General features: G+C 44.4%; 2 protein-coding genes across 2 annotated transcripts; one reads left to right on the top strand and one right to left on the bottom strand.

Moving 5' to 3' along the window:
- Positions 1 to 16,191: 16,191 nt before the first annotated feature.
- On the bottom strand, positions 16,192 to 17,154 carry LOC121007918 (taste receptor type 2 member 40-like). Its single transcript, XM_040440186.1, has one exon. It carries the CDS (start codon positions 17,152 to 17,154, stop codon positions 16,192 to 16,194), a length of 963 nt encoding a protein of 320 aa, XP_040296120.1.
- Positions 17,155 to 69,468: 52,314 nt separating this feature from the next.
- Positions 69,469 to 70,389, top strand: LOC121007919 (taste receptor type 2 member 40-like). The gene has a single exon (XM_040440187.1). It carries the CDS (start codon positions 69,469 to 69,471, stop codon positions 70,387 to 70,389), a length of 921 nt encoding a protein of 306 aa, XP_040296121.1.
- The last annotated feature ends 1,700 nt before the right edge of the window (positions 70,390 to 72,089 follow it).

Consider the following 72,089-nt stretch of genomic DNA (forward strand, 5'->3'; position numbering starts at 1 on the left):
ACATTCTTGTCTTTACCTCACTCCAAGAATAGTCAGCACTTACCCGTCAACATTTCATATTACCCCACGCACAACAGATGGTGTCCAGTCAGGGTTCTGGATGCTTACAATCAGCGCCACAAGTTTCTACCCTCTCAACCGCTACTTCAACTACATGGTTCGGTACTCACCACCACCACCTTCATGACCCATGTCAGGTCATCCCTCACACAACTAGGCCTCAACGCAGCCAACTACTCAGGGCACTCCTTTCGCGTTGGAGCCACGTCCACGGCCTCCAGTGCCAACATCCTCACTCATGTCATCAGGAAATTGGGGCGCTGGAAGTCATCCGCTTACGCGCAATACATTCCCAATCCAACACAAGAGTTAAGAGTGGCATTCCAAAACATGTCGGGTTGAGCTATTGATATATCAATTGGCTACAATAAACTGGTTTATTTCCATTTTTGCCCTCTTCTTTCTCAGGCCTACCTCATCCTCGGTTTCAGCACACCACAACCGACTGCACTCATTCCCTGCTTTCCCAGGGCTCTTCACTGTACTACCGTAAGCCCCTTACACAAGTATTAAGGCAATTTGCCTGGATTTGTGGGAGGGGCTGAGGTCCGCCTCCAGCCTATTTAGGGCACTCCCCTTACCTGGCTCCTGCATCATTGAGGTCTGAGCTTTTGACCCTCCCACCACTCCACTCATTTACAACTCATTTCTTCCATATCTTTTCCTTGGGTGGGCCCTCTTCTTTCTCAGGCCTACCTCATCCTCGGTTTCGGCACACCATAACCGACTGCAATCATTCCCTGCTTTCCCAGGGCTCTTCACTGTACTACCGTAAGCCCCTTACACAAATATATATATATATTGATCAGCCTGGTTCGTTTATGACGTGGGAGTGTGTGATGTTATGTAGCAGCTGGGGGCTTACAGCTTGTGCAGGAAGTCCTTTGTTTCAGCTCTAGCATTCCGTCACACGACCCCACGATGATGTCATCACCCTCCTGTTGAAGAAGGAGGAGGGGGGCTGCTTTTGAGCTATAAAACCCAAAGCAGGACAGAGGTGCGCTCTCTTGGAATCTGGACTACAATCAGAGTCATATGGGATGGGAACAGCTCCCTGAAAGAAGAGTCAAGAGAGGCCACATGCGGCCACATGCTCCTGGAAATGGCTGAGTACCAACTATCCCCAGAATCCCCTGCTATATATTCCCCTGCTATATACTATATCCCCAGATTCCCCTGATCCCTGATTCCCCTACACTGTGTACCCCTATAGCCCTGCTCCCCTTGGTTTCCCCTCATACACCCTTACCCCTGTACCCTTGGTAATCATACCTAATCCCCCTGTGTTCCCCCAGGATCCCTCATATACCCCGCTACCCTGGTATTACCCCGGATACCCCTTCCGGCTGCCCTGTTTACCCCCGCTGCAGCAGTGTCTGTATTTACCCCTTGTAATTTCCCCGTAGGGATAGTATATGGTTAGGATTGGGTGGACTCCGGATAAAGTGTATGTATGTGTATTATTGTAATTATAGTTAGAAACTGGGGAGGAATTGGGACTGTGTTAGCGTAGTCAGAACCGTATTAGTGTGTTATAGTGTGTGTACTTATATTGTTGTCTGCTGCTATAAATATATATATCTATTCCATTGATATAGATATATATAATTATAAGCAAATATTAGACTGTGATGTATGTAAGTGTATTATTGTAAGTATAGCTAGTGTGTGGGGTGGAATATGGGATTGTGCTGTGTAGTGTAGTTAGGTTTGTATTGTGTTTATTGTAGTACCGTTTCTATACTGCGGTGTGTACTTCTATATGTATATATATTCATATCCATTGATCTATGAATATATATAGATATAGCGTATTGTTAGATTTGTATAATTGTATTGTGTAATAAATATTTCTTATTGTTCATAATACAGTGTATGGTGTTTTTACTAGTCGCCGCCCTAGTATAGTTATAGTAAGGCGCATGCAGCTAATTTAGTGATTAGTGTAAGGCAATCAGTAGCGATTTGTTGTTAAGTAAGGCATAAATAGGCGGAGCTATCATAAGACGACTCACGTCTATTTATGAATATTAATTATCGATATTTGCATAAATATCAATAATTAATATCCCCTTTAACAATGACCAACAGTAAAATTGTTATACGGTGACCGCCTAATGTACCTCCAGCCACATTATCAATTGTTCTTTTCTCTCCGGTGAATTAATAATTTTTGGGGCCTGTAGTCCACTGGCCTGCAGTAAAATTGATATCCAATGATCGTGTAATCTACCTCCATCCACATAGTTACTTGATATTTTATGTACTGTGAATGCATAATTTTGGGGGCCTGTAATCTAACTGGCCAACAGTAAAATTGTTATACGGTGACCGCCTAAGGTACCTCCAGTCCCATTATCAATTGATCTTTTCTGTACGGTGAATGCCTAATGTTTGAGGCCTGAAGTCCCCTGGCCTGCAGTAAAATTGATATCCAGTGACCGTGTAATCTACCTCCAGCCACATACTGTCACGGCTGAGGATGGGGGAAATCCTCAGCCGTGCGATGCCAGATGCTGTTGGCCTACTCGGCCAGGAGAACAGGATAGGGAGCAGGTCACCTCCTAACAGCGTCCCTACCCTGACCCTAACTCCTAACTGCATGGGCCGACCTTAAAGGTAGGAGGACCCATGCGCAGGAACCTCGGATCCCTAACTCACCCTCCGTCCGGTCCCTGCGCTAGGAGTCAGGGTAAGACGACCTACTCCTCCTAGACGCGGAGGAGCAGGAGTCTCACTGGCCAAGCTGTTGGGAAAAAGGGGAACACAAACAGCTTTACGGGTATGGCAGGCGAACTAGAAGTTCCACCAACCTGCCACAGCCTAGCTGACTGGATCCCTGTGCAACAGGAATCCAGAACCGTAAACTGCACAAAGTAACAAGGAAGGTCCCAACAGAACATCACATACACACTGGGAAGGAAGTTAACCCTTCCAGTACCACAGAAGGGAAAGACACATAAATGGGAAGTGCACACAATAAATACAACGTGCATAACATACACACACCTAACATAAAGGTTGCTAGGTGTGACCGCATGCCAGGGCAGCAAGCTGCCTAGCGACGCTCAGGCTGCTCTGCTGCAAAATACAACACTGGTTGCCCGCGGCAACCACAAGTGAGGCCACAGACAAGCGGCCCTCACCCGTGGTTGAACACCCATACAAAACCGCAGGCAACTGCATGCGGTAAAGGAGTCACGGCCATGCCCATGACCGTGACTCCTTTACCGCATGCAGTTGCCTGCGGTTTTGTATGGGTGTTCAACCACGGGTGAGGGCCGCTTGTCTGTGGCCTCACTTGTGGTTGCCGCGGGCAACCAGTGTTGTATTTTGCAGCAGAGCAGCCTGAGCGTCGCTAGGCAGCTTGCTGCCCTGGCATGCGGTCACACCTAGCAACCTTTATGTTAGGTGTGTGTATGTTATGCACGTTGTATTTATTGTGTGCACTTCCCATTTATGTGTCTTTCCCTTCTGTGGTACTGGAAGGGTTAACTTCCTTCCCAGTGTGTGTGTGATGTCACTGGGTGTGTCCAACTCTTGGGTGTGGCCACTTGGGCCTATATAGACCCTCTCTCTAGCAGGGCTCAGTAGGTTGCTTCAGTCTTGCTAGCTGAAGCAGCCTCCTGTGTTTTCCATCCGCCTGTGAGAGCCACCACTGTGGTCATAGTTTATGTTTATGTCTTCTTGTATGTCATGTTGTATGTGATGTTCTGTTGGGACCTTCCTTGTTACTTTGTGCAGTTTACGGTTCTGGATTCCTGTTGCACAGGGATCCAGTCAGCTAGGCTGTGGCAGGTTGGTGGAACTTCTAGTTCGCCTGCCATACCCGTAAAGCTGTTTGTGTTCCCCTTTTTCCCAACAGCTTGGCCAGTGAGACTCCTGCTCCTCCGCGTCTAGGAGGAGTAGGTCGTCTTACCCTGACTCCTAGCGCAGGGACCGGACGGAGGGTGAGTTAGGGATCCGAGGTTCCTGCGCATGGGTCCTCCTACCTTTAAGGTCGGCCCATGCAGTTAGGAGTTAGGGTCAGGGTAGGGACGCTGTTAGGAGGTGACCTGCTCCCTATCCTGTTCTCCTGGCCGAGTAGGCCAACAGCATCTGGCATCGCACGGCTGAGGATTTCCCCCATCCTCAGCCGTGACACATACTTACTTGATCTTTTCTGTACGGTTAATGTCTAATTGTTGGGGCCTCAGAGGAATTCAACACCTGTGACGACCATGTGTTATTGAATTTCACCTATTATCATTTGGGGTTTAATAAAGAGGGGGGATTTTGTTAGCCATGTTTTTAATCCAATTTAATATTTTCAGTTCTTTTAAACATATGTATTTGACATGTATTTGTACGGGCCTACAGTACAATTTTTATGAAGCGACGCCTAATGTACCTCCAGCCACATAGTCACTTGATCTTTTCAGTCCGGTGAATGCCTAATGTTTGGGGCCTGTAGTCCAGTGGCCTACAGTAAAATTTGTATCCATTGACCGCATAATGTACCTCGAGCCACATAATCAGAATTTCTTTTATGTCAAGTGAATGCCAAAGGCCCGTACTCCCGTGGCCTAAAATAAAACTTTTCTAGGCTCCAGCAGGTCACATTTCTGAGAATTTCCCTTTAATACGCATAAAAATGGCCCCTGATTAAGATACATATTTTTTTAGGGAATTTTTGTCATTGATCCCCCTCTAGGATGTCACTGTCCATGTTGTGGGACTATTTGTGCACTTCTACTAAGTATTTGGTGGCTGCAAATATGTTTTTTCAGGTTCACCTGCCATTAATATGAATGGGGCCTGCCGCGAACTTGCGGTTTGCTAACATTTGATCTCGCTCACGCAATCGCGTTTGCAAATCGTTCCGGCTGATGTTCGTCCATCACTATCTGTGATATTAACATCAGAGGTTTTCCACATGAAATGCTTAATCATTTCTGAACATTATTAATCACTGTCTGAACATTGAGTATACAACAAGTGAAGAGATGTTTAGGGCTGAAGGATCTTCTCGGTTACAGAGAGTTTGCTAGATTATATAATGATGTAAATGGGTAACTTAACCTCAATGGATATTTGCATCTGTCCCAGTCTAATAATTGACCTGTTTGCTTTCTTGGGACACACAACTCTTGGCGCTATGACTCCTGCAGAACTGGTCGGCGTGACTGCTGTAAGCATTGAATATGTGGTTGGAATAGCCTTGACTATGCACATCCTGCTTGTTTACACAGGAAACCTAAAAAGTGGACTCTCACTGGGCCTGTCTGATAAGATCCACCTCATGAAGGCTTTGGTCAATATTTCTTTGCATGTGACAATGGCTGCACAAAACATAATATATATCTCTTGGCCCCATCTGTATTTTATGAATGAAGTTTTTCTTTGGATTATAATGATTACGTTCTTTCTAGTTATCTATACTTACTGGCTGACGGCTTTGCTCTGTGTCTACTACTGCACCAATATCACCAGCTCTGGTCACCACAGCATTGTATGGCTGAAGAGGAATCTCTCATCTTACCTCCTCCATATTCTTCTTGTATTAGGACTTGGCTCATTTATTATGAGTATTCCAGCGTTTTGGTTTTGTAAAATAAATTCTACTGGGAACAGCACAGATCCATCCATGGTTTTCAGAGGAACTTTCCTTCATGATGTCACATACAGAACAACCTCCACCATCCTGGGCTGCCTCCTACCCTTCACTATAGCTCTCGTCTCCACTACATTCGCCGCATGGTCTCTCATAAATCACATGAGGAGAATGAAACAGAATAATTGGGGGGTTAGTAAATTCCAAACCCAGATTAACGCTACGAGAACCATGGTCCTGTTCCTTCTCATTTCTGTCATCTACAGTATAACACAAATTTTATTTTTTACCATCCCAGCGAGCACCCCTGAAGTTGTGGCGATCATGATCTTGTTTGTTCTGGTATCCTACCCAATATCAGAAGCCATCATCATCATCCAAAGCAGCAGCAAGCTGAGGAAGACCCTTCTTGGGAAGATCTTTGGTAGGAAAAGAAGGAACAGTGAGACTGAGACCTAAACGGTAACAAATCAATGAGGAACATTATACAGAGACTAAAATATAATGGATGACAAATCCTCCCCAGTTTCTTCATTACTCATTGACGACCTGGTGACCAATGGGGAATTTATAGTCCTCTTTGTGTTTCTTAGGGCTCATTCACATGGCCGTATGAACAGATACACACACGTTTCGCAATTTTGCGGAAGGTCTGCGGATCCATTAATTTCTATGGGCCATCAAAAGATGTGGACAGCACACCGTGTGCTGTCCCCATCCGTTATTCCATACCGCGGCCCTGCGGGAAAGATAGAACATGTCCTATTCTTCTCCACAATCGCGGACAAGAATAGGCATTTTCTATTATGGTTGCGGCCATGTGGGGTCCGCAAATTGCCGAACGCACATGGCCGGAATCCGTGTTTTGGGGATCCGCAAAGCACTACGGCCATCTGAATGGGCCCTTAGGGTGAGTACTGGGTTACGGGGATACATAGACCTGGTAACTTAAGAAAATTACTATGTAGTTATTCTCTTGTTGTAATTTTGAAATCAATTAAAAACAATAAAAAATTATGAAGATTCCCCTATCATATAATTTTTGAGTTTATAGATACAGCAAAGCAAAACTGAACTTTCTGTCTTTGTAGCCACTTTAATTCTGTGTTATGTTATTTATTAGGGTGTTTTGTAGGTTTGCGTCCTGTGATGAGCATGATGAATGTAATGCTGAATTTAATAAAAATAAAAAAATTACCTGCAGTACAAAAAATGACACTGTAAATATGGCCAACTGCACTGCAATCTGCTATCAATATTTAGAACAGTCGCCTTTTTTAAATAAACCATATAAATAGTTATGAGCAAAGTACTGAAAAATTCCATTTGGCTGCTTCGCCAAATTAAAAAAAATAAAAAATTTCTTTGTGATGAATTACTTCGTCACCTAGCTCAACATACACGTGCATGGCTGGTACAGCCATTTTGGAGGAGTAATGAGGGCTTGGGACTCCCCACCTTGGCTAAGCTAGTGGGACACTGCACCATTAGTTCTCTGAAAGGTGCAAGAGTCAACCACATGGAAATGGAGGGACTGTAGTTCTAGCAACTTGGCCAGGAGCACGTTCAGCTTCTGCGCCGTTGGATGAGTGCACGCATACTGCTGTCTTTCTGCAATCACCTAGGTGATCGGTTGCTGGTAAAATGAGTGACAAGGAGTTAGGAGGAGGAGACGGAGCATCAGGACTGGTAGAGGATGGGAAGGAAACACAGCTCCCTTCTGCTGAGGTAGTGGATCCTTGACTGCTGGAAAAGGGTTGTGGGCCACTTGGAGATGCATCAGGCTGTACCGCAACATTAGTGCCATGGTTTTGCCAGGCCACTTTATGGTGACGCTCTATGTGTTGACACAGGGCCATGGTGCCAACATTCTCACCCTGGCCACGCATCACCTTCTGCCACATATTCTACACACGGCCATGCTGACGTCCCCGGTAACTTGATAAAAATTTTCCTCACAGGTGGGCATTTGCTACCCACCACTGCACGTTGACTGCCTGCTGCTTCATCTATGAACCCCTGCACCGCTAGTTGTTTCTGGACAGGTAGGCTCCTGAGTAGCAGACGATCTACCCATGACATGTTTGGCTCCAGATCTCACACTGCTGCCACCTTGCTGACTCACGGCCACATTCGCCACTTGCTGGCTTAGCTGCTATCTCATGCACAAGCTGTCATCCTCACCCCCTGATGATGATGATTAGAGATGAGTGAATCGAAGTTGACAGAGTGGAATTCGATCCGAATTTTCAGGAAAAATTTGATTCGCACCGAAGCCGAATTTCCTCGCGCTTCGTGTTAACGAATCACATTTTTTCCTAAAATGGCTGCTGCACGTGTGAGGACATGGAGAAAGAAACTATGGTAAGTCAGGATCACCCATAATTCCATGCATGCATGCAGCCAATCAGCAGCCAGCCAGCCCTGTGATGTCACAGCCCTACAAATAGCGGCAGCCATCTTAGATTCTGCCATTTTCCAGTGTGTTTAGTGCAAGAATAGACGTCAGCAGATGCTAGGGACAGTGTTAGAAAAAACTTAATTGGGCTGAAAAAGCGATTTACAAGTGCAGGCAAGATTATTCAAGGTGTAGGGAAAGGATAGGGAGGAATCATTGCACAGTATTTCTGTAGAACAGGGTTCAGTAGGGGAGGCTACAGCCTGGGGAATAGGAACAATCCTATTACACCTTGCTGCACTGACTGTGGACCCACACTGCCATTATACAGCTCTGTAATTAGAGCAAATCGTTCTTATTATTGGGGTTTAAGTGCTGTTTGATACAGACATTAACAGGGGTTATTACAAGGAAATATTTCTGCGTCTTATTTGCCCTTCTGTAGTGCAGTTATACTGTATGTTCTAAAGCATTTTTTGGCTTGTATTGGTGGGAAAAAAGGGCTTATTAGCCGTTGTGTGGTGAAGTGCTAAAATTACAGCCGTTTTTGTTGTGTATTAGTGGCAAAACTAAAATATATTTGCCGGTCAGCAGTGCAGTTATCTGTTATAAAGCGTTTTGTGGCATGTATTAGCGGAAAAAGAAAAAATATATTTTCCGTTCAGCGGTGCAGTTATCTGTTCTAAAGTCTTTTGTGGCGTGTATTAGTGGAAAAAATATATATATATTTGCCGGTCAGTGGTGCAGTTATATGTTCTAAAGCCCTTTGTGGTGTGTATTAGCGAAAATGAAAAAAATATATTTGCTGGTCAGCGGTGCAGTTATATGTTTTAAAGCCACTTTTGCTGTTTATTAGTGGCAAAATAATAATATATTTGCCGTTCACCGGTGCAGTTATATGTTTTAGCCACTTTTGCCCTGTATTAGTGGCAAAACAAAAATATATTTGCCGTTCAGCGGTGCAGTTATCTGTTCTAAAGCCTTTTGTGGCGTGTATTAGCGGAAAAAGTAAAATATATATTTGCTGGTCAGCGGTGCAGTTATATGTTCTACAGCCTTTTGTGGCTTGTATTAGTGGAAAAAGAAATATATATTTGCCGTTCAGCAGTGCAGTTATCTATTGTTAAGCCTTTTGTGGCGTGTATTAGTGGCAAAATAAATATATATTTGCCGTTCAGCGTTGCACTTATATGTTGAAAAGCCTTGTGTAGTGGAAAAGTGGAAAAAAATAAGGTCCTATTTGCCGTTCAGCGTTGCACTTATATGTGATAAAGCCAATTTTTTGGGTATGGACCGAATTACGTGGTGGTGAAATTTTTTATGTGAAAAAGGCTTTTTTGGGGAAAATTGATAGGTGATTGTAGACCTCCTTTTGCTGTATGGACCGAATTACATCGTTGTAGGTCCTGCAGTAAACATAATGAATACGCTGATGACAGCACACCAGCAGACTTTGCCTTTATGCTAGAAAAGGTAAGGTTAGTGGCTCACTCAACCGACCCACGAATGGACAGGTGCACTCCCCTCAGAACTCCCAATGCTGATGGAAGTATTTGTGAAAAAATGTAAATGAATCAACGGGGGGCACTCGTTATTTGTCAATAATATGAACTGCTATATAAAAGAACAATTTATTGGTAAATACAGTATATATAAGATATAAAATATAAAATATATAAAATCATACGTGTCATATATGGATATATTAGGATGTTCAGACAAGCAGCGTTTAAATCTACTGCTTATCATTTCCACACTGGTATATCCAAATATATAGAGCCGCATACAGTCGTTCCTGATGTAGTCTATTTATATTCCACGTATGATTTTATATATTGTATATCTTATATATATTTACCAATAAATTGTTATTTAATATAGCAGTCCATATAATTGCCAAATAATGAGTGCCCCCCATTGATTCATTTCAATTTTTTCCCAAAGAGTTTGCCTTTACCATCTATTCACAATTAAATCAAGCAGCTTCAGTAAGTTGAAAATATTCATGTGTTTTTATCTGCTCCGTTTGCATTCGATTTCCAGAGCACACAAGACATGGTTGGAGAGCCTCTGCTTTGGAGTCCAAGTCCAATTCCACTATGTGGAACAGGCTTTTTTTGGGGGAAAATTTATAGGTGATTGTGCACTTTGTTCTGTATGAAGCGAATTCCATTATCCTATTATTGGTGATATTTTTTTTATATTAAACAGGCTTTTTTGGGGGGGAAATTTATGGGTAATTGTACACTTTGTTCTGTAAGAACCGAATTTCATTATCCTTTTATTGTTTAAATTTTTTATATAAAACAGGCTTTTTTGGGAAAATTGATGGGTGATTGTAGACCTACTTTTGCTGTATGGACCGAATTACGTTGTCGTGGGTCCTGCAGTAAACATAATGAAGACGCTGATGACAACACACCAGCAGACTTTGCCTTTACTATCTATTTAAAATTAAATCAAGCAGCTTCAGTAAGTTGAAAATATTCATGTGTTTTTATCTGCTCTGTCTGCATTCAATCTCCACAGCACACAAGACATGACAGAAGAGCCTTTGCTTTGGAGTCCAAGTCCAGTTTCTTAAGATCAGGAGTTCCATCAGAATTGTGCGCAACATTCCAGCTCCCTGTGCAAAGCCACAACAAAAGGACTCTGTAGGCATACACATCAGAGGAAGCTGAAGCTGGTTGCCCCAATTTTAATTCATTAGCAGTAAACAGCAGGAAGCAAATAGAGGTGGCTGAACTCTGCTGATCTGTATCTCTTGTGAAGTCAATTTCTCCCACTATGCCCCATTTGCGATTTACAGCAAATACATTATTTTCATGTAGAGATCCAAGAATTATGTTGGAGGCATGTAGTGTATGCAAGCCATGTGCGTGCCCTATCATCACTCTCACACTTTTCTGCACCTGGTTTGCCTGGGCAAACAGAGTCACACAGGGGAGGAACTGCTTTGTGTCCTTCAGCAAGAAATAGAATCCTGGCTTTCTCAGCGACAACTCAAAATTGGAACCATGGTGACCGACAACGGGAAGAGCAAGGTGTCGAAGCTGCGTCAAGGAGGGCTGAGTAATGCGCCCTGCATGGCACATGTGTTCCATCTGGTTGTCAAGCGGTTCCTAAAGTCTTCCACCTATCTGCAAGACATCCTAAAAATGGCCAGGAAACTTTACATGCACTTCAGCCACTCGTACACAGCAAAGCACACCCTCCTTGAGCTGTAGCGGCAGAACGGCATCCCCCCACATAGGCTGATATGCGACGTTTCCACCAGCTGGAATTCCACCCTCCATATGTTGGACCGACTATAGGAACAGAGAAAGGCCATAAACGATTTCTTGACGATCCAAGTGAACAGGAGTAACTTCGATGTCAGCCAGTGGCAGCTCAGGCATTTGCTCAGGTCCTTTGAGGATGCCACGTTATTTGTCAGTCGCCAGGACTACGGAATGAACAACGTCATTCCACTGCTTCATGTCGTGAAACAGATGCTGTTAAATATGGCTGGTCAGGGGACTAGAGACGTGGCGCCTAGAAAGATGGCGGCAGAGTTTGATACATTTGTCTGTCAAGATCTCTGTTTACAGGCAGTGAACGGTAACATCATGTATCGCAAGGATATGCAAACACCTACCAATGGGTGTTAACCCGCAGAAGGAGCAGTCGTTTTCACAACTCGAGGTATCCTCCCGGAAGCTTGAACTCTGCACGTCAATGGTCTGCATTGCAAAGCTTGTCTAAAAGAAAAATCCTGCAGTGCACTCCCTTGGAGGAAACTCTTGATCCAGCACAGGCTGCTTTGCTCCTTCAAAAACAATGGATTCTGTACAGCGTGATTTCTCATACACCAGACTAAAAGAGTATTCCAAGCACCTGTCTGCCCACATAGCTGCCGAGAAGCAGAACGGTCTTGCCATTGAAGTGGGCTCAGAGCTGAACCTAAAAGCTGAATTTTCCTGTTTACCTGGACTCAAAGGAAAGGACAGAGATCCACTGGCTGTGCTCATACAGATTTCATTCAAGCCTCCACTCACCAAGGCAAGCACAGGGGACCAGATTTTGTGGACAGGTTGGTTCTGAGGGACGTACACAGAGGACGATCTATTGGAGGTGTTAACAGAGACATTTACTTCCCTCCCGCTCTTCCTGTATAACGGCTCCGAGGCGCTCACAGCTATCGTAGGGACGTGGTTACAAAGAAACTTTGACTGTTGTTTCGGTAAGCTGGTAATCAGTTCTCAGGACCTTACGTGGCTAGCAGCGATGTGGACTGTGTTTGACGTGTCTGGATCAGTGTTGGCCACAGAGCGTGTTTTTTCTGTGCCCGTCGAACCTTGCCTGGACATTTCTTAAGCCATCCATGCAGAGGACTTTAAGACTTTATGGAATGATATTCATAAATCAAAGGACGAGGTCACGTTGGAGGAAGTGGACAATTTATTTCAATGTCTTTATTCACATTTTTTCTAACACTTTAGAATCCACTTATGAGCAACCCAGCTCGTCAAAGTGACGGCATCTGTGGCATCAGCGCATTCTGAAGGAAAAGGGAAGTTCCTCAGTAAGGACTACCAGTGTTGGACTGGAGAACCTAGGGCCCACCAGTAAAATTTATTATGGGGGCCCACCATACGGATGCATCCAAAAATACTAAAAACATGTTTTTTATATGCTAAAAAAAGTTTTTTATATGAACATAGGCTGGTTGAGGTGCTGTACATTGAATATATGTATGTAGTGCAGTAAGTCTAATGTGTTATGTGCCACTTGTGCAGGAGGTGGGAGACTAGGGGCCCACCTTGCTCAGGGGCTCACCAGGGGATTACCCTGTATCCCTGTGGGCCAGTCCGAGCCTGAGGACTACCTAATCCGAGTGCTGGGATTCATCACGGAGCTGACCATCAATAACATCCAGTATTAAACACATGGACGACTCTCATCTCGGACCATTTCCACAATGTTCGGGAGCCCCCGGACGTCTTACATGTCTTACACATGATCCCTGCAGTGCTTACTACATGTTATACTGCTTCTTACCATTCTGATACAGTGGCTGTGAGACCTGCACATACTAAGGCGTATTTTAAATAAGTGGGTACAAAACACAGAAGACATGCAAATATTCCGTTCATGTGTCATCTCTGTTTTGGATCCACTCCTGTTTTTTTTTGGCATTAGCAAAATTGATGGATTACTGACCAAATGCTGACCGAGTGAAGGCAGAAGGATCTGTTTTTTGGGGGTTATTGTTCTGACGAATCAGAGGAAGGGCAAAATAATCAGTGACGTCAACACAAACTTACTGCTGACCCCCTCTCCACTCTGTCGGGGGGGTTCTATTTGTATAAGAGTTTAATAGAACAGGTTCTGTAGACATCTATGTGGAATCAGCTGACAGCGGTGTAAAAGGAGTGCGCTTCTTCTTGGCGGTAACATTGACCTGTAAGTTCACACTGGAGTTATTTGGTCAGTTTTGGCCCCGTGACGGCCCCAATAAGTAAAGTGTGCAGTGATTGTAAGAGCGACGCCTGTCATCTGCATGTCATACGGACTCACTATTATTTCACTACCACAGCAGACTCCCTATGTGTGTTACTACAAGGCACAGTGTTCTACATCACTATAAAGGTTCTCTGCAGCCCGGAAATAGCAATTTTTTAACGCGATTAAATTCGGAACAAACCAATTGAATTTTTGAAATATTCGCTCATCTCTAATGATGATGATGAAGCCCCCTCTTAACCCAGCTCGCACATGAAATCAGCTACATCATCATCCACTACTGTCTGCATATCACTGATGTCACCCTCACCCGTCCCATGGCCGCATGCCTGACCGCTCGGAACACCTGCTCCCACTCGACTCATTGTTGCTACTTGCCCACCTACAGGAGGAAGCAGTGGACCTCTCCTCCAAATCTTGGCTGGGCAGTAGCTGCTGACTGTCCTCAATAAGTTCCTCCTCGCTGAAAAGTGGAGCATAGCCGACAGCATACAATACTTCCTGAGCAGAAAGAACAAGCAATCAAAGAGGCAGGTTCACGGCAGGTGGGGGTACAGAGCTTGTTCCTTGGCCATGCCAACTAGGCTTGGTGTCAGAGGAACCCACCGTCTCCTAGCTGTGGGTGTCTGATATTAGTTGAGATTATGTTGAGGACAAAGTCAACCAGGACAGTTGGGTTGCTGGTCAAAACACGACCGCTGGATGACACTAGCAGCTCTGGCCTGTCACTGCGACTGCTGCTACCACCCCCTCCACTTCTTCTGCTGCTACTTCTGCCAGCTCCAAAAATATTTTTGCCACTTTCCCTTGGAAGGCCCTGGAACTTGTCTGTCAGACATACTGTATGGTAACAGTAACTGTAAGTGTAAAATAGCAGTAGTATTAGACCACTTTTTTACTCCAATTAGAGAATCAAGGCCTAATGGAATCACCCGAAAATCTGTAGTATTACAAAGTCATTTCACCTGAATTACAGCATCAAGGCTTAATGGAATTACTTTGCTACAAACAATGTGAACACCCCAAAATGATTAGGATCAGACCACTTTGTCACCCCAGTTATAGAAACAAGGCCTAATGAAATTACCTATGTATAAAACATTGTGAACACCCCTAAATCAATAGTATTAGAACACTATTACACCCCAATTACTGAAACAAGGCCCAATAGAATTACTTATCTATAACACAAGGTGTAAAACTAAATACATGTGGACATGACAATAGCAGTAGCATTAGACCACTTTTTAAACCTAATTAGTGCATCAAGGTGTAATAGAATTGCTTATCTATTAACCAAGGGGACCCTGTGCTCTCCTTATGCTCTCCCTATAGTGTGGATAAAGTCTCCCTATGATCTCCCTACACTGTCCCTTTGTTGTTCCTGAACTGTTCCAAACTAAAATTTTACAAATAAAGTCTTTCCTAATCACTGTCCCTGCACTAAGTTCACAGTAAAATGGTGGAGACCGGGTAGGATGAGGCTTCTTATAGGTCTGTGACATCACAGGGACTAGCTATCTGCTGATTGGCTGGCTGCATGGCATTATGGGTGATCCCTCATTCCCAGGCTTCTTACTTTCACTTTGTAACATGTGCAGCAGTCGTTTTAGAAAAAATCCAATCCGATACCACGAATCACCAGAAAATTCAGATTTGCAACAAATCAAATTTTTCCTGAAATTCAGATCGAATTCCACTTCATCAACTTCGATTCCCTCAACACTAATGACAACCTCAAAAAGTTTTAAGAGTCTTGTAGTTTTTTTTTCCAATTTCTTTTTTAAAGCACACCCATTTACACTGCATTTTGCTTGAAATATATTTACTTTATTAGGATTTTATGTCACATAAAAGAGAAAGAAGATGGGACATCAGCACCTGGGTCCATCCAAGACATTATGCAAATTTGTTTAAAAAAGACAGTTATAATAACCATCATTTATTACCTACCCCATCCAATGTTACCTCCACCTTCCCCTTAACACGAGGGTCTGCAGCTGCTTGGCTACCTTAAAGGGGTTATCCATCCCCTATAATGACCCACCAATGCCCAGGCACCTCATATAGATTATACTCCCCCTGCTCCCTGGCACCCGAGTCACTCCTAATCCCCGCACAGCCACCGCTGCATATCCCAGTCTTGTGGATCAAAACATCCGGCGACGGGGGGAGATAAGGCAGGGTTCAGCCAATAGCAGGCCGCGTTGGGGACGAGCCTCCTTAGCATCGTTGGGGAAACTAGGGAGGCTTGTCCCCGTCCTAGCCTGCTATTGGCTGACCACCACCCCAACCCCCCCGTCGCCGCATGTTTTGCTCCGCGTAATAGGGAGATGCAGCTGCTGCCATGAGGGGATCAGGAGCAATGCAGGTGCTGGGGAGTGGGGTAAGTATAAATTATATGAAGTGCCTGGGCATTGCGGGGGAGGATAACCCCTTTAATTCCTACCATATAAACTCGCAGATGTCCATTTAAAACCTGGGGCTCTAACTTTGATGGAATTGATGGCAATATTTTCTCCATTTATCTCTTTTTGCTTTTTGTACTGTTCAAACATGTGACATGTCTACAAAACTCCTTGGAAGTATCTAATAATCTGATAAGACAATGTGAACTGAAATATATCTACATATCTTAGACAATCCCACCAGATCCTGAGTCTAATGGTGGGGAACTACAAAATATCTTATCAAACACCAGTCTTAGCTTTGAATTACCAAGTATGAATACCATGGACATTGCTGGAGAAGTGGACAATGCAACCCACACGGTGATCCAGTAATAAATGCTCATATTATAAGAAGAAAAGAATGACATCATCAAGATATACGTCACATAAAATGTAATGTAGATGAGAAGAAGAGACACCACAGTCTGAGCAGCCCTCCGATGAGTCCTCATCCGAAAATACTCTTCACTAGACATAGTCTTCTTCATCCGATAAGTGTGTCTACAGAGGGACCAAACTATACAGATTGTGGACACAAGGACAATGACAAAGCAGGAATTGCTACTAAAGCCAAGAACAAAAACATTATACATACTGTTTATGTGAAAGGAAACTACTGGACGGGTCTGATTGTGTGATGTGGAGTTGAGAGGTAAGGACCTAAAGATGGTCCACGCTAGGGGCAGAGAGCTGGAGAAAGCCACAACCTCAGAGAACACAATGAGCCATGGGACTGCCACATCAATTGTCAGCTTGAGTTTGACAAGATAGGAAGACTTAAAATGAATAATCTTGGCAAAGAAATAAAGACAGAGCCAAGCAGTGAGCCACGAGCTGGAGACAGTCATGAACAGCATCATAGTAAAAACTATGGGAAATACGTAATCCATGAAAAAGAACTGTGGCCAAAAGTATGTAAAGAAAATGTAGTTCCAAAAACTGTAGGATAATCCAGTATTGGTGATGCTGAGGGCCACCAAGATCTGGTCAACTGGGTTGAGGAGTTTGCCCTTCAACCAGTCCATGATGTTCACAGTTACAATGAATCCATTGCACAGAATAGAGGCAATAATCAATATGGTGACCACTGACAGGTAGAAGTCCAGAGGATTCATGATATCCTGAGTATCGTGATCATTGAAGGCCATTGTTCTTTACTTCATGTAATTGATTGATGAAATAAGGATGATAATTTCTCTACAGGTTCCTGCTTCTACTGTAGATGCTGTGAAAGTCCAGGTCTTCAGCTGGTGTAGATTATGTGTCCTTGGGGCACACATTTGAATAGATGCAAACAAATTTCTTTACTTCATTATATTTCACTGTATTTAACCAATTGGATCTTCTGGAAAAAAAAAAGGTTTAAAACCATGAGCAAAAATATTCTGTGTGCTTCCTCACCCTAAGTAGCAGCTCAATAGTATTGTGATAACTATGATTCAATTACATTAAATTGCTGCAAATGTAAAAAATATTGTCAATCAGATGTTAAAATGTTAACCTGGACTCATGAATGATCAAGAACTTTCTGATCAAGAGCATGTTTATTGGCTCTACAGATCATGTCACCTAAATGCTAGATTTTTCAGTCCATAGAGCACAAGGGGAGATGGATTTACCTATCGTTATTTTAACTTTGCCAACACTAAAACTCAAACCTGATAAATCCATTCTCTGGAAGCGATGTAAAGTCCATAGAATCGAGGACTGAGCCTCTCATTGGAACAGAAACTGAATGAAACAAGTCGTTGATCTCTGACAAGACATGGACTACAGCAGAGATCATCAGTTATAAATCCATGTGGTTGCATTTGTAATCCTGGCCACAGAGGAAACTTACAGAATAGTCAATACCAGAGTTTCCAGAAGATCATTGACCCCAAGAGAACCCAAAACCTGTATTGTAGATGCTGATAGAGAATGACTGCAGAGCACGCCCTGTCCTGTTATATGTCCTGCACTAGAATCTTAGAAATAGAGAAGGACATACAGGGCTGAGGAGCACATATATAATGTCTGAACTACTCATGTGGGTGATCACTAGCAGGTGGATGGAGGTTACCTTCTCATCACTTCTGTATCCTGATCTATGGTATTACATCAGCCTTATCTCCGCTATATTCTATTCCATAAACATTTAGCATCACAAACGGCACAAATCAGAAAATAAGTCTTGTACCTTCACTCAAAATGTTTACTACTTTCAATAGTTTTATTATATATTTCTTAATGAGCAACTCAAAAATATCTACTGTACAGTCTATTGACATTCACCCCTCATTACTTCCATGTAAGACCCTGGTAAATGAATGGCAAGGTAACATATCCTTCCAGGCGTCTCTAAGTCTGGGATTGACAAGAATAAGGAGGACAGATTGTACAGGAGTGAAGGCGGACATAAGCAGCAGAGTCGCCCAGAATCCTGACTGGAGATGTGGGATAATGGAAAAGCAGAAAATCAACATTAAAACATAAAAGATTCCATAGAAGAAGAAAAAATATGTCATTCTACGAACCACTTGTAGATATGGAATCAGGCTTCCATTGTCCACTGTTTCCACACTTCTCTCCATCTTAGAACTGTGCCGTTTAAGTGTCCATATAATGCACCCGGTGAAGATGAATGCTATCATACAAGGTATGGCAGTAACAAATTGGCCAGCATTGATAAGTCCTGATTTGTTCTCTGCTAGCACCTCCAGGACAGGTGGAGGACCATCCGTGGTGTTTGGGAAATAGGTCTGAGGAGAAATGAGTAGAAAACTGCTCAAGAAGCTGTTGATAAAAGCCATAATTTCAAGAGCCAATATCATCCAAGGAACGATTGATCTGATGTGAAACTTCACCCAAGACAGACAACTAGTCTGTGATATTTTTATGAAATAGAAGGCTCCTAGGCTAGCGGTGAGCCATGCACAAGAGCTGACACTATAGAGCAGTAATATAGCATACATAGAAGACAAGTCATATGTGGATGAGACTCGAAGACCAATAAACTGATCCAGTAAACCAGCTGATATCAGTATGTTGTAACCTATATTGGAGATGCCGAGGGACACCAGGATTTTATTGATGGTGCTCATGGTTTTCTGTTTGTAGAAGTCAAAGAAGATGACAGACACAATGAAGAGATTGAAAAACATTCCTGCTGTTAATTCCACAATGATGGGAGTCAAGACGTTCCGACCATCCGCAGTATTCATCTCAGTATCGTTTTTTTTGAGTCTCACAAACAGTTTTCTCCACAATTATTAGAAGATCAGAGTTGACTTGCACTTGTCATAACCAGTGATAGTCCACATGTGACAATATCCACTGCACGTGCCACAGGCTCCGGCCGATGTCCTCCACTCAAATGTTCAGCTCATGTATTTGATTCATTGGTGGCTTCTGTGGAGACTTAACATTATCTGTCTTCATAAACATGTTCTATAAAAAATGGTGATTCTTTGAGCCACTTTTACTTTCTCTGACTGGATGGATGATGAAAGCCCAAGATTTGCCTTTATGCAAATTTATATGCAAATATATATTATAGCAGGTACAATTTCTGCAGACAAGTTTATATAACAGGTTAAGGATGACAGGTAAAAAGGTTATGCAACATGCGGTCATTGTCACCTTTCAGAACATCATCGCCTACCTTTTCCATACTACAGTCCATGCTCATCACAGGACACATTTTACACAATTCATTTTAGAATTAATCGTAACACATGAAGACTCCCTGTATAGATAAATGGTAATATTTCACCTATAGCAGTCCTGTATTATAGTATGTGTTCGTTATTCAGAGTTTAAATAAAACTTGTTCAAAGGCTGCAGCACAGCATAAAAACAAGCGTTTAATCTGTGGGCACTTGGAAGCCATCACAGTCATGCCTAGTATTGGCATGGCTGGGATTGGCTGGCGCACCATGTGACCATGCATGAATAAATGCTGGATCACATGGTGCGCCGCCATTTTGCTCTGACTAGTGTAGGGACAGGACGCTGCTGCCGGCAGGGAGAGGGTTAAGCTTTTATTTGTTTTAATAAGTCTTTGGGTGACCTGTAGGCATTTATGTGGGTGCAGTACAAGACCTTGGCACCAGTGACACAGAAACACAATACTTAATTGGGCTGTTAATTCTGTGGATGACCTAAAGCCATTATTGAGGTTCCAAACTCAGCCTTTTCATCCTTGTTACTGTTATAACAGTCTGTTAATTGTGTCGATATTAAAAAGCTATTGTTTTGTTTAATTGCACCACATTTTCATCTAACTGTTATAGCAGAGTAAATCAGTCTGTTAATTTTGTCGGTTACATGAAACCATTTTCTGGGGTGCAAAACATTTCATTTGCACCCGTGACACAGAAATACAAGGAGCATAAACTAGGGGACGTGGTCGTGGTGCTGCTGCTGTTGGTGGTGGTGGAGCTCCTGCTGTAGGGAGTGGACATTGAAATGAAACACCTTCTTGTGGTGCACGCAAATGACAGGAGGTTCTGCTTCATTTTGTAGGCCCAAATATCGCTCTACGAATGGTTAGGCCAGTACAAGTAGAGGCAGTAGTAGATTGGATGGCTGAGAGTGTCTCCAGTTCCTTGATATTGTCTTCCACCCGGTCCACTGATGAAAGCGCTGAGTTGGCACTGGCGGCCCATGCGTCTCCCACCTCAACTCCTGCTGAGCCCAAGTCATGCAACAGTCACTTATGCTTTTTGATGACTCTGTTGGCCGGGGTTCCGTGGACCATCCACCTAGCCCTGCCCCAGAAGTGACAGAGATTGAGTGCACTGATGCCCAACCACTTATGTTTTAGGATGAGGACTTGAGAGGACCACCGCAGTGCATCTCTGCTGATGACGACAAAACACAGGTGTCAATTGCTGCGGCTTTGAAAAACCATGAAAGATCTGAGACTCCTCCTGCTCCCTCTTCTGCTGAGGTCTTCCGCCCACTCTGGAGTGACAGGGCCACCTGGCACCCTGAAAAGTGAGGATGTGACAGCAACACCAGCACCACCACCACCAGCAGTGTCACCGAGCATCTCCACACTGTCCCTCGGAAGTGTTCAATTGTCCATCCCCCAAACACTGGAGAGAAAGAGGAAGCATCCCCCTACCCACCCGCGAGCCCAGGCCCTGAATACCAGAATTTCTAAATTCCTGGCCTTTGAAATGCTGCTATTCCGTCTGGTGGAGACTGAGAGTTTTAAAAATTGAATGATGGTGGCTGTCCCACAGTACCTGGGTCCTAGCAGCCACTACTTTTCAAGACACGCCCTGCACAAACAAGTAGTGGAAAAAATTAAGTGTGCGCCTTGCAACGCTATCACTGGTAAGGCCTACATAACCAGCAATACGTGGACCAGTAAGCACAGGCAGGGACGTTATATCTCCCTAACTGTCCACTGGGAAAATGTAGTGGCGGCTGGGCCTGAGGCAGATAGTAGTTTGGTTAGTTTGGTGGATTGATGGACATTTCTCGTTGCCTCCTGTTGCCTCCTCCTACTCCGCCTCCTCCTCCGGTTTCTCCTCTATCGCCTCCTCATCACGTCAGCTCAACACCTGCACCACCAACTCCAGAGAGAAACGACAGCAGGCTGTTTTGAATCTCATCTGTCTACAGGAAAAAAAACACCGCGCAGGAGCTGTGGATGGACATGGAGGAACAGACCGATGAGTGGTTGGTGCCACTGACCCTCAAGCCCGGCCTGGTGGTGTGCGACAACGAAATCTCGTAGCAGCTCTGGGACTAGCCGGTTTGACGCACATCCCTTGCCTGGTGCATGTGCTGAGCTTGGTGGTGCAGAGGTTCATGAAAAATTACCCCGATATTTAAGAGCTGCTGCAGAAATTACGGGCCGTCTGTGCGCGAGTTTCAGCATTCTCACCCTGCTGCTGCTCGCCTGTCTGCGCTACAGCGTAACTTTGGCCTTCCCGCTCACCGCCTCATATGCCACCAGGTGGAACTCCACCTTGCACATGCTGGCCAGACTGTGCGAGCAGCAGCAGGCTATAGTGGAGTTTCAGCTGCAGCACGCACGGGTGAGTCACACTGCGGAACAGCACCACTTCACCACCAACGAGCGGGCCTCCATGCAGGACGTGTGTGCCGTCTTGTGCTGTTTAGAGTACTCCACGAACATGGCCAGCACCATTGACACCGTTCTCAGCGTTACTATCCCATTTTATTGTCTCCTTAAAGAAAAGCTTCGGGCGATGATGGAACAGGATGTGGCACAGGAGGAAGAGGGATCATTCCCACGGTTATCAGGCCAGTTGTCCACAGGTGGGTCAGAGGGTGAGTTACTGCTCCAACATTGGCCAGATACCCAACTGTCCAGTCAGGGCACAGTTGTGGAGGATGAGGAGAATGATGATGATGAGGATCCGTGTTCACAGCAGGATGGCACCTAAATCAGTTCACAGATATTAATGGAGCGTGGTTGTGGGGATATAGAGGACACTGACGATACACCTCCCACCGAGGACAGCTTATTGTTGCATCTGGGCAGCCTCGCACACATTAGTGACTACATGCTGCAGTGTCTGTGCAATGACCGCCAAGTTACCCTCATTCTTACCAGTGCTCATTACTAGTGATGAGCGGCAGGGGCTATATTCGAATTCGTGATATTTCACGAATATTTGGGCGAATATTCGTCATATATTCGCAAATTCGAGATTATTTTCTTGATTGCAAAAAATGTAATATTCCCAGAATGCTCGCAAAATACAGGCGTGGGTCACTTTTACTAGATTTTCCAAGCTGCTAGAAGTTTCCTGAGACTGGAGAAAATGGTTGGCACGGCAGAACATTAAAAATGGCTTTATATACAGTTAGAGTGCTCCAATATATTCGCAATTGCGCTAATCGGCAATTAATTATGCAAATATATCAGGAATCAGCAACCTTCCCAGCATGCTCCATTCATTTTGATGAGAGTTCTTAGAAGAGCAGAGCAAGTATGCATGTTGGGAGTTGTAGTTTCACAACAGCTGGAGTGCCGGAGGTTGCTGATCCCTGTCATATATCATCATTACACAAGCCTAATGCTAGAAGCTGTGACTCAATAACTTCATGTGGCTCGCAGGCCCCTGAATATGGCTCCTCAGTTGTTTGCAGGGCCTGATACTATTGTACCCAGAGACACCGGGGATGTCATAGCATTAGTATTAGAACTACAATCAAAACTAAGAGCCATTTCCTGGGCCATACCTTTTGTAGATTTTTACCCTTTAAATACCTCAACACTTCTGGCTATATCGGAAAGTGTCTCACATTTTAGAAGAGGTCACTGACCTTGTTTCACTGAGAATTCTGGGATTCAGGAATAAGGTGGCCTTTACATAAAATACATTATATATACAGCGGTCCCTCAAGTTATAATATTAATTGGTTCCAGGACAACCATTGTATATTGAAACCATTGTAAGTTGAGTAATTGATTCCAAAGCCCCAAAATGTCATCCAAGATAAGAGAAAATGAATATTTAAGACAAATAAGCAGATAACTAAGACAGATAAAACAAGTCCTTACATATCACAGTCAGGAACAGCTGATAACTAGCAACTAATCCTGATATTATACCAGAGAAGTGGCCTTGATTGGTTGGATCAGAGTCTGGGACATTGTATGTTGAGTCTGGTTTCAACTTATGATGGCTCAGAAAAGACCATTGTATGTTGAAAATATCGGATCCTGAGGCCATTGCATCTTGAAGGATCACTAGCTCTTTGATAAATACATAGACAATTAAACTTTTGAGCTTCCTGTCCCCTTCTAAAGGTTGTCAGTAGAGATGTCCCGAACTATTCGCCGGCGAACATCGCTTGTTCATGTTCGCCGCGGCGGGCGAACATATGCGATGTTCGGTCCGCCCCCTATACGTCATCATTGAGCAAACTTTGACCCTGTACCTCACAGTCAGCAGACACGTTCCAGCCAATCAGCAGCAGACCCTCCCTCCCAGACCCTCCCACCTCCTAGCAAAAAGCAAGGACAGCATCCATCTTAGATTCATTCGGAAGCTGCAGTGTTAGAGCAGGGACAGTGCTGCTGCTGCTGCTGCTGAATTAATAGGGAAATCGTTAGCTCGGCCAGTGTTCTGTGTCCACTCCAGTCCTCAAAGACTCATCTGCTGTAAGGACAGCGTCTAGACAGCACCCCAAAAAGACCTTTTTAGGGCTAGAACATCAGTCTGCTTTTTTTTTTTTTTTCCTCTGTAATCTAATTGCAGTTGCCTGCCAGCGTGTGTGTCAGGCCCACAGCGTATACTGTGCCCACTTGCCCAGTGACACCACTCATATCTGGTGTCACAGTAGCTTGCATTTAAAAAAAATATAAAACTTTTTTGACTGTAATATAATTGCAGTTGCCTGCAAGCGTGTGTGTCAGGCCTACAGCATGTACTGTGCCCACTACTGCCAGTGCCCACCACTCATATCTGGTGTCACAGTAGATTACATTTTTTTTTTTAATAAACTTTTTTGACTGTAATATAATTGCAATTAGTTGCCTGCAAGCGTGTGTGTCAGGCCTACAGCGTGTACTGTGCCCACTACTGCCAGTGCCCACCACTCATATCGGGTGGCACAGTACCTTGCACGCATAGTACAACTAATATAAAAAAAAATGACAGGCAGAGGCAGGCCACCCCCCAGGGGCCGTCGTGGTCGTGGTGCTGTGATTTCCTTTGGCCCTAGACTAATGCCCAGTGCTCAGAGGCCACGTACCCTGAACTCGAAAAGTTCTGAGGACATAGTTGACTGGCTAACACAGGACACCCAATCTTCTACAGCTTCCGCTCGGAACCTTGACGCACCATCCTCCTAGAGCTCAGCTTCGGGCACCTCTCAAGTTAACACTCGCCCGCCTGCCGCCACCACCAACACTACCACCACAGCCGCTTCACTTGATCTGTCAGAAGAGTTATTTACACATCAGTTGGAAGAAATGAGTGATGGGCAACCATTCTTGCCAGAGGATGTAGATAACAGGGATATGTCTCAGTCAGGCAGGATTACACACATGGACGTACAGTGTGATGATGATGATGATGATGTTGTACCCGCTGCTGCTTCCTTTGCTGAGTTGTCAGATATAAGTGAAGCGGTTGATGATGACGATGTGTCCGTGGATGTCACGTGGGTGCCCGCTCGAAGAGAAGAAGAACAGGGGGAAAGTTCAGATGGGGAGACAGAGAGGAGGAGGAGACGAGTTGGAAGCAGGGGGAGGTCGTCGCAAGGAGCTAGTGGCACAGTCAGACAGCATGCATCGGCACCCGGGGTCAGACAGACAGCACGCCAATCAACGCATGCTGTTGCCACCACCAGGATGCCGTCATTGCGAAGCTCAGCAGTGTGACATTTTTTTTGTGTGTCTGCCTCTGATAACAGCGATGCCATTTGCAACCTGTGCCAAAAGAAACTGAGTCGTAGGAAGTCCAACACCCACCTAGGCGCAACTGCTTTGCGAAGGCACATGATCTCACATCACTAACGCCTATGGGATCAACACATGATGAGTACAAGCAGCACACAAACTCAAAGCCGCCATCCTCCTCCTGGTCCAGCCTCTTCAGCCACGTCAACCACTGCTGTCCTCCTTGCCCTCTCTCAACCACCCGCCACTCTGCCTCTCACCTTCAGCAGTTCCTGCTCATCTGCCCACAGACAGGTGTCTGTAAAGGAAATGTTTGAGCGTAAGAAGCCAATGTCACAGAGTCACCCCCTTGCCCGGCGTCTGACAGCTGGCTTGTCGGAACTCTTAGCCCGCCAGCTTTTACCATACAAGCTGGTGGAGTCTGAGGCCTTCAAAAAAAATAGTAGCTATTGGGACACCGCAGTGGAAGGTACCCGGACGAAATTTCTTTTCACAAAAGGCAATCCCCAACCTGTACTCGATTGTGCAAAAGGAAGTCATGTCATGTCTGGCACACAGTGTTGGGGCAAGGGTCCATCTGACCACTGATACCTGGTCTGCAAAGCACGGTCAGGGCAGGTATATCACCTACACTGCGCATTGGGTAAACCTGCTGACGGCTGCCAAGCATGGAATGCGTGGCTCTGCAGAGGAGTTGGTGACACCGCCACTACTTGTAGGCAGGCCTGCTGCCACCTCCTCTACTCCTCCTACTCCATCCTCTTCGGTTAACCTCCTCGGCTGAGTCCTCTTCTGCTGCTGCGTCTTGCTCTACATCAACTGCACCCCCCAGCTCCCCAGGGGCTATTCCACATCCCGGATACAACAGTGTCACGCCGTATTGGGGTTGACTTGCCTGAAAGCAGAGAGTCACACCGGATCAGCACTCCTGTCCGACCTGAACGCACAGGTGGATCAGTGGCTGAGTCCGCACCAACTGGAGAACGGCAAAGTGGTGTGTGACAACGGAAGCAATTTGTTGGCGGCATTGAATTTGGGCAAGTTGTCACATGTGTCGTGCATGGCACATGTGTTGAATCTGATCGTACAACGCTTTGTGTATAAGTACCCAGGCTTACAGGACGTCCTCAAGCAGGCCAGGAAGGTGTGTGGCCATTTCAGGCGTTCCTACCGGCCATGGCGCACTTTTCAGATATTCAGCGGCGAAACAACATGCCAGAGAGGCGCTTGATTTGCGACAGCCCGACACGTTGGAATTCAACACTCCTAATGTTCGACCGCCTGCTCCAACAAGAAAAAGCCGTCAACGAGTATTTGTATGACCTGGGTGCTAGGACAGCCTCTGCGGAGCTGGGAATTTTTTTGCCACGTTACTGGACGCTCATGCGCAATGCCTGTAGGCTCATGCGTCCTTTTGAGGAGGTGACAAACCTAGTCAGTCGCACCGAAGGCACCATCAGCGACATCATCCCATTTGTTTTCTTCCTGGAGCGTGCCCTGCGAAGAGTGCTGGATTAGGCCATAGATGAGCGTGAAGAGGAAGAGTTGTGGTCACCATCACCACCAGAAACAGCCTTATCAGCATCGCTTGCTGGACCTGCGGCAACGCTGGAAGAGGAGTGTGAGGAAGAGGAGTCAGAGGAGGAATGTGGCTTTGAGGAGGAGGAAGACCAACCACAGCAGGCAAACCAGGGTGCTCGTTGTCACCTATCTGGTACCCGTGGTGTTGTACGTGGCTGGGGGGAAGAACAGACCTTCAATGAGATCAGTGAGGACGAGGAACGGGACATGAGTAGCTCGGCATCCAACCTTGTGCAAATGGGGTCTTTCATGCTGTCATGTCTGTTGAGGGACCCTCGTATAAAAAGGATGAAGGAGAACGACCTGTACTGGGTGGCCACGCTACTAGACCCCCGGTATAAGCAGAACGTGGCGGAAATGTTACCGAGTTACCGGAAGTCGGAAAGGATGCAGCAGTTCCAAAACAAGTTAAAAAATATGCTTTACACAGTGTATAAGGGGGATGTCACAGCACAACAAGAATCTAACAGGGGAAGAGGTGAAAGTAATCCTCCTTCTACCACGACCACGCCGGCAAGGACAGGACTCTTTACAGACGTGTTGTTGATGGAGGAAATGCAGAGCTTTTTTTTTTTAACTGTTTTTATTAAGTTTTCAAATATTTAAAGAATAAACATACAAACAAAGGCAGTGTCGCACTGCTACCATTGGTATCCATTCTTACAAGTGCAAAGTAATTTACCAGTTGTAGTGTCCATGAACATACAGAGGCTGACAAAAACCCAACTAAACTGTCAGTATTAGCCGTCCGCCTCCGTGGGATACAATAGCAGCCATCCCCGAGAGAGCCTTAATATTATAGACTGATATGATCCCTAGTGGGCTCCCGGGGTAGATGCCCTGATATTGTCTCATTCCTATTGTACTTTGTAGTAGTGAATTAGAGAACAACACAGACAAATAAAGAAAAGACTAGAACAAAAACGGAGATGCTCGGGAGTGTTTGGGCTCAATGATTCCCCCCCCCCCCAATTCAGGATAGTAGAACCGGTTCCTCGCCAGCTGTCATCTGTTGCAGAAACCACGTGGTCCCCGAAAAGCATTCGTGTATGGCCTTACGGATATGTAACGGCAGTATATTAATAAAGCTTTCCCACACCTGAAAGAAATGTTCTACTTTTTTGTCTTTATGGTGTGACGCCTCCACCCAGTCCATGCGCATGATATAAGATAGTTTCTCCAAGAATAATTTAAAAGGGGGAATTGTGGGCTGTAACCAGACTTGCAAAATTGCCTTGGTGCCCGCCGCTGCCACAAAGTGTAGCAGTTTCCTACATCCCGGGGTGCAGTTGTATTTGTCCTTATCCAAATAACCGAACAGCGCCCAAAGTGGGTTGCGTGGGGTAAAATTGGTCAAGTGTGTGTTAGTGAAGGTGATGATTTTGTCCCAAAACTTTCTTATCATTGGACAGTCCCATAGACAATGGTAAAGTCCAGCGTCCAAAGTCCCGCATTTAAAGCAATTGGTGGTGTCATATATACCCATTCTAAACCCCCTTTCTTGGAGTCAGATATGATCTATGACAGATTTGTAGGATCATCTCTGTGTATCTTGCTACAGGTAAATGTTTGTATGAGAATTCCAGTGCCCGGAGTATCACTGATGGGGTGGCTTGTGGTACCTCTGTCTGCCATCTAGTCATGGGAACTGTGGATGTGGAATAGTCAATTGGTACATGGAGGAATTTGTAATTTGATGATATTTGTTTCTTCCCCTCATTGGGATTCGAGAACCATTTTTTAAAGTATGGACTCCACTCACGTTCCGTCAAGGCGGAAATCACTTCATTGATATAGCTTTTTGCTTGTAAGTATGGGAAAAAGGGAAAAACTATGTGTGGGTATTCCTTCTGCAAGTCCTGGAGTGGTTTAACCATTCGTGTTTGCGTGCTTATAAGTTTGTCAATGTTGGTGATGCCTTGCGATTGCCAGCGTTTGAATGTTGAGTGGGAAGATCCGTTCTGAAATGAGGGGTTCCTTACTAGTGTCAGATGCACCGAAAATGATGCATGTAATTTACACAGAACTCTTGCCCTGCACCATGCCCGCCATGTTGTCATGAGGAGAGGATTAGTTTTTACCATTTGGGGGAGATTTCCGAATTAGATATGCAGTAGGTTCGGTAGTGCTATATGTGGAATAAAGGCTTTGTCCAGCGTAACCAGAGTGTATTTCGACGTAGAGTGTAGCCAGTCTCGTACCACTCTCATCAGAGCCGCAATATTGTATAATCTAATATTAGGAAAGTTTAGGCCCCCATTTAATTTTGGTTGTTGTAGTATGTGCCAAGCTATTCTAGGGCGCCTCCCATTCCAGACAAACATCCTATATAGATAGTTTATCCTTTTTTCGTCTTTAGGCCTAAGGCAGATGGGCAGCATTTGGAGGATATACAATAGCCTGGGAAACTCTGACATTTTAAGAAGGTTTGTCCTCCCCACATATGAGAGTGTGAAATGCTTCCAGGTCGCCAGGGTAGACTCCAGAGAAGAGAGATAGGGTCCTATGTTACAGTTATACAATTGCGATGGTTTTTTGGGGATGTTATGGTCTTATCGTTCCATGAAAATGGGAAGGCCCTTGTCCATATCGGCCTCCCAGGTCCGCTCACTAGTAGTGCCTCCGTTTTGTCCAGGTTAATGGTATATCCTGATAAAGTACCAATATCCTGGATCTCAGCCAATAAAATTTCAAGTGAATTTTTGGGGTCGGAGATCATCAGCAGGACATCGTCCGCAAATGCTGCCGTTCTCATTTCCGTGTTACCTATCGTCACCCCACGAAAACTATGCGTGGATTGAAGATAGTATAGGAGAAAAATCCAGGGACAGATTAAACAAGATTGGGGAAAGGGGGCATCCTTGTCTCGTACCCCTAAAGAGGTCGAGGACTCCCGAGTTTTTCCCGTTAATAGTTATCATAGTTGTGACATCAGTATATGTATTAGTTATGAATTGTTTTATCATCTATGAACGCCTGTTTTGTTTGGGTGTGAGGGACTCTGAATGGGCTTTCTGAGCTGACAGAAGGTCACAATGTAACGTGTTAAAGCGATCCCTCGCCATTTTTTTTTTGTGTGCCATGTAAGCTATTACATGCCCGCGCATAACCGCCTTGGAGGTTGCCCATAGCAATGGGGTGTCTTCGAGATGCACTTGTCATCCAAGTAATTTGTCCATTAGACCTTGAGGTACGTCCTAAAGTCCTCTGACTCAGAGAGGTATGTGGGGAACCTCCATAGGCGGGATCTTATTTGCGGTTGCAAGGCTTGAATAGTGACCGTTACAGGTGCATGGTCCGAAATTAATATTGGGTGTATAGTGGTATCCAGCAAATTATCCAACAGAGTGGTGGAGGTCAGAATCAGATCAATTCGTGAGAATGAATCATGGGTTTTGGAGTCATGCAGAGCTTTTTAAGTCCTACGCATAACCACAGCCCTTCGGGGTCCACCCTCAGAGAACAACTCGACCGACAGGTAGCAGTCTACCTCGCCTTAACTGCAGATATCGACACTCTGAGGAGCGATGAGCCCCTTGACTACTGGGTGTGCAGGCTTGACCTGTGGCCTGAGCTATAGTTTGCGATAGAACTTCTGGCCTGCCCCGCTTCAAGTGTCCTGTCAGAAAGGACCTTCAGTGCAGCAGGAGGCATTGTCACTGAGAAGAGAAGTCGCCTAGGTCAAAAAAGTCTAGATTACCTCACTTTTATTAAGATGAATGAGGCATGAATCCCGAAGGGACTGACAGTGGGGGATGCATTTGACTAAGAAAGGCCTGATGAGAGGAGCTGCCTTGGGCTATAAAATGGTCCACACGCTGCTGTATTTAATCTCTGCATGCCGGATGACTTGCGTGACTTCTCCGCCACCAACTAGGGTTGAAGCCGCAATGTTTTAGGGCACTTTCTGCCTGGAAAACATATTTTTTTCCGGCCGCTGCTACAACAGCAGATGCAACAATACCTGATTTTTCAGGCATGTGTACATGCCTAATTTTTCTGGCCTCTGGTGCTGCACTATGGCTGCAAAAACAAAACGAAAAAAAAGGCACATACATGTGTCAATTCCCCTTTGTGATCGTTACCTTGTTGTGGTGAAGGGGCTTGCGTATCACAATGAAGCAATCACCTCTATGAGTGTGTTGGCAATGGCAATGTTGGCACACCCCAGATGATAAGGTCGTTGCTTCATTGTGAACAGACCAAAAGCAATCGGCTGGATAATTTTGCATAGAAAAAACATTAATTTTCTTTGTGATCATCTAAGGTGATCATTAAAGCCTACTAGGCCAACAATGGGCCCACACTGCAGAATCATTGTTTTCTGGGTCACTTAACTGTCACTAAACTACCTCAGCACGACCATAGGCTTTGAAAAACCGCCATCGCCTACAATCTCCCAAACATGCACACGAGCACAGTCATCACTACACCAAGATTGACGCATAGAGGAATAAAATTTATGTCATGAGTGTGTCAACTATTGACAACTCTTTGCGGTTGTCTAAACTCTATTCCATACACGTCCCCTGATAGGGGACGTAACAGGGATTAAACTGATAGGAATAGTACTACTTAACACACCACTTGTATAGGGTGGCACATTAGATTGCACGGCGCACGTGCAGTGCCCCAAATTGGAAGTAGGAGGACCGACCAAGCATCTTTTTCCATCTCCCGATTCCTAAAATCTATTCCATACACGACACCGGCCCCTGATAGGGGACATAACAGGGATTAAACTGATAAGAATAGTACTACTTAACATACCACTCCTATCTGGTAGCACAGTACATCGCACGGCGCACGCGCAGTGCCCCAAATTGGAAGTAGGAGGACCGACCAAGCATCTTTTTCCATCTCCCGGTTCCTAAAATCTATTCCATACACGTCCCCTGATAGGGGACGTAACAGGGATTAAACTGATAGGAATAGTACTACTTAACACACCACTCATATCTGGTAGCACAGTACATTGCATGGCGCACGCGCAGTGCCTCAAGTTGGAAGTAAGAGGACCGACCAAGCATCTTTTTCCATCTCCCGGTTCCTAAAATCTATTCCATTCACCGGCCCATGATAGGGGACAAAACAGAGATTAAACTGGTAAGAACAGATTTTTTTAATTAAAAAAAAAGAGGACAGCCTCTGCGGAGCTGGGAATTTATGCCCTTTATGGATTAAAACCCGAATCTGCGTCAACTATGTAATTTTCCATGGGAGTTTTGCCATGGATCCCCCTCCGGCATGCCACAGTCCAGGTGTTAGTCCCCTTGAAACAACTTTTCCATCACTACTGTGGCCAGAAAGAGTCCCTGTGGTTTTTAAAATTCGCCTGCCTATTGAAGTCTATGGCAGTTCGCCCGGTTCGCTCGTTCGCGAACGGAAAATTTTATGTACGCGACATCTCTAGTTGTCAGTGTGCAGTAGGCATATAGCGTTATCTCAACACTTAGAGATGTGGCCTGGTATGAGGTATAGAACAACGAGGGCCTGGATATGCGCACTAACTGCATTACCAGGAATATCACTACATTTAAAGGGAATAATTTAAAGGAAAATAACTACTAAATACAAACCTCGCTACACAGACTTTCACTCGACAGAAACTGTCTTAGAATTGACCAAAGTTAAGGTCGTAGAATGTAGATGTCATGATGCAGTAAGCCGGATTGTGACTAATGCACACTGGCGCAAAATTAATGTTTTTTAGTTTGTGATGCCAATTGCAGCTTGCGCAGGTACTGTAACAAGGCCCATTAAGATGTAATAGCTCACGTACCAAGTGAGGAATGCCAGAGGGGGATAATGTCTCTGTGTAGTGTCAACGGTGTCTCCTACCTTGGTACGGCTGGACTCCTGTATCCCGGCTCACTTGCAATAAAATGAGTGTGGTTAATAGGAGTAATTGAGGAATGAATGAGATCCACACAGATAATAGGGTCCGACTTGTCTTTACTTGGTGGTTTGCAGCTTTGATCCATACAGGGACAGCAATAGTCTAGGTCCCAGCAGGTAGTGGCAATATGGGGCAGGAATTTATATATATTCTGCTCCTATACTATATGCCCGGAGAATCTGGCAGGTATCTGTCTTCTGCTCTGTCTGTCTTCTGCTTGATATGGGCCTGACTAGCTGAGGAGGAATTTGGCTTCTCCTGGTCTCTGGATCTGTACTCACAGCTTGGCTCACAGGGAATGCTTCTTCCTGGAGGCTGGAGATGGCTGCTTTTCTTGTCAACCAGCTGAGGCTGATGGCTCAGGCTGGGAAGAGTGATCCTGGCCTCAGCCGAGGCTTGATCCTAGGTTGGGATCCCTGTTTCTGGGAGCTCCTACTAACACAGCCTTCCCCAAGGAGGGGGCTGGTACACACTGGATCTAACTGGTTTCTTCCCTCCCTTGCTGCAGGGCGTGGGACCAGCCCACTTCTGCTCCTAGAAGAGGGGGAGCTAAACACTGGAATGAACTATTCCAGTCTAGCTATGCTAAACTGAACTAAACACATTGCTGCCACCTGCTGGTGTACATGGAAATTACAGCAAAATACATAAAACAGGCCTGGATAATACACATAATGGAAATGCACAGTTAAATTACACCAGATGGAAATACATACATACACCTGACATTATTGTAGCAGGGATACAGAAGTTTAGTGACATACTTCAGGATGTTACAATGACATGGAAGATCAATCATTACTGAAATCTAAACCTGTGTCTTCACATTACATAGGACATCAATCAGACTGGAAGTGTCACTTACAAATTAACTGGAATGAATGGATTCAAATGTTCTTCTGGAAAGGAACCTGCGGATTTGTTAAGAAAAGATTATCCGGTCAAATTTGGAAAAGTTTAAAATAAACACATTTTTCTTTGCAAATCACTGTCACAGGCGTGTGCCGGCGGGAGCTCGAAATACACCGAGAAAACAGCGAGGTGTGATTGATAGCCAACATCATGACTCCAGCTAAAGGTAAAGCGAGAGGAGGAGACATCAGCTCCACTATTATGTGATCTGAACATACATTATTTTTCCAAGGGGTTGTATCACCATGAAATGTTATTTAATATAATTCAGCATAAAAAACAACTAACTTTTGTAATTTATTTTCTGTTACAAAAATATTTAATCTTTATAATATTGTGCTACTGAGGTGGTCACACATGCTCAGTTCCATTCTTCAATTGCCACCACCACTATCTACTGGTAGAAGTTGTAACAGCTACGAAAGAGAAAAGGACACTCCCTCCCCATGAGAAAGGACACACCCATGAGAAAGGACACTCCCCATGAGAAAGGACACACCCATGAGAAAGGACACTCCCCATGAGAAAGGACACACCCATGAGAAAGGACACACCCATGAGCCACAGTAGAAATGACATGGACACTGAGAAAGGACACGCCCCTGAGCTTCCAGTCCCAAAAGAACATGGAGAGATCTTCGGATCCATGTGAGGTACATGGCTGGTTCTAGATTTATTAGAGATTGTTATGTATATGATGCCTGATTTTCTTGCGTTATATCAGTCATGGCAGAACCCCTTTATCTCATGAAAATGGATTGTAAAACTTTTTCGAGCCACATGTACATTTAATAGTGTAGCTGTATCTATTTGCCACAACCTAGTGGTTTCTTCAGTAGACTTCAGGGCACCTACAGGATATACTGATCATATCATCCTACCTTATATCATGTCATCATAACTTATATCATGTCATCATACCCTGTGTCATGTCATCATACCCTGTGTCATATCATCATACCCTGTGTCATATCATCATACCCTATATCATATCATCATACCCTATATCATGTCATCATACCCTGTATCATGTCATCATACCCTGTATCATGTCATCATACCCTGTGTCATGTCATCATACCCTGTATCATGTCATCATACCCTGTGTCATGTCATCATACCCTATATCATATCATCATACCCTGTATCATGTCATCATACCCTGTGTCATGTCATCATACCCTGTGTCATGTCATCATACCCTGTGTCATGTCATCATACCCTGTGTCATATCATCATACCCTGTATCATGTCATCATACCCTGTATCATGTCATCATACCCTATATCATGTCATCATACCCTATATCATATCATCATACCCTGTGTCATATCATCATACCCTGTATCATGTCATCATACCCTATATCATGTCATCATACCCTGTATCATGTCATCATACCCTGTGTCATGTCATCATACCCTATATCATATCATCATACCCTGTGTCATATCATCATACCCTGTATCATGTCATCATACCCTGTGTCATGTCATCATACCCTATATCATATCATCATACCCTGTATCATGTCATCATACCCTGTATCATGTCATCATACCCTGTGTCATGTCATCATACCCTATATCATATCATCATACCCTGTGTCATGTCATCATACCCTATATCATATCATCATACCCTGTGTCATATCATCATACCCTGTATCATGTCATCATACCCTGTGTCATGTCATCATACCCTATATCATATCATCATACCCTGTGTCATGTCATCATACCCTATATCATGTCATCATACCTTATATCATGTCATCATACCCTGTGTCATGTCATCATACCCTGTGTCATGTCATCATACCCTGTGTCATATCATCATACCCTATATCATGTCATCATACCATGTATCATGTCATCATACCCTGTATCATGTCATCATACCCTGTATCATGTCATCATACCCTGTGTCATGTCATCATACCCTATATCATATCATCATACCTTATATCATGTCATCATACCCTGTGTCATGTCATCATACCCTATATCATGTCATCATACCTTATATCATGTCATCATACCCTGTGTCATGTCATCATACCCTGTGTCATGTCATCATACCCTGTGTCATATCATCATACCCTATATCATGTCATCATACCATGTATCATGTCATCATACCCTGTATCATGTCATCATACCCTGTATCATGTCATCATACCCTGTGTCATGTCATCATACCCTGTATCATGTCATCATACCCTGTGTCATGTCATCAAATTATACAAACATCATTCTATTTTTCAACACCTATTCTCACTAGTGCTCTACATACCAGCCTATAGCACTTGAGTTTGGTGATCTTTGCTAATGTCAACGATTATCCAACACCTTTATTCTGTCCCCTAGGAGTTTGGCGCTCAACTGTTCTTACACAGTGATCGGTTATAACTCGGGGTGGGTGACTACCCCCTGTTCCCTACCCTTCACTTATTATTTCGATTTCTCTGTGGTGGTTGGTCTCATCCCACACCAGAGCTGCCTCTCCAGCAAAACCCTTTTTTTCCTTGTTCAATTCCCCTTTATTTCCGTACCATCCTTGTGGCGCCCCTTTCTTTATCCTTTTTCTTCAGGGACAAAGCACAGTCCCTGGCAGCTTTTTGGATAACCCTCTCTCTTTTTTTCTCTATTTCTGCTCCTTATGGATCGGCAAAGAGGAAACTCACTGCCGAATGGAGGTGAAGAGGCTGCCTCAGGATGGACTTATCTTACTGACGACTTACCACATTTAATTAAAAGGATTAAACTCGAAGTCACTAACCAGCTACCTGCGGATTTGGCGGATAAACTTAAAACTACCCCTAACGGAACCTGGCCAGATACAAGAATTGAACATACGGAGAAGACTTCGGTGGATCCAGATGTAAATCTACCAGGACTAATTAAAGACTTCATCCATAATGAAATAGACGGTTATTTTTTAACCATCTATCTCCACCTCGGGGTCATACCCCGCGGCCTAAGACTATCCCTTAAACCAACCTTCCTTGATGATAACCTTTTCTATAAAAAATGGCTGGACATCAGTGACAGTTGTTCAGTCAAATTCATAAGGATTCTCATCAGTAAACGCAAACAGATTTGCACATCATTAGCTACCAAATTAAAACATCTGTTACACATATGCCACAATCAGTCACACCAATCCCCAATGTCACTCTCATTAGCTCATAAACGAACAATGTTGAGAATCTTTGAATATAACGAGGTCCTGAACAAATGTAAAAAGCTTTTGAGAGATGTAGCAGACCTCAAAGAAAATAGGGTGAGGGCCTGGGAAAGGAAAAAACCACCTACCCATTACCCTCCCCCTATTCACCGTAACAAAGCCAATGAAGATTTTAATAAGCATAAGAACATGTCCACCCACTACCAGAGATCACTTTTTTCCAGTAGCCCTGTAGGTCCCATCACCTCCAGGACCATATACAATAGTAAGATCAATTCTCGCCCAAAAGTCCATTCCAATGTTAATACTATTAAACCAATAATAACAGATACCCGCTTTAAGTCTGACCAATACAGAACCATCAATGATCATCTTGAAACCAAAAATCTAAATATTATGACTAACAGCTCTAGAAATGGAAAACATGAGGGATTCAAACATACTTTACCCCTAACCACTAGTAAACCCTTGTCCCCTAAGTCGTCTTGCGAGATTGCCCCCGAACCAAACCCAGTTATCCATAAACAGCCGGCTAATAATACTACATCACCACTATTAATGGAAGTTCCGAACACCAGTTCCACCAACCCATTGTTTCGGAAAGAATGTGATGCACTTCCGAATATTTCTACGCCACCATCAACTTCCCAATCCGACCCCACTCCAATCAATCTCTCCAATATCTCAACATACCCAGTTTCCCCACCCAGCCCGGATGATTTCCTTGCTCTACCCACCAACTTGACAGAGAACTCTTTTTTAGAGCAGGTTTCCCCTACCCCGCACAGAGGACCACCGGCCCCTCCATCAAGACAAGTACTCACCAGTTTCCTAGCACTAAGTCCCCTCCTACGTCCAGCCGACTCCCCTCAGCTAAGAACACCAACCACATCGCAGTCCCTAAAAATAACCCACTTCTACACCCCATTGTCCAGTATGAAAAAGAAAAGACCAAATATAGATTCAGAGGATGTAGGGGAAGTGGAAAACAACGCTCCACTAAACAAAAAACACAAAAAACTAAAACAGCAAAAACCAACCTAACTAATACATCATCTACAGAAACCATTCAAAATACCATTGAACTAGAAAGAAAAATGGGAATATTCAATCTATATTCAAATATACATTGGAGAAAAAAGAAATCGAACTGCTCAGTAAAGGTCTTTCCTTTTGCCCCACAAACCAACCAGATATATTCGAACTGTTTGTAGATCTAAACCAGTTTGCTAGAAAACTCACCCTCCACCGACATTTCACCATAAAAAATCTAACTCAGGGACCTAGCAACAGTGCTTCGTCTGTCTCCCTACCTGCCCCTTCACCCACCCTCCAACCAGAGAACACTAGTACAGACATCAACATGTTAGAAGATTGCTCCACCCACGTACCTGATTTGGGTGAAAAAGAGCGAAATATGCTAGACATGTACCTATCATACGACCACTTAAAGGATACGATCGCTCCCCTACAACCAACACCGATTCTGTCAAATGTCAGAATCAAATCAGGCTTTTATCCTCTCCAAAGCAAAGGCCCTCACATAGAGAGCTTTTTTAATATAGTACTATCAGATTTTAAAGACCACTTCTCAACCCCACCCAGCCTACCCGGGAAAAACAATCTGAACCTAGACCAATCTAGAGCCCTAAAAACCCTCACTAATAATAGAGATATGGTCATTAAAAGTGCGGATAAAGGAGGGGGAATCGTCGTCATGGACTCGTCCTACTATCTAGCCGAATCATTACGAATTCTTTCTGATAAAGAATACTATCAAATCTTACCATCCGACCCTACGAATAACTACAAGAAAAAACTGATATTCTTAGTTGACGATAGCTTTAAGTCAGGTATCATTAGTAAAAAAGAAAGAACTTTCCTCAAAACACCACATCCGTCCCTAGCACGTTTTTATTTTCTACCTAAAATACACAAGTCACTAACGAACCCCCCTGGAAGACCCATTATTTCTGGTATTGGATCATTAACCTCCAACCTGTCCGACTATGTGGACAGTATCTTACAGAAATACGTCCTGCAATTACCCTCGTATCTACGTGACACCTCCCATCTTATTAACGCCTTGGAAACTTTTGAATGGAGAGAAACCTACCATTGGGTGACACTAGATGTCACCTCCCTCTATAGTAATATCATTCACTCCCTCGGCATCCTTGCTGTAGACAAAACTCTCTGTCAAGACCCTCAATTACCTGATACACAACGAACCTTTATTATAGACTCCATTAACTTCATTCTCCATCACAATTATTTTATTTTTCAGGACACAATATATCAGCAATGCAAAGGAACAGCCATGGGGACCAAGTTCGCCCCAGCCTACGCCAATCTGTTCATGGGGGCGTTCGAGGAACTACACGGCTTTATCACCCATCCCAACATAAAATTTTATAAAAGATATATTGACGACATCATTCTAATCTGGGAAGGGAACCCCGAGGTCCTAACGGGTCTTATCAACCACATTAACACCAACAGTGGGAACATCTACTTCACACTCGAGACACACCCTACAGAAGCAACTTTTTTAGACTTAGATCTTTCAATCTCCAATAACAAAATAACCACAAGAACACACTTCAAGAAAGTAGACACCAATAGTTATCTAGACTTTAAAAGTTGCCATCACAAGAAATGGTTAAACAATATACCATACAGTCAGATGCGCAGAATTCGCAGGAACTGCTCAAATGACATGGTCTGTAAAGCACAACTTTCAATTCTGAAAAAACGCTTCCACGATAAAGGTTACCCGAGCAAACTCGTAAAAGATTCAGAAAAGAGAGCCTTAGGAATATCCAAAAAAGATAGTCTCAGTGGCCAAAAGAAAAATAAAACTTTAGCTACAGATAATATTCAACCTAATTTTCATTTTGTCACACGTTACAACTCCAGACACAGGGACATCAGGAAACTAATAAATAAACATTGGAATATTTTATTAAAGGATCCCATTATAGGCAAGACTATCCCAAAAACTTCTAATTTAATTTTTAAACGTGCCCAGACCTTGAAAAATATTTTAGCCCCCTCATGTCCCAAACTTGGGATTAACTCACGATGTCCCAAATCAGGCCCCAACAAGAGCTTACAGAAAATAGGCTCACACAAATGCGGAATAAAAAGATGTATGTGCTGCGACATCATAAACTGTTGCGGCGAACGGGTGATCTTACCTCACCCTATGAAACCAATTACCATACACCATCCTATGAATTGCAGTACTACTAATGTGGTTTACCTACTGCAATGTCCGTGTAACCTTCTGTATGTTGGACGCACAACTCAATCTCTGAAGGAACGTATGAATGAGCATCGTTCCAACATAAGGCGCAAAATTTGCACACACAGTGTATCCCGACACTATGCTTCTCATCATGAAGGCGACCCCACATCTCTGTTAGTTACGCCACTCGAATGGGTTCCCCGATCATTCCAAACACTGTGTAGAAAAGAAATGTTTTGGATCTTCAAGCTAAACACCCTCATACCCTTTGGTCTCAATGAATCTCTTGAGTATACCAATTACTAAAATTACTAGCTTCCTATATAAGATCTTGTTACATTTACAGATACGATATCACCATACACCATATACCATCATATACCTAATTTTCCAAAGGTGATCACTCAAATCAATAAATATACAGATCCATTTATCTATACATCGATATACCATTTTTTCCATACCATTTCTTCCTTACATTACTGTGGTATTATCACTACGTCATTTACATTTTTACTATTATTATATGTATACCACCCATCATTATATTCCAGTTGAGGCAAAGTGGGCATTTCTGGAGACACTATACCCGTACTGTCCAACAGAGGCATATTTATTCCCTACAGATATTAATATAAACTAGTTTTTATGTATATCTCTTATACGACCCGATTCTAACGTCGATACCCATTTATCTCTTTTTATTAATACAAATATATTTTTATTAGTATAAATATTATTAACATGAGTGACACTATCCCTGTAACTATATATAGGGTGAATCAAGGTACGCACATTTCCTTATTGTATCGATACTTTTATTGTTTTATTACTATATGTTGTAGGTCATTGATGGGCCAGATGTATTTCCATATTTATGTCCATATTTCTTAGATGTTGAATAGACATTTGCAATATGGGTGGATCCCTGTGCGTCCCACAGGCGCCTCTCCGGTCTCCTTGATCCGGATATGCGCCAGGTGGAGCGCATACTGCGTTCCACTCGCTTTAACTGCAGCTGCCTGTATACCTGTGCGTTCCACAGGCCAACTTCCGGCTCTTCTACTCCGGATATGTACCAGGTGGAACGCATTGTGCGTTCCACACACTTCTAATAGAGCAACTTCCGGTGGCGGCTCACTTCCGGTTGCGGCTTATTCTATCCCGGATATGGTCTGGTGGAACGCATGATGCGTTCCACCTACCTTACTTCCGGCCATACGATTCCAATACAGAAATATCAACGATCTGAGGATAGTTTTCTTTATAGTTTCATATGGTTTTTTGTGTGTTTGTGGGGGTCTAGCCCTCCACCCACTATAAGCACCATCAATGTATCTGTTTTTAAAAAAATATTCTTATTCTCATAACGATGATGTCATCACTTGTAACTCCACCCACTGTTTTTTGGCGCCAAAACGGCACACCCACATGTATTTAAAGCCCATACATTATGTCTATTTTATATCCTGCTCCTGATGAAGGGGGTATTGTGACCCCTGAAACGCGTTGAGCCCTATGTTTTATCATTAAAGAGGATCGAATACGTACCCTTGGATTTGTCTGCTGCTTTACCAACCAGGCTGTACACCCAGGACGTAGACGTTTTACCTCTGACAACTTACACGCGATCCCGGCTTAGGGGGGTGACTTGCCACAGGTGCTTTAGTTCATCCTTGTGGTGCCCCCCCTGTGAAGTGAGTGGATTTTTACCAATGTTTTTATTCATTATTATATTATATATTATATATTTTTTATTTCCATAGTTCCAATATTTTCAACTCCCTTGAAATATTCATTTTATGCATCCATTCGGTTATATTGCTACATGACTTGACCTAATAATTATACAAACATCATTCTATTTTTCAACACCTATTCTCACTAGTGCTCTACATACCAGCCTATAGCACTTGAGTTTGGTGATCTTTGCTAATGTCAACGATTATCCAACACCTTTATTCTGTCCCCTAGGAGTTTGGCGCTCAACTGTTCTTACACAGTGATCGGTTATAACTCGGGGTGGGTGACTACCCCCTGTTCCCTACCCTTCACTTATTATTTCGATTTCTCTGTGGTGGTTGGTCTCATCCCACACCAGAGCTGCCTCTCCAGCAAAACCCTTTTTTTCCTTGTTCAATTCCCCTTTATTTCCGTACCATCCTTGTGGCGCCCCTTTCTTTATCCTTTTTCTTCAGGGACAAAGCACAGTCCCTGGCAGCTTTTTGGATAACCCTCTCTCTTTTTTTCTCTATTTCTGCTCATGTCATCATACCCTGTATCATGTCATCATACCCTGTGTCATGTCATCATACCCTATATCATATCATCATACCCCGTGTCATATCATCATACCCTATATCATATCATCATACCCTGTGTCATGTCATCATACCCTATATCATATCATCATACCCTGTGTCATATCATCATACCCTGTATCATGTCATCATACCCTGTGTCATATCATCATACCCTGTATCATGTCATCATACCCTGTGTCATGTCATCATACCCTATATCATATCATCATACCCTGTGTCATGTCATCATACCCTATATCATATCATCATACCCTGTGTCATGTCATCATACCCTATATCATATCATCATACCCTGTGTCATATCATCATACCCTATATCATGTCATCATACCCTGTATCATATCATCATACCTTATATCATGTCATCATACCTTGTATCATGTCATCATACCTTGTATCATGTCATCATACCATATATCATATCATCATACCTTATATCATATCATCATAACCTATATCATGTCATCATACCTTATATCATGTCATCATACCTATATCATGTCATCATACCTTATATCATACCATCATAATTTATATTATGTCATCATACGCTATATCATATCATCATACCTTATATCATGTCATCATACCCTATATCATGTTATCATACCCTATATGATGTCATCATACCTTATATCATATCATCATAACTTATATCATGTCATCATACCCTGTGTCATGTCATCATACCCTGTGTCTTATCATCATACCTTATATCATGTCATCATACCCTGGTCATATCATCATACCTTATATCATGTCATCATACCCTGTGTCATGTCATCATACCCTATATCATGTCATCATACCCTATATCATGTCATCATACCTTATATCATGTCATCATTCATTATATCATGTCATCATACCTTGTATCATGGCATCATACCCTATATCATGTCATCATACCTTATATCATGTCATCATACCCTATATCATGTCATCATACCCTGTATCACATCATCATACCCTGTGTCATGTCATCATACCCTGTGTCATATCATCATACCCTGTGTCATATCATCATACCCTGTGTCATATCATCATACCCTATATCATGTCATCATACCCTATATCATGTCATCATACCCTATATCATGTCATCATACCCTATATCATGTCATCATACCCTATATCATGTCATAATACCTTATATCATGTCATCATTCCTTATATCATGTCATCATACCTTGTATCATGGCATCATACCCTATATCATGTCATCATACCTTATATCATGTCATCATACCCTGTATCACGTCATCATACCCTGTGTCATATCATCATACCCTGTGTCATATCATCATACCCTGTGTCATATCATCATACCCTATATCATGTCATCATACCCTATATCATGTCATCATACCCTATATCATGTCATCATACCTTATATCATGTCATCATACCCTATATCATGTCATCATACCCTGTGTCATGTCATCATACCCTGTGTCATGTCATCATACCCTGTGTCATATCATCATACCCTGTGTCATATCATCATACCCTGTGTCATATCATCATACCTTATATTATGTCATCATACCCTATATCATGTCATCATACCCTATATCATGTCATCATACCCTGTATCACGTCATCATTCCTTATATCATGTCATCATACCCTATATCATGTCATCATACCCTATATCATGTCATCATACCCTGTGTCATGTCATCATACCTTATATCATGTCATCATACCCTGTATCACGTCATCATTCCCTATATCATGTCATCATACCCTGTGTCATGTCATCATACCCTGTGTCATATCATCATACCCTATATCATGTCATCATACCTTATATCATGTCATCATACCCTATATCATGTCATCATACCCTGTGTCATGTCATCATACCCTGTGTCATATCATCATACTCTGTGTCATATCATCATACCCTATATCATGTCATCATACCCTGTATCACGTCATCATTCCTTATATCATGTCATCATACCCTATATCATGTCATCATACCTTATATCATGTCATCATACCCTATATCATGTCATCATACCCTGTGTCATGTCATCATACCCTATATCATGTCATCATACCCTGTGTCATGTCATTATACCCTATATCATGTCATTATACCCTATATCATATCATCATACCTTATATCATATCATCATACCCTGTATCATGTCATCATACCCTATATCATATCATCATACCCTGTGTCATGTCATCATACCCTGTATCATGTCATCATACCCTATATCATGTCATCATACCCTATATCATGTCATCATACCCTGTGTCATGTCATCATACCCTGTGTCATGTCATCATACCCTGTGTCATATCATCATACCCTATATCATGTCATCATACCCTATATCATGTCATCATACCCTGTGTCATATCATCATACCCTATATCATGTCATCATACCCTGTATCACGTCATCATTCCTTATATCATGTCATCATACCCTATCTCATGTCATCATACCTTATATCATGTCATCATACCCTATATCATGTCATCATACCCTGTGTTATGTCATCATACCCTATATCATGTCATCATACCCTATATCATATCATCATACCTTATATCATATCATCATACCCTGTATCATGTCATCATACCCTATATCATGTCATCATACCCTATATCATATCATCATACCCTGTATCATGTCATCATACCCTGTGTCATGTCATCATACCCTATATCATATCATCATACCCCGTGTCATATCATCATACCCTATATCATATCATCATACCCTGTGTCATGTCATCATACCCTGTATCATGTCATCATACCCTATATCATATCATCATACCCTGTATCATGTCATCATACCCTATATCATATCATCATACCCTGTGTCATGTCATCATAGTTTTGTAGCTCGTGTATTTGCATATTTAAAGACGAAGCCTTTTTGCTGGTAACCGTGTCACAGTTCAGGCCACTCCACATTCTCAGGTTCTGAATGTCAGATCAGACCAGATCCACACTTCATGCTTATTGCACTTCACCCTGCGACATATTCTATCTGTGTCTCCAGGACATCCAGGGCTAGAATTTGCAGCGTGACAGTCGCCCAACAGATGAAACATTCTCATTGATGGGTATTGAAATGAGAAGCCCAACTTTTATAATGGGTTTATTTATTCTGTCACTTGTGATATTTGTGTCCTTGATCATCCATCTCTTTATTACATTTGTCATCCTAAGTAATTGGTGGAGAAAGAAATGCTTAACTTCTAGGGGGGAAATCCAGATGGCCCTAAATGTGCCCTTCTCACCATTGTGTCAACGTTCAGCTTTTTCTCTGAGATTCTACAAGCTAAATTCTTCCAAACCTGGTTCTCCAACGTCATAGTCAGTATTTGGCGTATAATGCATGTGCTCCAGCTCTTGGCTCACTGCCGTCCTCTGCTTCTTCTATTTAATTAAGGTTGTCAATGTCCAAAGAGGTTTTCTTGCCTGGATGAAGATAAGCTATGTTGTTCCCTTATTTTTGTGGTGGAGCTGGTGTCTTTGGGCAGTTGCCTTCTAAACTTGTTTTTTACAGATCCCTAGGAGTCCTTCCCATGAATAACTCAATTATCCAACCACTCAACATGTCTCCATAGATAATTCCCTATAATCCAGTTGTGGGTTATTGTATCTTTGTGTTGATCTGTTTGCCCTTTGTGTTTTATTTTATTGCTATCATCCTTACTATTAGGTTCCTGAAGCTTCATATGCAGAAGATGAAGAACACAATGACTTCGGGTGACATCAACCTGACATTGTATAGAACGGTGAACTTCCTCCTCCTCTATTCTGCATTTTATTTGTCCATGTTCCTTTATCATTTCTCGGTCCTATACAGTCCCGGTTACTGGATAATTCTGACACTGATATTCCTGTTTATTCTGACTAAAGCTTTTCTACATATCCTTTATAATCCCAAACTGAGAAAGTCATGGAGAGAGATCACAGGTTGTCTCATTTTTACTACAACCCTCAATGTTTGGAGACTATGATGGTTTTGTCAAGACCTCGGTAGGACTGAATAGAGAAATGATGTTGACCATTCAGTAGTAATAGAGTAATGTAGACGTCCCGTGTAGGTACTGTATGTAGGTGCCCCATTTGTGTTCCCAATCCCCATTAATAGAAAAATAGTGCATGCATAAATAACCAGAGAACACCGACTCAACAGGAATGCTAGATGCGGTCTTTGTTGTATCAGTTCCGGTTTTTGCAGCGTCTGTGTTTCGGGCTCTCTCTGCCCCTTTCTCAGTAGCAAAAATGGTTCCTCTCTGTGTTGATTTATTTTTATTGTGGGTTTGATCATTAAATTAAAAACAGCTGCGGCGAAACAGAGCATTCAATATCTGACTCTGAAGCAATGGCAAAACTGGGACTGGATGCTCCTACTGGTAGAACGCCAATATGGTTAGAATGTTCATTTACATGGAACTAATCAGATTCTAGATACTAGATTATAATACAGTCCTGATAAAAAGTTTAAGACCACTTGAAAAATGGCAAAAAATCCTATTTAGCATGGCTGGATCTTAACAAGGTTCCAAGTAGAGCTTCAACATGCAACAAGAAGAAATGGGAGTGAGACAACATTTTTTGAGCATTCAATTTAATGAAAACAACAAATAAACTGAAACAGGCTGTTTTTCAGCTGATCAAAAGTTTAGGACCGCACCTCCAAAAAAAAACTAACCCCCCCCCCCCAAAACAGAAATCCAACTTCCAAACATGAGCTCAGTAATGGGTAGCTCCGCCGTTATTGTTTCGGCATGCTTGATGCTAGCGTTTCCATGAGGTGAGTGGGAACATTTCTCCAAGTGGTGAAGATGGCCGCACGAAGGCCATCTACTGTCTGGAACTGTTGTCCATTTTTGTAAACTTCCCTTGCCATCCATCCCCAAAGGTTCTCAATTGGATTTAAATCAGGGGAACACGCAGGATGGGCCAAAAGAGTGATGTTATTCTCCTGGAAGAAGTCCCTTGTCCTGCTGGCATTGTGTACTGTAGCGTTGTTCTGTTACCACACAGACGAGGGCCCTCAGTCATGAGGAACGCTCTCTGCAACATCTGGACATAGCCAGCGGCCGTTTGACGCCACTGCACTTCCTGAAGCTTCATTGTTTCACTGAAGGAAAAAGCCCCCCAGACCATTATGGTGCCCCCTCCACTGTGGCGCGTAGAAAACATCTCAGGTGGGATCTGCTTGTCATGCCAGTAACGTTGGAAACCATCAGAACCATCAAGGTAAAAAAAAATCTCATCAGAGAATAAAACTTTCTTCCACCTTTGAATGTCCCATGTTTGGTGCTCTCTTGCAAAGTCCAAACGAGCAGTTCTGTGGCGTTCAAGGAGACGAGGTCTTTGAAGACTTTTTTTGTTTTTGAAGCCCTTCAGTCTCAGATGCCGTCTGATGGTTATGGGGCTACAGTCAGCACCAGTAAGGGCCTTAATTTGGGTCGAGGATCGTCCAGTGTCTTGACGGACAGTCAATTGGATCCTCCGGCTCAGTGCAGATGAAAGTTTTTTGGGTCTTCCACTTGACTTTTTTGTTCCATAACCCTCAGGATCATTTAAGAAATTCCCAATGACTGTCTTCCTGCGTCCCACCTCAGCAGCGATGGCGCGCTGTGAGAGACCCTGCTTATGCAGTTCAACAACCCGACCACGTTCAAAAAGGGAGAGTTTTTTTGCCTTTGCCATCACAACGTGTGACTACCTGACAGAAAATGACAATGAATTCACATCTTTCCACAGATTTGGCCTTTTAAAGGCATGTGGTCCTAAACTTTGGATCAGCTGAAAAACAGCCTGTTTCAGTTTAATCGTTATTTTCAATTAATTGAATGCCCAAATTTTTTTTTTGTCTCACTCTTATTTCTTCTTGTTGCATGTTGAAGCTCCACTTGGTACCTTGTTAAGATCCAACAATGTAAAATATAATTTTTTGCCATTTTTCAAGTGGTCTGTATGAGGGACCGGGTCATAGCCCAGGACTAAAATGACGGCTACTAGGTTACTACAGTATGTTCTTGATTTCAGACATCTCACCCACATGTACAATTACCATAATGTACAGATAATACTCATCAGCTAAACCTTTATTGTAAGTAGTGACTGCCCAGGTGGGATACAGGGGGTATACCATATATCCAAGATTTGAAGAGGACAAAGCGAGCTACAAAGTATCAAAAGTTATATCTATAGAATCCAAAAACCTTTCAACAAATAGTCTGAGGAGATTGTAGAGAAAGTAACCAGAAGATTAATTGTAAAAATTGTCTCCGAGATCCTGGAGAATTGCTTTAATCTGTTGTGATGAATACTCTGATTCAGAAGGGGAAGAGTCTTAACTGGACACTCATTTACATTAAAACAAATGTCGAGAACTATCCCGGCCCCGTTCTGAGGTTTGCATCTATTCAAAGTCTAGGCTTTGTTGTTAATGTAGGAGCACAGCAGAGCCCCAGTCCACATGAAATCCAGCCCAGAACAACATCTAGACAAAACTGTCTCCGCAAACTACACTTTGCTGAAACCACTGCAGCTTTCTGGATTTCAGTTCTCTCACCCAGCTGAGGTATCTGGGTGGGGTATACACGCCTCCCAGCACTTATCCGGTACTCATCACCACAAAACGCATAAGGAGAAATAGATTGTGAAGTCTGAAGGTTGATCAGTAGTGGCATTCCTAGGAGACCCATCAACATGAGCGCCGGCCCCAGCAGCCCAGTCCATGTAGTGTTTGTGCTATTCCTATCACTGGAAGTTTTTATTTCACTATTCCTCAATATGTTCATCACATTTGTCATTCTGCGGGATTATTACCTAAAGAAAAAAATAACATCTGTTCAGAAAATCCAGGCTGCTCTCAATACGTCCAGCTCCTTCTTTATCGTTGTGTCCTCCTTTCATGTTTTCACTGACATCTTTTCGCTTGAGTTCTCCCAGACACTGTACTACAATATTGTGTTCACCTTCCTCTTCATATTCTACATGTGCTCCAGCTCATTCCTCACTGCCTTCCTCAGATTCTTCTATTTCATTAAGGTTGTCAATGCCCAAAACTGGTTCCTTGGTTGGATTAAAAAGAAGATAAGTTCTACTGTTCCTTGGCAGATTGTCCTGGCGACTTTGTCCTCCCTGCTCAATAGTTCACTTAGTTTATTTCTCTACACTTCCAATGATATGTCCCCTACAAACGGCTCGTTCATCCTTCCTGCCTTAGTGACTAGAGAACAAGCGAGAATAAATTATAACATTGCAAAACTGGCTTTGATCATGATTTTCATGCCTCTCCTCACTACGGCACTAACCACCCTCTTGACTGTTGGCTTCCTGAAGATTCATGGTCGAAAGATGAAGAACACATTGACTTCTGGTGAATCCAGCCTGACATTGTATAAACGAGTCATCTATAAGATGATGCGCTTCTTAGTAGTAGACACTGTGTTTTATCTCGTCGTATTTCTTTATTATTTCTCAGTTTTCGACCCGTCTAGTCCTACATATTATATGAACTTGATGCTGATGTTCTTGCTTACACTAACACAATCTGCTCTGCATATTCTTGATAACCCCAATCTGAGGAGCACTTGGAAGGAGATGGTAGGGTGTTTGATAAGACCAAGTCTCCAAAATGTCTAGAATGAGCATCAGTATGATCAAGGTTTTGTCACTTAAAGGGGATGATCACTCTTTGATAATATTTCAGAAATAAACCACTGTGTAATGCTATGTAAAGTGAAAAATGGCCACTCCTTTCTCCGCGATGGACACTGGAGCACTGTCCATGGGTCATCTGTGTAAATACTGTGTCCATAGCTCTCAGGTTGGGGGCAGTCACATGATTTGTCCACATGACTCCCCAGCTGTATCTTCTTGTGCATTGGTCCTGAAAGCACTCAATGCACGCTCAGATACAGGCAATCATGCCATCTGTATCTACACATGCACTGAACTCTTTCAGTGTCTGTCAGGGATGGACTGGCCATACACCCTACAGGGAAATTTCCCAGTGGGACGATGCTCGGGTGGCCGCCTGAGCCCTCTTCATGGTCGCCAGCCAGGTACATAATGATCAGATGCTCAAAGCATTAATTAATGCTGGGAGCATCAGGTTCTTATGCCCCGGCCAACGGCCGCAGGTGTCCTCCTGAGCTCAACTGTATAACTGTCCTCAGGACTGTGATACAGTTGAATACTGTGGTTAAGGCAGCAAAATTTTGTTCTGCACTGTGGAATTTACTTCTGCTGGGGTGGTATTTTGTGCTGCACTACATTATTTCAGGCCCAGACTACTTCTGTGGTCTCTGACTACTTCTGTGGTCTCTGCCTACTTGTGTTGGCTTCTGTAAAATTGGACCCGCCTACAACATAGAGCCACTTTTAGTTTTTTTCCCCGGGCCACTTTAAGTCCCCACTCCACCCATGGTGTTGGTGTAGAAGAGGAAGGGGCAGCAGGGTAAGAAGTGACCACTTAAAAACAAAACAACAGCAAAAAAGGATTCTAGGATATAAGTGGATGCTAAGAGAAATAAGATGGTGAAGAGGAGAATTGAGGCCAACATGGCCCAACAAGCCGAGAGGAGAGAGCTTAGGGATTCAGGGAGAAAAGAGTTCATGGTGCTGAGTATGTTTGGGGGTCAGCACCCACTTTTCATGTTGTGATTTGATGTATGTTTTGTCGGTTAAAATGTATGGACGGGTTCTCTGTGTTTCTCCTTATGTAGGTCGGGCTGTTGGGGTTGGGGAGGATTAATTGTTAGCACTACGTTTTTGTTTCTATGCTCGTATAAATATAATGGCGGTTCTTCACCGGGCACATGGAGTCAAATGGAGTGACAAACCCCTATAAAAACATGGGCGCTAGATACCAAAGCTGTTTGTAGACGTGATTCTTTATTCCAAATACATGTAACACATTTCAGGATTAACCCCTTCTTCAGACATAAAATCTTAATCCCCGAAATGCATTATATGTATTTGGGATAAAGAATCACGTCTACAAACAGCTTTGGTGACTGGTGCCCGTGTTTTTATAGGGGCTTGTCACTCCTTTTGTCCTGCACACAAGTTTGACATCTAGAAGGTATTCATGACAACCAGAAAAGTTGAGGGCAATACCCATTTTACAGACTCCAAAATGTATACAGCTCCAAGCGCTACATAGAGTAGTACCATATGACCCAAAGATATGTATAGGGTTATATACTGTACATATCTTTGGGTCATACGGTACTACTCTATGTAACACTTGGAGCTGTATACATTTTTTCATTACAGCATACACGTTGGAGTCAGTAACAGCGGAGACGAGACTCCTAGTGACCATGAACTGCTTGTGGAGCTGTAAATGAAGCTGTTAAAAAGGGTTGTCGTAGTCCAAAAAGCAGAACTGTAACTGTAGATGTTGCTGGTTATAGGTAGTGATGAGCGGCAGGGGCAATATTCTAATTCGCGATATTTCGCGAATATTTGGGCGAATATTCGCCATATATTCGAGAATTCGTGAATTCATGATCTCTAGGCATTATTTTCTTGATTGCATAAAATTTGCCTAAAGAATTTGCATAAAAATTCGCATGAACTGGTATTTAAAAAAAATTGAATATTCGCGATTACGAATATATTTAGCGATATTCTAAATATTCTCGAATTGCCGATTTAAAATTCGCAATTCAAATATTTGTGATCAACACTAGTTATAGGCCATGCCCAAATAGCAGAATGGGACTTGTGAGACGATGAAGGAGAGCAGAGTGAGAGAGACATGTGGAGGCCTACAGAGAGAGAGGCCGAGAGAGCAGAGTGAGAGAGACATGTGGAGGCCTACAGAGAGAGAGGCCGAGAGAGCAGAGTGAGAGAGACATGTGGAGGCCTACAGAGAGAGAGGCCGAGAGAGCAGAGTGAGAGAGACATGTGGAGGCCTACAGAGAGAGAGGCCGAGAGAGCAGAATCAGCCCAGAACCAGAGAAACTCATCAGGGTTACATCAGTTTGCCTCATTGTAGCTGATTAAAGCTGAAATATTTGTCAGGGACACAGACAAGGGTAGGTAGCTGAGATAGTCACCTAGCAAAAAATCCTGGGAAGCACAATTGTGTGCTTTAGAGAAATAGGGGAAATGTGTAATTTGGGGCAGTTTTTAAAAGCGTACCTGAGTTTTCATAATAGCTGTGCTTCATTGTACAAACATAACTGTGAAGGAGGAATTATGTTTGGGCTTCCCTAATGTTTTTTAGCCATATTATTCCCTGTTGCCGCTGCATAGCTAGATGCATTTCTCGCAAAAGCAGGAGGCATCTCCCTTCTGTGGAATCTGCCAGCACTGTACTGCTGTGACATCCTTTCCCTTACTTTCCACTATGTTTATTTTCAGCTCTGGAGCTCACAGAAAAGATAAGGAAAGGTAAATGACACTTACAGAACATGTGATGTTCAGAATCTTTGTAGAAGCAGATGTTTTAATCAGACTCAGGATCTCAGCTAGCTCTGACATGCCCCCACTTTATCTTAGCTGAATCACTGTCACTAGAGACGGATCCTGCCTGACCATTCTCTATTAAATGAGATGAAATTGTGTGAAAGTAGAGTGACTCTTCCCTTCGGCGTTTCTTATTTTCTGTCTTGCGAAAATAATCTTTTTATGATATGCAAATTAGGCAGTAAGGTGCCCAGAGGGGGGCATTATTTTCTTTCAACTGTGCCCAGGAACGCCACCATTCAGTGCCCAGGCCCGCCCATCAGCAGAACCCAAGCACGCCTCTCCTGGGCTGAAACTCCACGCCCCCATCAGTGCCATTGCTGCCGCCTCACCCCCCCCCCACTCCCCCCCACTGTTACATCACTTACGAGAGGTAATGCCGTCTATACTTGCCTTCAGCTTCACAGTCAAATATCGCGCAGACGTAGTGCCATAGACTGCCTGTGCCAGCGCGCTTCATGTCCTGCTGAGGGCATCACTGTCACTTGGCATGCGCCTGGGTGAGATTTCTAAGTGAAGATGAAGGCAAGTGTGGGCGGCGTTACCTTGCGTCAGTGATGTAGGGGTGGGGCGGAGGCAACGGCGCTGATGGGGGCATGGAGTCTCAGCCCAGGAGCGGCGTGCTTGGGCTCTGCTGGAGGGCGGGCCTGGGCACTGGATGAAAGAAAATAATGCCCCCCTCTGGGCATCTTACTGCCTAACTTGCATATCATACAAAGATGATTTTCACAAGTCTTAAAATAAGATCCGCTGAATGGAAGCTACATGTGATAATCCATGTGACAGATTTCCTTTAACTCTGCCTTTGCTTTATAATATACATCAACATATGCAGATATCTATCTTCTTTATTATGCACTAGCCATTATTGTGACCTGCTAGGTCAGCCCCCCCCCCCCCCCCTTTTAAATGATTCTAATAAAATTGTGATTTTAAGGGTTTTTTGTCACTTTTTTTATATTTGGTTACTTGCCAGTAATAATATATTTGGCACAAGTGCCACGTGGTGTATGCCTATGTCTGTAAAATACACCAGGAGGTTGCCTAAAGTGGAGATTTGACATTTGAAAAATTTGCACATGATAAATAAGACATAAAACTGTTCTATTCTGATCCTGATCTATTTTTCACTCCACTTCTGAAAGTGGCAAGGCTCACCAAAGTTGCAAAAACAGACTAAATGTCTCAAAACATGCACTAAATGTTGTATGCGGGCATCATTTCTAACATTTTTATGCCACAAAACTGGTGTAGCAGATTTGATAAGTGTCCCTCATTCTTATCACATTTTTCTCATATTTTTGCTTTGAACACAACAAAAAAATGCAATGAAACTGAGATTGCTCAATCCCTAAAGCTCAAATGCCTGCAGGAGCTCTAATATTGCGGAAGGACCTGCGGTCACATGACCATATGTCTGCAGGTTCCGCAGACCAGTGATATGAGCTGCAACGATGCACAGAGGAGGAGACTATGAGCCGCTCCATGTAAGTGTCTGTATTCACTTACCCAGACCCCCAGTGATGTTCACATCAAAGGGAACCTGTCAGAAGATTATCTTCCTATTTGTATATGGTTAAAGACCACTCAATTAAAGGCGTGTCCTACAGCCTCTGGATCTGAATACTTTTGTACCTGTATGTAGTGGCATGCCCATGGGGGGGGCAGGGGGGGGGGGGCGGTGCGCCCCGGGTGCCGGCTCTGACAGGGGTGCCAGCAGGCCCAGAAGCAATGAGCGCTTCCATCAATACATATGGAAGCGCTCATTGCTGAAGCGCTGACACCCGTGACCCAGTCCCACATACTGTGGCAGGGCAGGGAGCGGAGCACATAGTTCCCTGCCCCGCCGCCGATCACCGCCATAGGCTTCAGGGCTAGTAGACCTGAAGCCTATGCGGTAGTGAAATCCCGGCGCAGGCGCACGTGATGATGTCATTGTGCGCTCCTGTGCCGGGACTCTGCAAGCAAGCACAGGTAAGTATTTCGCTTTTAGGGTTTCCTTTTTTTTTTTTTTTTTTATGTGCCAACTTTGGGAGGACATGAGGGGGCCGGGGTGCACAGAGGACGTGTGGGGGCAAACTTTTATTTTATATTATAATGTGGCAACTTTGGGGGACATGAGGGGGCCGGGGTGGACAGAGGACGTGTGGGGGCAAACTTTTATTTTATATTATAATGTGGCAACTTTGGGGGACATGAGGGGTCGGGGTGGACAGAGGATGTGTGAGGGCAAACTTTTATTTTATATTATAATGTGGTAACCTTGGGGGACATGAGGGGGGTGCACACAGGAGGACGTGGGGGGAATATGGTGGGATACTGTGTGGCACAGTGGGGGGGGGAATTTATTATGGGAGGGATGGCAAGGTGGGGGACACTACTGTGTGTGGGGCAGCGTGGGGGGACACTACTGTGTGGGGGGCAGCTTGGTGGACACTACTGTGTGTGGGGCAGCGTGGGGGGACACTACTGTGTGGGGGGCAGCGTGGGGGACACTACTGTGTGTGGGGCAGCGTGGGGGGACACTACTGTGTGGGGGGCAGCGTGGGGGACACTACTGTGTGGGGGGCAGCGTGGGGGACACTACTGTGTGGGGGCAGTGTGGGGGACACTACTGTGTGGGGGGCAGCGTGGGGGACACTACTGTGTGGGGGACACTACTGTGTGGGGGGAAGCATGGGGGCCTTGCTATTGGGGAGGCACTGTAGGGGCCAGTCTATTATTTCTGGGGACACTATACAGAGATTATTACCTGGAGCACAATAGAGGGTGTTATTATTACTGGGGGTCTCTAGGGGACATTATAGCTTCTGTAGACTCTATAGGGACATTTGGGGTAATTTATCAAACTGGTGTAACGCAGAACTGGCTTAGTTGCCCATAGCAGCCAATCAGATTCCACCTTTCATATTTGACAGCTCTTTTGGAAATCCAGTTCTACTTTACACCAGTTTTATAAATGACTCCAATTATGTCTATTAGGGTCACTATTTTTTCAGCAGTACAGTACCTGGGGCATTGGGGGGCACAACGGGCACAGTATTGGGAGTGGCAGCAGGATGACACTGTGGGGACACCAGGATGGAGGGGTTGATGGAAAAATTGAGAAATCTAACGTGTCTGTGTTACAAACTCTGTAGAGACGAGATGCGGCTGAAAGAATTTCTCATGGTGGTCTAACGGAGGAGAAGAGGAAAGAGAAGGTCTACATGACAGCAGATGTCCCTGTATGTAAGAGGTATGTGGTCAAGTATTGGGGAAGGGGGGTGCCAGAGAAATGACCCGCCCCGGGTGCCAAACACCCTGAGCACGCCACTGCCTGTTTGTAATTATAAATGTACTGAGCTACTGAGTTGTTCAATGAAATGTATCTGTACGGCGCCACCTGCTGTTTGCTCTTTTTCTATTTTCTCTGTCCTGCTCACTGAGACAGAAGCACATGCTCAGTTCCATCCTTCAACTGCCATCAGCTGAAGAGACACATCCTCTAGGAAAGGTCATGCTCCCTAAGTTGACAGCTTAAAATAAATCAAGCAGAACAATTGGAGCAATGGCTGGAGAGATCTCTGGATCCATGTGATTCTAGCTTTATTAGAAAGAGGTTGTCATGTACTCGATTATGTATGATTTAAATGTTTTACATTATTTATGGGATACCTCTTTAAGTTCAGTTGGATGGGGAGAAGTCAGAGGGGAGCCACCCTAAAGAGTCTTCTCCCCATGTTTGGTTCTTTTTAAAACTTTCTCTGTAACAGAAGATAGTGCTTTATAATGAGGGAGCCGGTCGCTATGTCGTGCTGCTTGTGGTTAGGGCACCTTGAATGTGCTGACTGGGTCCCTTTACCCTCGTCACCTCAAACGACCTAATCACTACAATTTTTAATTTAATTTTATTGAGGCTTCGATGGACGGGGGGGAGGGGGGGGTTGTACAATTTTTCTCACAAGCGTGGAGCAACAAAATGCTGGTTCTGGCCCTGTTCTGTTGTATAGATCTAGGTCATGAAGGATACACTCAAGACAGATGTGGAAAATACACTGGAGAATATTCTGCATTGGGCTTTCTAATATAGAGTATATGCAGGGCCGGTGCAAGGATTTTTACCGCCCTAGGCAAGATAAAAATTGCCGCCCCCCCCCTTATCAGATGATCTGCCCATATCATGACATAACATATGTTCCACCCCTTTCTCAGCTTTTAAATGAAAAGAACTGCAATGTTTCCCTTAGGGTTAATCCAGCTTCTTGTAGCTGTCTCTTTTTGCGGAACGGAATTGCGGACCCATACATTTCTATGGGATCCGCAATTCCGATCCTGAATTTTTTTTTACATGTCCTATTCTTGTCCGCAATAGCGGACAAGAATAGGCATATTCTCTTAGTGCCCGCAAAATGCGGAACGCACATTGCCGCTGTCCGTGTTTTGTGGATCCGCAAAACACACACGGATGTGTGAATGGACCCTAAATGTGAGGTAAATTAGTCTCCAATGTAGTATTAATAACTAAACAATTACATAATAAACATATTGCATTGTCTACTTACCACCAGGACAATAAGATGATCTGGACTCTGGCTGCAGTCTGGCTCTGGGGACTCCATTGTCACTCTCTTCCCCCCCCCCCCCCTCCCTCCCTTGTCACTCTCATTATTCCCCCCCTCCCTTGTCACTCTCATTATTGCAGCCCCCCCCCTCCTTGTCACTCTCATTATTGCAGCCCCCCCTCCTTGTCACTCTCATTATTGCAGCCCCCCCTTCCTTGTCACTCTCATTATTGCAGCCCCCCCTTCCTTGTCACTCTCATTATTGCAGCCCCCCGCTTCCTTGTCACTCTCATTATTGCAGCCCCCCGCTTCCTTGTCACTCTCATTATTGCAGCACCCCCCTCCTTGTCACTCTCATTATTGCAGCCCCCCCTCCTTGTCACTCTCATTATTGCAGCCCCCCCTTCCTTGTCACTCTCATTATTGCAGCCCCCCGCTTCCTTGTCACTCTCATTATTGCACCCCCCCCCTTCCTTGTCACTCTCATTATTGCAGCACCCCCCTCCTTGTCACTCTCATTATTGCAGCCCCCCCTTCCTTGTCACTCTCATTATTGCAGCCCCCCGCTTCCTTGTCACTCTCATTATTGCAGCCCCCCCCTTCCTTGTCACTCTCATTATTGCAGCCCCCCCCTCCTTGTCACTCTCATTATTGCAGCCCCCCCTTCCTTGTCACTCTCATTATTGCAGCCCCCCGCTTCCTTGTCACTCTCATTATTGCAGCACCCCCCTCCTTGTCACTCATTATTTCAGCCCCCCCTCCCTTGTCACTCTCATTATTGCAGCCCCCCCCCTTCCTTGTCACTCTCATTATTGCAGCCCCCCCCTCCTTGTCACTCATTATTGCAGCCCCCCCTCCCTTGTCACTCTCATTATTGCAGCCCCCCCCCCCCTTCCTTGTCACTCTCATTATTGCAGCCCCCCCCTCCTTGTCACTCTCATTATTGCAGCCCCCCCCTTCCTTGTCACTCTCATTATTGCAGCACCCCCCTCCTTGTCACTCATTATTGCAGCCCCCCCTCCCTTGTCACTCTCATTATTGCAGCCCCCCCCCCTTCCTTGTCACTCTCATTATTGCAGCCCCCCCCCTCCTTGTCACTCTCATTATTGCAGCCCCCCTCCTTGTCACTCTCATTATTGCAGCCCCCCCCTCCTTGTCACTCTCATTATTGCAGCCCCCCCTCCTTGTCACTCTCATTATTGCAGCCCCCCCCCTTCCTTGTCACACGGCCTGAACCTCTGTAGGCCTGAATTCTATATTGGTGCACCAAATGGCTGCATTTCAAATCTCTGAATGTAACCCAAATGTATTAGGGTGTATCTCACAATGACATCTGCATCAAAGGCTGCCAACGAAATTTTTTTTGCCCAAACCAGTGTTTGTTTAACAACTGAATTTGACAGCAGTATATAAGGCTGTAATTTCACACGTGCTGATGCTGCAAGGCCTGAAAATAGTCATCGCGCCGCCTGAGCCCTGAGCCGTACATCGCGGGACACAGGCCAGAAGAGGCTGCATCGCATCGCTGACATGGAGGTAAGTATTAGTGTTTTTTTTTGTTGTTATTGTTGTCAATACTGGTGGCTACTGGGCTGGCACATAATGGGGGGCACTGGCTACTGGCACATGATAGGGGGGCCTATGGCTACTGGGACATGATAGGGATAGGGGGGCCTATGGCTACTGGCACATGATAGGGGGGCACTATGGCTACTGGCATATGATAGGGGGGCCCTATGGCTACTGGCACATGATAGGGGGGGCTATGGCTACTGGCACATGTTGAAGGGGGGCTCAGGCTACTGGCACATGATATAGGGGGGGCTCTGGCTACTGGCACATGATATAGGGGGGCTCTGGCTACTGGCATATGATATAGGTGGGGCTCTGGCTACTGGCACATGATATGGGGGGCGCTTGTTACTGACACATGATGGTGGGGGGGCTCTTATTACTGGCACATGATTGGGGGGCATCTATGAGGGCACATTTTACTGGCACATTATTGGGGGACATCTATGGGGGCATCTACTGAGGCCACAAAGAACTGCTATTTTATATGGGGGATCTGTATAGGGGCATTTTATACTGGGGCACATTATGGTGGGTACTATGGGGAAGGTGGGAGAGGAGTACTATGGGATCATCTACGGGGCCACTGAGAAGGGGTATTTTATACTTACAAATTATGGGGGACACTGAGGGCATCTACTGGGGCACTATATATGGGGCATTTTATACTGGTACATTATGGGGGGCACTAGGAGGGAGGGGGGAGAGGATCACTATGGGGGCATTTACTGGGAGCACTATATAGGGGTATTTTACACTGGGACATTATGGGGGCACTATGGGGACATTAGCTCAACTGGGGGCATTACAAGGGGGTATTTTTTGCACTGTCACATTATAAGGAGAATTATTTCTACTGGGGGGGGCATTATGGTGGGCTTTATTACTCCCCCATGGTATGACCCCCTAGTAGCAGCACCAGCCTCTCCCTGCTCTGCTATCCCTCTGCCCCTTCTCCAAATACTTATTATGAAATCTTTCTCATTAGAATAAAACACAACATTAGCTCCGCCGAGCCCCCGGCCAAAGTGTGGAAGTGGCATCCGAGATCCCCAAGGGCCAAGTAACTGTAAGTTTTCATATGAAATATGTTTGTTATACAGATATAGCCTACACTGTGCCACACAATATACAGTATACCGCTACACTGTGCCCCACAATATACAGTTTCTTCTGAAAAAGTCATCAAGTGTCATGGGGTGGGGGGCCTTATTGTTTTTCGCCCGAGGCTTGTTTCTTTAGCTATGGCTTAAGTTATGGTAGTTATTCTCCACCATTCTTAATAGGGGGCTTTATTGCAACATATAACTCTCTTTTAATTTAAATGCTGAGAAAGGGGTGGAACATATGTGATGTCATGATATGGGCAGATCATCTGATAAGGGGGGGGGCGGCAATTTTTATCTTGCCTAGGGCGGCAAAAATCCTTGCACCGGCCCTGAATGCGGCTCTACGAATGGTGAGGCCTGAACAAGTACAGGCGATAGTAGATTGGGTTGCTGACAGTGGATCCAGTTCCTTCACATTGTCTCCCACCCAGTCTCCTGCTGAAAGACCACAGTTGGCACCTGCAGCCCATGTCCATCAGTCTTTCACCTCACCCCTTGGCAAATCAGCTAAGCAGTCTGAGCCCCAAGTCATGCAGCAGTCTCTTCTGCTTTTTGATGACTCTGTTAGCAGGGTTTCCCAGGGCCCTCCACCTAGCCCTGCCCCAGAAGTGGAAGAGATTGAGTGCACCGATGCCCAACCACTTATCTTTCAAGATGAGTTCATGGGAGGACCATCGCAGCACGTCTCGGATGATGACGAAACACAGGTGCCAACTGCTGGGGCTTTCGAAAGTGTGCAGACCGACAAGAAAGGCAGGGGTGAAGACTGGGTGGAAGATGATGTGGAGGACGATGAGGTCCTCGACCCCACATGGAATCAAGGTCATGTGAGTGACCTATGTAGTTCGAAGGAAGAGGCGGTGGTCGCACAGAGCCACCAGCACAGCAGAAGAGGGAGCAGTGTGCAAAAGCAAGCGGCCGTCCTCTAGACAGTACGCCTGCTACTGCCCACCGCAGCAAGGGACCGAGCACACCAAAGCCAACTCCAAGGAGTTCCCTGGCGTGGCAGTTCTTCAGACTATGTGCTGACGACAAGACCTGAGTGGTTTGCACGTTGTGCAATCAGAGCCTGAAGCGAAGCATAAACGTTCTCAACCTGAGCACAACCTGCATGACCAGGCTTCTAAGTGCAAAGCACGAGCTGCAGTGGAGTAGACACCTCAAAAACCAAGAAAGGTCTCTGGCTCCTCCTTCTTCCTCTTCTGCTGCAGTCGCGGCCTCTTCATCCACCTCTGGAGTGACAGTGCCACCTGCCACCCCGCAAACAGAGGATCTGCCAGCAACACCAACACCTGGGTCACCAAGCATCTCCACAATGTCCCACGGAAGCGTTCAGCTCTCCATATCCCAAACGCTGGAGAGGAAGTACCCCCCTACCCACCCGTGATCCCTGGCCTTGAATGCCAGCATTTCTAAATTACTGGCCTTTGAAATGCTGTCATTCCGTCTGGTGGAGACGGATAGTTTTAAAGGCCTTATGGCGGTGGCTGTCCCACAGTACGTCGTGCCCAGCCGCCACTACTTTTCAAGGCGAGCCATCCCTTCCCTGCACAACCAAGTAGGGGACAAAATCAGGTGTGTACTGCGCAACGCCATCTGTGGCAAGGTGCACCTGACTATTGATACGTGGACAAGAAAGCACGGTCAGGGACGTTATATCTTCATAACAGCACACTGGGTAAATGCAGTGGCGGCTGGGCCTGAGGCGGATAGCAGTTTGGCGCATGTCCTTCCACTACCGAGGATTGCAGGGCGCTTCAGTTTGCCTCCTGTTGCTTCCTCCTCCTACTCCGCTTCCTCATCCTCTACCAGCTACTCATCCGGTCAGCTTAAAACCTTCACCACCAACTTCAGCACAGCCAGGGGTAAACGACAGCAGGCAGTTTTAAAACTTATCTGTTTGGGGGACAAACTCCACACCGCGCAGGAGCTGTGGACGGGCCTTGAACAACAGACCGATGAGTGGTTTGTGCCAGTCAGCCTCAAGCCCGGCCTGGTGGTGTGCGATAATGGGCGAAATCTCGTAACAGCTCTGGGACTAGCCGGTTTGACGCACATCCCTTGCCTGGCGCATGTGCTGAATTTGGTGGTGCAGAAGTTCATTCACAACTACCCCGACATGTCACAGCTGCTGCATAAAGTGCGGGCCGTCTGTGCGCGCTTTCGGAGTTCTCACCCTGCCGCTGCTCGCCTGTCAGCGCTGCAGCGTATCTTCGGCCTTCCCGCACACTGCCTCATATGCGACGTGCCCACAAGGTGGAACTCCACCTTGCACATGCTGCCCAGACTGTGCGAGCAGCAGCAGGCGATAGTGGAGTTTCAGCTGCAGCACGCATGGGTGAGTCGCTCAGTGGAACAGCACCACTTCACCACCAATGACTGGGCCTCCATGCGAGACCTGTGTTCCTTGTTGCGCTGTTTCGAGTACTCTACCAACATGGCCAGTGCCGATAACGCCGTTCTCAGCGTTACTATCCCACTTCTATGCCTCCTTGAAAAAACGCTCCTGGCGATGATGGAAGAAGATGTGGCACAGAATGAGGAGGAGGGAGAGGGATCATTTCGTAGGGTTTACGGCCAGTCATTCCCAAGTGGCTCCGAGGGTGGGTTCCTGCACCCACAAACCCAAGGTACACAATTGTCCAGCCAGGGCACAGTTCTGGAGGATGAGGATGAGGAGGTGGAGGATGAGGATGAGGAGATGGAGGAGGAGGAACCATGTTCATAGCAGGGTGGCACCCAGACCAGCTCATGGCCATCACTGGTGCGTGGATGGGGGGGATACAGAGGACACAGACGATACACCTCCCACAGAGGACAGCTTTTCGTTGCCTCTGGGCAGCCTGGCACACATGAGCGATTACATGCTGCAGTGTCTCCGCAACGACTGCCAAGTTGCCCACATTCTAACTTGTGCTGATTACTGGGTGGCTACGCTGCTGGATCCCCGTTACAAGGACAACGTACCGCCCTTAATTCCGTCACTGGAGCGTGATCATAAGATGTGCGAGTACAAGCACACGCTGGTAGACGCGCTGCTGGTGGCATTCCCACCTGGCAGCGGGGGTACAGTTGAAGCACAAGGCGAAGGCAGAGGACGATGAAGAGGTCGCCAACGCAGCTGGGGCACCGCCAGCACCTCAGAAGACAGGGTTAGCATGGCCGAAATGTGGAAAAGCTTTGTCAGCACGCCACAACAACCAGCACCACCAGCTGATATGGAAGGTCTTAGCAGGAGGCAGCATTTCACCAACATGGTGGAGCAGTATGTGTGCACACGCCTACACATACTGAATGACGGGTCTGCCCACTTCAACTTCTGGGTCTCCAAATTGAGCACATGGCCTGAGCTTGCCCTTTCCGCCTTGGAGGTGCTGGCCTGCCCTGCAGCCGGTGTATTATCTGAATGTGTGTTTAGCACAGCAGTGGGCGTCATCACAGACAAGCGCAGCCGCCTGTCCACAGCCAACGTGGACAAGCTCACGTTCATTAAAATGAACCAGGCATGAATCCCTCAGGACTTGTCCGTACCTTGTCCAGAATGGACATGTATACCGGCACTAAGCAGCCATTGTTATATTGCAGCGCAATTGCTCATGTTTGTATTTTGGATATTTCACACTCTTTTGGAGTGTACCTTAATTTAAAAAAAATTAAATTAAAACCAAAAAACTGTGTTGGCTACCTCCTCCTCCACCACCGCTTCCACCTACACCGCTACTTCCACCGCCTCCCCAAACTCCTACTCCATATGGAACTCCACCTCATAAAACAAATTTATTTTTATTTTTTGTACGTGTTTTATTTTATATCATTTCACTACTTTGTCATTTACATTTTTGGGTGAAATTCACCAATTTTTGGGTGTATAGTACCACTGCTATACCTAGTAGACAGGTTAAAAAAATAAATAAATAGTCAGTTACATTTTCCGGTGAAATTCACCAATTTTTGGGTGTAATATACCCCTCCTCTACCTAGTTGACAACTTAATAAATTTCAATCATTTTTCTGTTGCATTCTTGGGTTGACATTATACACTGCTCAAAAAAATAAAGGGAACACAAAAATAACACATCCTAGATCTGAATTAATTAAATATTCTTCTGAAATACTTTGTTCTTTACATAGTTGAATGTGCTGACAACAAAATCACACAAAAATGGAAATCAAATTTTTCAGCCCATGGAGGTCTGGATTTGGAGTCACCCTCAAAATTAAAGTGGAAAAACACACTACAGGCTGATCCAACTTTGATGTAATGTCCTTAAAACAAGTCAAAATGAGGCTCAGTAGTGTGTGTGGCCTCCACGTGCCTGTATGACCTCCCTACAACGCCTGTGCATGCTCCTGATGAGGTGGCGGATGGTCTCCTGAGGGATCTCCTCCCAGACCTGGACTAAAGCATCTGCCAACTCCTGGACAGTCTGTGGTGCAACGTGACGTTGGTGGATAGAGCGAGACATGATGTCCCAGATGTGCTCAATTGGATTCAGGTCTGGGGAACGGGCGAGCCAGTCCATAGCATCAATGCCTTCGTCTTGCAGGAACTGCTGACACACTCCAGCCACATGAGGTCTAGCATTGTCTTGCATTAGGAGGAACCCAGGGCCAACTGCACCAGCATATGGTCTCACAAGGGGTCTGAGGATCTCATCTCGGTACCTAATGGCAGTCAGGCTACCTCTGGCGAGCACATGGAGGGCTGTGAGGCCCTCCAAAGAAATGCCACCCCACACCATTACTGACCCAATGCCAAACCGGTCATGCTGGAGGATGTTGCAGGCAGCAGAACGTTCTCCACGGCGTCTCCAGACTCTGTCACGTCTGTCACATGTGCTCAGTGTGAACCTGCTTTCATCTGTGAAGAGCACAGGGCGCCAGTGGCGAATTTGCCAATCTTGGTGTTCTCTGGCAAATGCCAAACGTCCTGCACGGTGTTGGGCTGTAAGCACAACCCCCACCTGTGGACGTCGGGCCCTCATATCACCCTCGTGGAGTCTGTTTCTGACCGTTTGAGCAGACACATGCACATTTGTGGCCTGCTGGAGGTCATTTTGCAGGGCTCTAGCAGTGCTCCTCCTGTTCCTCCTTGCACAAAGGCGGAGGTAGCGGTCCTGCTGCTGGGTTGTTGCCCTCCTACGGCCTCCTCCACGTCTCCTGATGTACTGGCCTGTCTCCTGGTAGCGCCTCCATGCTCTGGACACTACGCTGACAGGCACAGCAAACCTTCTTGCCACAGCTCACATTGATGTGCCATCCTGGATAAGCTGCACTACCTGAGCCACTTGTGTGGGTTGTAGACTCCGTCTCATGTTACCACTAGAGTGAAAGCACCGCCAGCATTCAAAAGTGACCAAAACATCAGCCAGGAAGCATAGGAACTGAGAAGTGGTCTGTGATCACCACCTGCAGAACCACTCCTTTATTGGGGGTGTCTTGCTAATTGCCTATAATTTCCACCTGTTGTCTATCCCATTTGCACAACAGCATGTGAAATTGATTGTCACTCAGTGTTGCTTCCTAAGTGGACAGTTTGATTTCACAGAAGTGGGATTGACTTGGAGTTACATTGTGTTGTTTAAGTGTTCCCTTTATTTTTTTGAGCAGTGTACAATTTTAGACGTGAATAAACCCCTGCTCTGCAGGGAATAAAATGTAATATATTATTCAGTAATTGATGCGCGCCACATCCTTTCATTCAATGCTTAAACTTACGTTTTAATAATTTCTCCCAAATTCCAACTCTATAATTTTAAATTTTAAAAAATGAATCCTCCCTTGGATGTGGTCTCTCTTTCTCACGCTCCCTCTCTGGCCTGGAACCCTGATTCCCCGCCACCCGTAATCACCATGGTAGGCGCAGAAAAGAACATCGAAAGTTGATAGAGTAGATATCAAATTGGATCGTGAACATCACGGGGACGTGCGACATGGTGGGGCAGTAAGTGTGCAGACGCCTACACGAACTGACTGACAGGGGTCAGCCCCTGCAACTTCTGGGTCTCCAAATTGGGCACATGGCCTGAGCTTGCCCTTTACCCCTTGGAGGTGCTGGCCTGCCCTGTCTGAACGTGTGTTTAGCACGACTGGAGGGGGTTATCACAGATTATATTTCCCAGTGTTTTGGGGTGTACCCTAATTTAAAAAAATACAAATACATTTAAAACCAAAAAGAAGTGCTGACTACCTCCTCCTCCCCCACCGCCGCATCCACCTACACCGCCACATCCACCGCCTCCTCAACCTCCTACTCCATATGGACCTGGTCCTCCTAGAGCAAGATTAATTTTTTTTTATTTTTACATATTTTATGTTATTTTAAGTCATTTCCTTATCTACATTTGTTTGCAGAGCACTTGCCATGCTCTTAACCACATTTTGACAACATTTGCATCCCTCTAGCCCTTTCCATGACATTTTTACAGCCATTTTAGTGCTCAAAAGTTGGGGTCCCCATTAACTTCAATGGGGTTTGGGTTCGGGGTAAAGTTCGGGTTAAGTTCGGCCGAACCCGTCGAACTCGAACATCCAGGTTGTCCACTCAACTCTAGTCAAGAGTCAGAGAAATGTCAGCGATGATTACAGTCTCCAGGTGGAGATGGAGAAAAGCCTCAACCCAACAGATCAGGGAGTGACAGAAGCAGCGGATAAACACTTTATCTCTGTGTGGAGTGTAAAGTGTTATTATACTGCCTAATATAAACCTCCAGCTGTCTCGCACTCTGATGATGAGATGACTCTGCTGACTCTATCCCCTAATGATAATGAGATGACTCTGCTGACCCCATCTTCTAATGATAATGAGATGACTCTGCTGACCCCATCTTCTAATGATCATGAGATCACTCTGCTGACCCTTCCCTCTATTGATTATGAGATGACTCTGATGGCCACACCTTCTAATGATAATGAGATGACTCTGCTGACTCCATACACTAATGATAATGAGATCACTCTGCTGAACCTTCTCTCTATTGATAATGAAATTATTCTGATGACCCCATCTTCTAGTGATAAAGAGATGGCTCTGCTGACTCCATACACTAATCATAATGAGATCACTCTGCTGATCCTTCCCTCTATTGATAATGAGACGACTCTGATGATCACACCTTCTAATGATAATGAGATGACTCTGCTGACTCCATACACTAATGATAATGAAATCACTCTGCTGACCCTTGCCTCTATTGATATTGAGATGACTCTGATGACCACACCTTCTAATGATAAAGAGATAGCTCTGCTGACTCCATCCTCTAATGATAATGAAATGATTCTGCTGATTCAATCCCCTAATAGTAATGAGATAACTCTACTACTAAACCACCCCTCTATTGATAATGAGATGACCCAGTTGACCACACAGGCCTGGAGCAACAAAATGCTGGTTCTGGCCCTGTTCTCTTGTATCCATGCAGAGATCTAGGTGATGAAGGATACACTCAAGACAGATGTAGAAAATATAATGGAAAATATTCTGCATTGGGCTTTCTAAGTCCAAACCTGTAAACACAACCTTGTCTGTACAGGGAGTGCAGAATTATTAGGCAAGTTGTATTTTTGAGGATTAATTTTATTATTGAACAACAACCATGTTCTCAATGAACCCAAAAAACTAATTAATATCAAAGCTGAATATTTTTGGAAGTAGTTTTTAGTTTGTTTTTAGTTTTAGCTATTTTAGGGGGATATCTGTGTGTGCAGGTGACTATTACTGTGCATAATTATTAGGCAACTTAACAAAAAACAAATATATACCCATTTCAATTATTTATTTTTACCAATGAAACCAATATAACATCTCAACAGTACATTTATGACATTCAAAAACAAAACAAAAACAAATCAGTGACCAATATAGCCACCTTTCTTTGCAAGGACACTCAAAAGCCTGCCATCCATGGATTCTGTCAGTGTTTTGATCTGTTCACCATCAACATTGCGTGCAGCAGCAACCACAGCCTCCCAGACACTGTTCAGAGAGGTGTACTGTTTTCCCTCCTTGTAAATATCACATTTGATGATGGACCACAGGTTCTCAATGGGGTTCAGATCAGGTGAACAAGGAGGCCATGTCATTAGATTTTCTTCTTTTATACCCTTTCTTGCCAGCCACGCTGTGGAGTACTTAGACGCGTGTGATGGAGCATTGTCCTGCATGAAAATCATGTTTTTCTTGAAGGATGCAGACTTCTTCCTGTACCACTGCTTGAAGAAGGTGTCTTCCAGAAACTGGCAGTAGGACTGGGAGTTGAGCTTGACTCCATCCTCAACCCGAAAAGGCCCCACAAGCTCATCTTTGATGATACCAGCCCAAACCAGTACTCCACCTCCACCTTGCTGGCGTCTGAGTCGGACTGGAGCTCTCTGCCCTTTACCAATCCAGCCACGGGCCCATCCATCTGGCCCATCAAGACTCACTCTCATTTCATCAGTCCATAAAACCTTAGAAAAATCAGTCTTGAGATATTTCTTGGCCCAGTCTTGACGTTTCAGCTTTTCTGTCTTGTTCAGTGGTGGTCGTCTTTCAGCCTTTCTTACCTTGGCCATGTCTCTGAGTATTGCACACCTTGTGCTTTTGGGCACTCCAGTGATGTTGCAGCTCTGAAATATGGCCAAACTGGTGGCAAGTGGCATCTTGGCAGCTGCACGCTTGACTTTTCTCAGTTCATGGGCAGTTATTTTGAGCCTTGGTTTTTCCACACGCTTCTTGTGACCCTGTTGACTATTTTGAATGAAACGCTTGATTGTTCGATGATCACGCTTCAGAAGCTTTGCAATTTTAAGAGTGCTGCATCCCTCTGCAAGATATCTCACTATTTTTGACTTTTCTGAGCCTGTCAAGTCCTTCTTTTGACCCATTTTGCCAAAGGAAAGGAAGTTGCCTAATAATTATGCACACCTAATATAGGGTGTTGATGTCATTAGACCACACCCCTTCTCATTACAGAGATGCACATCACCTAATATGCTTAATTGGTAGTAGGCTTTCGAGCCTATACAGCTTGGAGTAAGACAACATGCATAAAGAGGATGATCATTTAGTTGCTATTAAGTAAAATCCTCCTGATTTGCAAAACTGGAAAAAAAACAAACTCATGCTAAACCCTTTTTGCATACCTCATACTGTGCATAAAATGCAGTTTTTTCTACCTTGACCCAACACAATTTACTGATTCCAGGATAGACGGAGCCATAGAAAGTTCATGATGGCGTTTATAGGATGGATCCTTCTGGTTATCTTCTGCATCTTGGACAGTGGGGTGGCATTTATTTTGAACATGTGCATTTTGGTGTCTGGTGCCCGAATCATGAGAAGAGGACAGAAGCTTAACCCTCCTGACCTGATCCAGCTTGTCATAGGAGTGGTGAACATTGCTCTCCAGTGTTTGCTAGTCTATCAGGGCTTAATCTCTATTTTCTTCATTTCTTTAATGTTCGTTAGAAAATTCTATGCCCCATTCATAGTGAGCACCCTGACTCTCATATATTTCACCTACTGGCTCACCGCCTGGCTCTGTATCTATTATTGTGTCACCATCACTAACTTTAATCATCCAGTCTTTGTTTGGTCAAAGAGGAACATTTCAATGTATCTTCCACATCTTCTTCTCTTGTCAGCAGCCGGCTGTTTCTTCATTACTCTTCCCACCATTTGGACCACAAGTGTGACCATCAGTCTGCTGTCTCAAGTGAATAGCACCCGTGACACCATATTTATCAGTGGGACATTCAATTTTCAGCCCTTTCAGTTACAGACTGCATCATTTATGGGATGCTGTTTGCCATTTCTGCTTATATTGGTCTCTATTATAATAACAGTCTCTTCACTACTAAGACATGTACGTAAGATGAGGCAGAAAGATTCTGGATTGTCCCAAGCCAAAGACAAGGCTCACATAAAAGCTATAAGAACCATGTTTCGATTCCTTTTCATCTCCATCATATTCTACATAAATGAGATTTTGTTTTTTTCAGTGAGCTCCAACCCTGAAGACCCTCGTACAGCCGTCTGCTGGATGATATTTATGTCTTTTCCAGCAGCCGAGTCTCTCATCATTGTCTTTGCCAACCCCAAGCTAAGGGAGACATTTGTGGTGAAGTTTCTGCGTTTTGATAGAAAGTCATAGATCTAAGAAAGAAAACATCAGCATGACATATACTAAAGAGAAAAAAGAACTATAAAAGAGCACTATGGATCATTCACATCGAGCACTGCAACACTCAGAGCGATCGGTCAGTTCACCAACAGTCAAATATTAAAAAAGTTGTGACTCGCTTTACAGGATACAAAACATCACAATGTAGAGAGCAACTTAACGTCTTCTTTTGCAAATCTAGGGTGGATCCGGTATCGTAGCGATGCTTCACTATTGTGGCTTACATCATATTTACTTTATATAGAGAATACAAGAGGCCTCAGCCGCTTCAGGAAAGTGATACTTCCAGGCGACACTGGTCGGGAGAGGAAGAACAACACCACCTATAGAAGTCAAGTCTTTGTTGGGAACACTTGCAAAAGTAGGCATAAAGTTGCTATCTGCATTGTGACGTTATTTCCACTAAAGCAGTGCACAACTTTTTTAACATTTGATATGCTGGATATAGAGAAGTTTTTATTTAAAAAAAAAACTAGTAGTTATTCTGTAATATTATTCTGTCACTGTCATCTAGACACGTGGATCCGCTCAGGTATCCGGGCTTCTGAGAAATGAATTGTCTCTGATATCTTCTCCACATTCCCACTCTCTGCAGATTCTCTGGTAAAGTTTATACTTCATGTAATGTAGTTTCTGTATTATAACGGCCTGAGCTAATTGTTTCTTTAGAATTAAACAAATGTGGCCGGTAGAGCGCTCCTCGGGCATCGGGCTCTAATTAACATGAATCGGTTGTGCATTTAACCCTAGCTTCACTCTCTGTAGAAGACAAATAAAGTGCTTGTTCCTTTTATTACATGTTCTGTATGGTACAATAGTTATGTTTTATGGGGTGGGCATAACAGAGGCACCCTCCTCCTTCCTGTGTTTTCTCTGTGGATGATCTTTATGTCAACTACAACAAATTGAAGTCAAGAGTCAGAGAAATGTCAGAGATGATTACAGTCTCCAGGTGGAGAAGGAGAAAAGCCTCAACAGATCAGGGAGTGACAGGGAGCAGCGTACACATACTTTATCTGTGTGTGGAGTGTAAAGTGTTATTATACTGCCTAATATAAACCTCCAGCTGTCTCTCACTCCGATAATGAGATGGGTCTGCTGACTTTATCCTCTAATGATAATGAGATGACTCTGCTGACCCCATACACTAATGATAATGAGATGACTCTGCTGACCCCATACACTAATGATAATGAGATGGCTCTGCTGACTCTATCCTCTAATGATAATGAGATGTCTCTAGTGACCCCATACACTAATGATAATTAGATAACTCTGCTGACCCCATACACTAATGATAATGAGATGACTCTGCTGACCCCACCCTCTAATGATAATGAGATGACTCTGCTGACTCCATCTTCTAATGATAATGAGATGACTCTGCTGACCCCACCCTCTAATGATAATGAGATGACTCTGCTGACTCCATACACTAATGATAATGAGATCACTCTGCTGACCCTTCTCTCTATTGATAATGAAATTATTCTGATGACCCCATCTTCTAGTGATAAAGAGATGGCTCTGCTGACTCCATACACTAATCATAATGAGATCACTCTGCTGATCCTTCCCTCTATTGATAATAAGATGACTCTGATGACCACACCTTCTAATGATAATGAGATGACTCTGCTGACTCCATACACTAATGATAATGAAATCAC

Source organism: Bufo bufo, chromosome 7 (genome assembly GCF_905171765.1).
Source record: "Bufo bufo chromosome 7, aBufBuf1.1, whole genome shotgun sequence".
In the NCBI taxonomy this organism is placed as follows: domain Eukaryota; kingdom Metazoa; phylum Chordata; class Amphibia; order Anura; family Bufonidae; genus Bufo; species Bufo bufo.

Excerpts from the sequence above, each read along its gene's own strand:
- LOC121007918 (XM_040440186.1), bottom strand. The coding sequence starts at position 17,154 with ATGGCCTTCAATGATCACGATACTCAGGATATCATGAATCCTCTGGAC.
- LOC121007919 (XM_040440187.1), top strand. The coding sequence starts at position 69,469 with ATGGCGTTTATAGGATGGATCCTTCTGGTTATCTTCTGCATCTTGGAC.